The sequence below is a fragment of the Chiloscyllium plagiosum genome, unplaced genomic scaffold (genome assembly GCF_037043375.1).
Source record: "Chiloscyllium plagiosum isolate Xiang-an unplaced genomic scaffold, Cpla_swu_hap1 HiC_scaffold_5, whole genome shotgun sequence".
Taxonomy (NCBI): Eukaryota; Metazoa; Chordata; class Chondrichthyes; order Orectolobiformes; family Hemiscylliidae; genus Chiloscyllium; species Chiloscyllium plagiosum.
Window position 1 is genome coordinate 17,506,641 of NW_028270143.1, and position 72,089 is coordinate 17,578,729.

Below are 72,089 nucleotides of genomic sequence, written 5' to 3' on the forward strand. Positions count from 1 at the left end.
TCCAAAGATGTGCAGGTCAGGTGAATTGGCCATAATGCTAGGTGCATTAGTCAGAGGGAAATGGGTCTGGGTGGGTTACTCTTTGGAGAGTCAGTGTGGATTGGTTGGGCCGAAGGGCCTGTTTCCACAATGTAGGGAATCTAATCTAATCTAGAAGGACAAAATCATGTTCGCACTTTCATCATTCTAGTAGGTTAATAATGGGACAATGTAAATGTCACAAATATATTGTAGCATACTCTTTATAACATTTGCATATATTTTAAAATATTGAGCCATTTACAGCGCAAGAGGTTACATGTTAAATTTTTAATAACAGAATGACAAGTAACAATAATGTAAATACGTATTTTATAGTTGGCAAGGCTTTTACATTGCTAGAGTTGTTAATGGGTTCTTCTGAGATTTTTAAAGATGTTTTTGTGTTAGGCAAAACATAAATTTATAACTACTCTTTAATTATTTACAAGAATAATATAGAGAAGATTTAATGTGAAGAACAGACACAATTGTGTGTACACACACGATTGGCTATGAGACAATCTAATTAAACAAGTGGACAGAATGTAATGGGTTGGAAGATCTGTATACTCTGAACCCTCGACTGCAGTACCCTGCTTCAAACTTATTTCAAACTTCCTATTATTAGAGACTTTTAGCCCTTTTGATCCCAGGGTAGTCTAAAGACTCCTGATATCATTAGCAGATAAGCTCATCATGGAACTTGACCCCTGTTTTTAACCTGGTGTTGTGTGATTTTTAACGTTGTCTGCCTCTATCCAACACTGGCACCTCCACATTATATTTTAAGATTCATATTTAGTGGCATGTTGAAATAGGTTAATGCTTCTGCTCAAAGAATGCACATTGCTACCTATAATATCTATCCTTATAAGAAATGTTGATCCAATTTGATTTTATTTACTGTCAGAGCTAAAACTCAATTTCTTATTTAAAAATGCGAAAACTTAATATTTGTATAGCACTTTCCACATTTTCAGCAAGTCCCAAAACCTTTACAGCTAATGAATTACTTTTGGAATATAGTGTCTGCTAATTTGTAGGGATGTCTGGCAACCCATTTGCACAGAGCAAAGTCCTACATCAGCAATGGGTGGAATGATAAGTTATTTGATTTTTAGTTGTACTTCTGTCACTATAATTTAATAACAATCTCAAATACATCCTCCCTATCACATAGTTAATCACTGCATGCCCCTTGTTTTCTTCCAAAAATGACTTGGGATCTTTGAAAGGTGAAAATCATTCAACCGCTTTATCAAAAGATGGTTCCATAAACAGTGTACCCTTCAGAAGAAGAACGATTTTGATTCTGATTTTCCTGTCATAACGATGTTTGATTGCAGTTTGTTCGTCAAGATTTCAGTTTAGCTACAGATTTCAAAATTGCTATATTTACACATAGAAAATGTCCATTTGAGAAAAATATCAGTTACTGGAGCTTGTGTCTCATCATAAGTCATTGTTTTCAGGAAATAAAGAAGGTAAGTATTGAAAGATAACTAGTGAAACTTATATAGAATCCCTACAGTGTGGAAACAGACCATTTGGCCTAACAAGTTCACATCGTCCCTCCGAAGAGTATGCCACCCAGATCCATTCCTCTACCCTATTACTCAACATTTCCCCTGACTAATGCCCCTAAGCTACACATCCCTGAACACAATGAGCAATTTAGCATGGCCATTTCACCTGACCTGCACATATTTGGACTGTGGGAGGAAACCATAGCACCTGAAGGAAACCCATGTAGACACAGAGAGAATGTGCAAACTCCCCACAGACAGTCATCCGAGGCTGGAATCAAACCCAGGTCCCTGACACTGTGAGGCAGCAATGCTGACCACTGAGCCACCATGCTGCCAAACGCTGCCTGTATACCTCAATAGGCATTGCAATGTTTTTTGTCAAAAATTCTAAGAAACAGGATTGAATGTATTGTAGTTTTGTAGAGCAGAGTTATCAGGCATGTCAACATGCAAAATTATCTAAACCCACCATTATTCTGCTTTACTCTATTTTTCAGAAAAACCAGCTCAATGTTCAATGCTCCATATCATTTTTAAAATATGTTTAGTGTCTTAACTGCACTAATTATGGCAGTTATAGCATAAAATAAATTTATCAATGGGATATTAGCACAGGCAGGCTTGTATCTTGCTCACAGTACCTTATTTTCTGAGGATACTACAATCATACCTTCGTGGCAATGCTCACATAATTCAGGAATATTTTGAGAGTTACACTTGGATGTTTAAATGTACATTATCGGTAACCTAATATGACATGTAGGAGGAGAAAGTGAGGTCTGCAGATGCTGGAGATCAGAGCTGAAAATGTGTTGCTGGAAAAGCGCAGCAGGTCAGGCAGCATCCAGGGAACAGGAGAATCGATGTTTCAGGCATAGGCCGTTCCTGAAGCTAATATGACATGTATCTGATTATTAACTTTAAAACGATCAATTTACTTTTTGGTATGATACAAATCAAAGTGAAAAGAAAAGACAGGATAATAAGGAACTATGTGATGTTTAAACAACTTGTTTGAATTTACAATCTCCCTGATTGGTGGCACAGTGGCTCAGTGGTTAGCACTACTGCCTCACAGCAAGGACCTGGGTTCAATTCCTACCTCGCGCAACTGTCTGTGTGGAGTTTGCATGTTCTGTCTGAGTGGGTTTCCTCCCACAGTCCAAAGATTAGGTGAATTGGCCATGCTAAATTGTCGATGGTGTTAGGGACATTAGTCAGGGGTAAGGATAGTGTAGAGGAATAGGTCTGGGTGGGTTACTGTTCAGAGGGTCGGTGTGGATGTGTTAGGCCAAAGGGCCTGTTTCCACACTGTAGGGAATCTAATCTGATCACAGAAAAAAAGAGTAAAATAAGTAACTATATTAATCTAAAAATTATAGATCATCTGTAAAAATACTCCTTTTTAGTGCTGTCAAAACTAAAATGACTTTTATGTCTAACTGTAATGAATTCCACACAGCAGAAACAGTTGTTTCTGTTTATACTTAACCCTAATGGAAATTTTTAAATGGAGAAATTGCCTTTGCAACTCAATACAAACTGATGCAGAAAAGCCATATGACAGGAAGGATGTGTGAGACTGATGGTGAAGAACCATGTGGCTGGGAGGGTGAGAGCGTGTGAGACTGATGGTGGATAACCATGTGACAGGAGGATGTGTTTGAGATTGATACTAAATTATAGTAACAAGAAGGACATGTGTGAGAGCGATGCTGAATATGCATGTGATTGGGATCATTTATGAGATGATGATTGAGAATGATCAACTTTAGAATAGTAGTTTGCAACTATGCGATAGGATTATCAATATGAAATTATTAATGAACAGGATAAACATTATCACCATGTACTAAGTATTAAAATTATAAAGTGCAATTATTTTCCTGATTGGTTTTAAAGAGCCTGAATTATTCCTCAAGCTCGTGAAGTATTTATTCTGTTAGCTTGGTGACAATTGGACCAAAATTGAAAAAAAAAAAGCCAACTGAAAGCAGTCAAGTGGGTTGAGTGCTGGGACACAAAATTCCAACTTCCTGTTTTGGTATCAAATGCCTGATTGTTTATGCTATTGAGTAGATCTGTTCACCTTCTTCCAGGTAGTTCACTTACTCTTTTGCAGTCCATTAAATGTGTGATGGCTGACTTAGATTACATGTTCGGAACTTTTGTTTTTGCTTCACTTCAAAAAGCTTGGTTTACAAATTCTTTCATGCTCTTCTTAACAACACTGAAGCACAAGAAGAACAAAGATAGTACAGGCCTCAGAAACCAAGGGTGTCCAGTTCTCTCTTTGACAGACAGAAATGCAGTATCTAAGTGCCGCTACAAATCAATCAGGTAGAACCTTTCTTCTGATGTGCATGACAACCGAAAGCAGTTTCTTTCAGGCAAGCTCCATGCAATATTAGAGCAATGATGCCATTTCACCCTGTTCCAATAAATATTGTGCAAACTGTGGCTGTTGCAAACCCTTGGCATCAGTTACCACTGTGACTTTTGCAGATGTCAGACCACACACTGTGGTGCAGCAAATCAAGTGAATGTTTTCACAACATTTTACATAGCGAATTTCAAACAGCAGGTTTAATCTGACAATTCCATCTATGGGACAAGTTTCTGTTTTAAAAACATAAAGAGAGAAATCTGATGACACTGGGACCAAGTGCATTTCACCTCAGCAGTTCAGAGTGTGGCTATTCACCTCAAACACACTCAATCATACAATTCTTTGTCCACATGTTTAAGCATCAAGTAGGTAAAAGAGACTTTGCTTGCTGCACTTTGAAAACAATGAAGGGATGATTATTAAAACAACGAATGAGAGGAAGTTATAAAGTTTAACCTGTACTTTAACATTGCCAGGAGTACACAGGAAACGCCAAAAGCAACTTCTAACTATGTTTTAAAATTACTAGACCAAGTAATTTTTAAAGGTTCAAATATTGTGACATAAGTATAGATTACAATTGATAGCAATGACTTGTCTTGTAAGTTCAATCTTTGTATTCATGTTAGACTGTCAGTTTAAGAGACCCCAATCATGCGACGTCACCTGCCATTTTAGAGGGAGACCACTTGGTCTAGCTTGCAGCCTTGTCAAGTAAACCTCCTAATAAAAACTCTTATTTTAAATGCCAATGTCTCCTCATCTTTCTTGAAATGTACAACATCTGTATTGAAACTCAGGTTCAAAAATGATGTGGACACAATTACAAGGTCATACTTGGCCACCTCAGAATAATAGATATAGGCTAGGATTCAAAAGAAGAGATAAACAAGACACGACGTACATTTACTGCAAATATTTAGTCAACACCTTAATAAATTTATGAGCTCAGCTGTAAGCAACAAAAAAAAATTATGTTGAGGTGAAGTTTGAAACATTATTGTCTTTGTGACATTGGCCGTCTCAAGTTTATGCTCATGTTAATTATTAACATGTACTTATTCACAGGATTGTGGTATTAGCTGTAAAGACATAAGAATGTTATATGTAATTAAAACAGGCTGGATTTTTCACTCCCCTCACCCACCCCCACCACTACCCTTGCCTTACTGACAGGTCTGAAGAGGGGGGCACACAAAATCCAGCGTATGGTGTTCCTACTGCATTCCTTTAGGCAAACCGGAAGCCTTTAGAGGGGTGGGCTGATGTGTGGCATTAGGAGGATTTTTCTTGCCGATTGCACAGGCAGATGGCGGACTGACCCCACAATGGTCATTCTTCCTGGCCCCTTGAACTTGGTGCCCTGCGTTCCTCCCTTTTCAATTCCCTCCCCACCTCATGAAGGTCCCCATCTCTGGATTAACCCTGACCCCTTGGCGTGGTGGGATTGCCTGTAGTCCCAGTAGTTGCCAGAGCTCTAATACAAATATCTTGTAGAGACAAACTATTTCAGAACCTGTAAAACTACAATTGTTGTGTCAGAATTTTTTGTAATGTTCACACACACATAATTATTAATTTAGTTTAAAGTATTAGTTTCAAGCTTTTTAGTAACAGATTTACCTAATTTAGGAGTAGCAGTTCAGCCTAACCGGTAAGAATCTTTGTCATAATACTTACTACTGCCATTAGTTTAAACAGGCACAGGATCTGTTCTGGAAGGATTAAGTGCTTTTAAAAGGGAGCACATTTCTCTTGCTTGTATGGGAGAAATATCTATGGCCTTGCTGCTGAATAGAAATACAATATCATCATGCACCATGTTCAATGGATTTAAAACACCAAATTTATATATCCAAGCAGAAAACATGATACTTCAGGAGCATAAACATAAACACACAGAACATGTGAATTAATAGCAGGAATAAGCAATCACTGGTCTTTTTGAAGTAGGCGATGTTAGCAGAGGGAGCCTCTGAGCACCTGGTCTGATCTTAATTGCCTTGAAGCATTTGGCACTGAGAAGTCAACAACATATAACTTCGAGATTGAGGTGGGAATACGCAATCTGGTAGACATTGAGATGAATTGAAACCCACTTTTCCATTGTAAAACAAATATTAGCACACCAACTTTAAAGTGGGATGGGCTTTTCTCATTCTACTAAGTCACTAGAGATGGTTTTTAAGACAGCCTGGTGGATCTCCAGAAAAACATATTCTGTCCCATATTGGTGTAGGTCTCCTCATCAATGTTAGTTTTTTTCTGTTGATAACAAAATTAATTCAGAGTTAAACATCACACAACTCCAGGTTATAGTCCAACATTCATTTGGAAGCACTAGCTTTTGGAGCGCTGCTCCTTCATCAGGTGGTTGAGACAACCACCTGATGAAGGAGCATCGCTCCGAAAGCTAGTGCTTCCAAATAAACCTGTTGGGCTATAACCTGGTGTTGTGTGATGTTTAACTTTGTACACCCCAGTCCAACACCGGCACCTCCAAGTCAAACTTAATTCAAGATTCTTCATATCATTTAACATGAATGAATTTTGCATTAGTACCAGAGTGGGTTCAAGAGCTGGCACATTGGCTAAGTGACGGCTCCACCCACAGATCATGTGACAAGCACTTATAGGGTGATTTCAGAGTACATTGGAGAGATACATTGCAAAGAAAAAGCAAAATTCCAAAGAGCAATTTGGAATTCCAAAATCCAAGGATACACAATCTGAGGTTAAACAGAAATGTTCCAGATGATATCACATTTAAAGAAAAGATATGTATTTATGCTATCTAGGGTGGCAGGTCAGAAGATTGAACAGAGCATTAAAAAAGCAAAGAATGAATATAAGATTAACAAGGATGGAAAGGTTAGAATACAAGAGAAAGCTAGCTGGAAATGTAAGAAAAGATACTAAGAGTTTCAATAAATATGTTAAAAAAGAAAGAATTAACAAAGTGAGCATTGATCCACTAAAAAGTACGTTTAGCGGGGAAAAGAAAATAAGGAAATTGTACATGGATAGAATACATGTTTACCTTAGAAGTTACAAGTAACAGCCCAGAAATAGTTCAATAAATGGAAGAGAAGGAGGAACTCAATTGCAGTCACCAGAGAAATGGTACTGAGCATTATATTGAAGCTGTGGCACGACAAGATAGTTGATATGGTGCCTTTAATTTTCCAAAGTTCCCTAGATTTGGGGAAGGTTCTATTAGATCAGAAAATAGATTAGATTATTCAAAAAGGGAGGAATGCGGAATGAAGGAAACTACAGGCTGGGTAATTTGAAGTCTGTCGCATCGATGATGTTAGAAGCTATTATTACAGCAAGACCCTTGGGAAAATTTTAAAGTGTTCAAGCAGGGTCAACGTGATTTGTGAAAGCACTATAAATGCTGAACTAATTTATTGGCATTTTTTGAGGAAATAACATTCAATTGGTTAAAGGGAAACTCTTGGATATACTTTGATTTTCAGAAGGGAAACATTTAGAGATAGATAGAAGATAGGCTGACTAATAGGAAATGAGAATAGGCATAAATAGGTGTCTTTCTTTTTGGCAAGATGCAACAATTGGGTCAGACACACATATCAGTGCTGAGTCCTGAGCCTTGTACAATTTAGATGAATGACTTAGCTGAAGGGACTGAAGAAATGGTTGCGAAATTTGCTGATGATACAAAGCTACATTGGGAAGCAGGTTGTGGAATAGACATAAGAAGTATGCAAAGACCATAAGAAATAGGAACAAATCTGCTCCACCATTTGATAGGTTCATGGCTGATCCAACACTCCTCACATCCATTTGCCATAACCCTTGATCCCCCTGTTGAATAAGAATCTATCTATCTCAGCTTTAAATATTCAAAAGGAAACTGCCCTACATCTCTCTGCGGCAAGGAGTTTCAAAGCCTCACAACCACTGAGGGAAGAAATTCCTCCAAAGGGATATAGATTGGTTAAATAAGTGGGCAAAGGAAAGTGCCGTATAATGTGGGAAAACGTGAAATTTTACATTTTTGCCAGAAAATATTTTAAAAATAACTAAATTGTGCAGAGAGAACTGTGTATCCTTGTTTCCTAATGTGTACGAATCACAAATTGTTCATATGCAGATACAACAATTGATTAGGAATGTTATCCATTATTGCATGGGAGATTGAATAATAAAATAAAGAGATATACTTAAGTTACACAGGAACTGGTGACACTGTACCTGGGGTACTGTCTACAGTAGAGGTCTCCTTACTTAAGACAAAAAGTAAATATGTTGGAAGCAATTAATATCTAGAATGAGTGGATTGTCTCATGAGGTAAGGTTAGACAGGCTAGGCTTACATCTGCTGGAATTTGGGAGAATAAGAAACAACTTGGTTGAAATGTAATAGACCCAGAGGGGTCCTGACCAGGGTGGATGTGAAAGTGTTGTTTCCTCTTGTGAGTGAATCTAGAACTATAGGTCACTGTTCAAGTTGAAGGTGTTATCCATTTAAGGTAGAGATGAGAAGCTTTTCTAATTTAGGGTCATGAGTTATTGGAACACTTTTCCTCAATAAGTGGTGGAAGCAGCGTCTGTGAATATTGTTAAGATAGAAGTAGATCAATTTTTTGATAAGTAATAGGTGAAAGGTTATTGGAATACATAGGACTGTGAAGTACTCAGTGCAGCCATGATCTTATTGACAGGCACAGCAGGTTCAAGGGACCCAATAGCCTGATTTTATTTCTCTCTAATTTGTACATTCATATGGTTTTCTGTTGAACAGCTCTCACGGCTGCGAAATAAAAGTACTTCCCTATTATGATCTCTTCTGTGGAAGAAATGCTGCCTATAAATTCACAGCCATTGCAGTTGGTTCCGATATGGAACAATCCATTCTCTCCTGCAGAAGAGAATAAAAACTGAAAGAACTGCAGATGTGTGAAATCAGAAACAAAAACTAGAATTGCTGGAAAAGCTCAGCAGGTCTGGCAGCATCAGTGAAGAGAAATCAGATTAATATTTCGGGTGCAGTGACACTTCCTCAGAACAGAATACATTCATGTTTCTTTTTATGAACTGGCCTGCCTGGGAAAAGTCAACTGTTAATGTCAGTTTGTTTCCAATGTGTAGATGAGGTCTGAGGCTCAGTCTCAGGATGGACTCAGCTTTTATTGTTTCTGACCTCTCTACTTACACTGTGCTGAACCTAACGTGTAAATGGGCCCAGATAAACATCTATCCTAATTGAGATGTTAATATCAGACATGGATAAAGCATTAATATCAGGTATCTAACATGAAGAGTGCATTGGATTTGCCCAAAAATGTCAGGACGTCATCATCAGGGTTGTCCAATGGATTCCTTAGTCTTGCTCATGTTATCAATGTGCCAGCATCACAACCTTCCAGGAGGTTTCTCTTTATTTACCTCCTCCACACTCACTGTTCTTTTAATGATGTTGGAGAGGTTCCTGGTGCTGTCATACCAACCAGAGGGTATGCAGTGGTATCAGGCTGCCAGTACCACTGAGAAAGTTTGATACTATGCACAGAGTTAAGTGAGAGTGAGAGTGCATCAACATTAGAGTCATAGAATTATACAACACGGAACAAACTCTTTGGTCTAACTCATCCATGTCAACCAAGTTCCCCCAAACTAAACCAGTATCATTTGCATGCAGGAGAAAGTGAGGACTGCAGACGCTGGAGATCAGAGCTGAAAATGTGTTGCTGGAAAAGTGCAGCATCCAAGGAGCAGGAGAATCGACGTTTCGGGCATGAGCCCTTCTTCAGGAATCAGGAATCCTTGGATGCTGCCTGACCTGCTGTGCTTTTCCAGCAACACATTTTCAGCTCATTTGCATGCACTTGGCCAATATCCCTCCAAACCTTTTCAATTCATGTACCTGTCCAAACGAGTTTTAAATTTTGTAACTGTACCACTTTCACTGGCAGTTCATTCCAAATACGCATCCAAATCTGTGTGAAAAGGTTGCCTACCAGGTCCCTTTTAATTATTTCCTCTCTCACCCTAAACATATGCCCTCTAGTTTTGAACTCCCCTATCCTAGGGAAAAGATCTTTGGTATTCACCTTATCTATGCCTGTTATGATTTTATAAACCTCTATAAGGTCACCCCTCAACCTCCTACTCTCCAGAGAGAAAAGTCCCAGCCTACCCAGCCTCTCCTTATAACTCAAACCTTTCAGTCCAGTAACATCCTTGAATCCCCTTTCTAATCTAATAACATCCTTCCTGTAGAAAGGTGTTATGTCTGCACAGAAATTATAAACTGAGGAAGCCCAAAGCGACTGCTCACAGAGGGGCAATGGGGGCATGAAGCCTTTGATTCTGCTACCTAAAAGCCACCTTGCTTGAACTGGAAGTCTCCGAACATGGCTGAGATTGGGGTATTCCTACATCTAACAAATATTGGCTCAAAATGCCCCTTACGGGGGGGTTTTAATTGCACCAATTTTCTATCCAACTCCTTGGAATAGGAAGTTGTCAGTCCACTCTGAGAAAGCACCCCCCCCCCCTCCAGAGGACTGAATCAGCAAAGGAGCCATCCAAACTGAGGAGCCTCCCACAATCCCCTTCTACTTTCTTGGCATGTGACCCCATCCCCAGCTCATTCCCCACACGACTAAGATACCCCAGCCCAAGCATATTGTAAAAGTGTGTAAGGGTCTGAAAACATTAATACTGAGGAATGCCTTAAGCACCATCCATTAATTCATGGGATGTAGGCATCACATTTGTCCATCCATAATCTCCCTTCAAAAGAATCTCTGACATTCCTCTTTTTATCTGCCAGATTAACAGGCCCAATCAGGGAACTCATGTTCTATGAGGTCCAGCAGGTTGACCTCATTAGAATCACTACAGTCTTGTTGCGTTTAGATATTGTTTGTTTTAGTACATGAGAAGTCATAAATAGTATTGAATATTGTGCAATTATCAGTGAACATCTCTACTACTGACCTTATGACGGAGTGAATTGATGTAGCAGCTGAAAACAATTGGGCCAGGACATTATTCTGAGGAATTCCTGCACAGATGTCCTGATGTTGGATTTGACAGACCTCTAATGACTACTAACATCTTCCTTAATGAGAGAACAGCTTGAAGGAATCAGATCTGTTATTCAGGTGCTTCTCATAGTCTCTGTAACAGCATAATATATTGATAAAGGTAAAATCACCTGAGCCTTACCAGACAGTATGGCTGTTCTCTTATTAGAGGGAGACTACTGGTGATGGTTTAATCTGAAGGTCCCCACCACCACTCAGGTGAAGGTGAGAAGGTGGAACCTTCAGCGTAACATCTGTCAGTACAGGAATTGAATCCATGCAGTTGATATCACTCTATATTGCAAATCAGCAGTCTAGCCAAGTGGCATGGATGCAATTGCCAATATTTAGTGAATGGCATTTTACTTAAGAGTCTCATTGTAGTGACTGGAAGCATGTGGACCTCACTGACTACAAGATCCATCATTGGGGTGTTAACATGGGCCAATCAGGAAAGCCCTGGCTGACCAATATAAACAGTGGATTTAGAGTCCTCTCCGAAAAAAAATGTATATAACCAGGAGATTCCTGGCTGTCCCTAGAGAAGGAGCATATGGTATCTACCAACACCCTTGAGGTTTTTAGGAAGAGGTGGGCACTGTGTGGTGCGGTGTGGAGTGTTTTATTTCCCCCTCTCCCCCCGACTCTATTTTTATTTAATCCCTGCCCTCCCCTTCACTGTTTGATCACACAGCATTACCCTTTGATGTGAAGGGCGCTGCTTGTCACTGGCCACTCGGGTGTTTCCTTTCTTCCTGGTGGTGGAAATTTGAATAAAGATTTGTGCACCTTGTGTCTTTCACTGTGTCTCACACCTGCACACACACAACATGGGTACTGAGGAAAAAATAAGCACTACCGCAGTTAGGCGGCAGTGTGGGGGAGAAACAAAAACAATAAAAAGAACAGGAGATTCTGAGTTTCTAAAAAAAACAAAAAATAAGTATAAACAGGGGATTTAGAGTCCTCTCTGAAAAAAAATGTACCTGACCAGGAGATTCCTGGGTATCCTTAGAGAAGGAGCATATGGTATCTACTAACATCCTTGAGGTTTTTAAGGGAGAGGTGGGCACTGTGTGGTGTGGAGTTTTTATTCCCCCCCCCCCCCGACTCTATTTTCATTTAATCCCTGCCCTCCCCTTCACTCTTTTGATCATGTAGCACTGATGAGAAGGGCACTGCTTGTCACTGGCCACCCTGGTGTTTCCTTTCTTCCTGGGTTTATACACCTGTTGTCTCACACCTGCACACACATAACATGGGTGCTGGGGAAAATATAAGCACTAATGCAGGGAATAAGAAGTAAAAAAGAAAAAAATGTATAACCATGAAATTAGGATCTCCCCAGGTGAGGAAAAAAAAATAACCAGGGGATTTAGAATTGCCTCAGGGGACTGACTCTGTGCTGGTTAGCCACACAGCCAGTGTGTACTGTTGTTGGTTTTTGTTTTTGGAGGAACCTGATTCCAAACCTGGCTGGTTTACAAAGCCAGTTTGTTAGCTGGTTTTGAGGACTGATTTCTAAACTTCCTGATGTACACAGTCAATGTGTTTCAAGTGTATTTCAGTTCTCATTAGGGACCTGTTGTTTCACTGCATGGTTACAGTCTGTGTATTACTCTTTTACTTTGGGAGAAGGACTATACTGATTTTGTGGCAGGACTTAGCCCTTCACTCTGGTTTTCTTCCTTTTTTTGCCACCTGTTTTAACTGTTTTGGTGCATGGACTTAGCCCCTGTGAGAAAATGCACTTTTCCAGATGAACTATTCCTCTATGGGTAGGCCTCTGTAAAGACTGAACACCTGAGTGTGTGCTGGGAGGTGAGCATTTGCTGCATCCTAGAGTGGACCCTGCCTGTTGGAGTGGACCATCCCCTGTGAGGTAACTGCACCTTTTACAATGAACTGTGTTCCATGGACCACACCTCTATGGAGACGGAATACCTGTGTGTGTGCTGTGGGATGTGCATTTGCTGCCTTCAGGAGTGCACTCTGTATACCCGAGTGGACTCTGCCTTTGGTTGTGGACACTGTTTCTGATAATGCACTCTGCACACGAGAGTGGACTCTGTTTTGGGAATGGACTCTGCATTCTGAAGAGAACAGTTTATGGTATTGGACTCTGTATACCAGAAAGGACTCTGTTTATTGGTAATTGACTCTGTCTTGGTGTTTGTTGGGTTTATCACCTGCAATGTCTTGTGTGTCCCTGGATCTGGCAGGCCTCACTGTGAGTTGGGAGATTCATAGGTTGTCCCAAAAGCTGTCACCGAGAGCTGGAGGGGGGTAGGTCGTCCTGAGAACCACAGGTGGATAGGTTGCCCCGAGAGCTGGAAGGTGGGTAGGCCATCCTGATGCCGGTCGCCCCGAAAGACTGAAGGTGGTTAGGCAGTTCTGAGCACTGTTGTCCTGAGAAGGGGTAATCGGAATGGGCTGACCTACAGGTGGTCAGAAGGTTGTCTCAGCACGTAGCGGCAGGCCGAGATCTGGAAGGCTTGTGGACTGCCCTGTGTGCCGTTGTCCCAGGGAGAGGATGTCCTAGAGGTGACCGGAAGGTGTGTCAGGGCAGTGCACAGACTGAATGGCGCGTCCAGGTGGGCAAGAGCCAGAAAGTACATTGGAGCAGACAGAGAGTGGGAAGGTGAGTAGGCCGTACTCAGCGCTGTCACCCCAGCAGGTACCAGGGCGGGCTGTCCTCAAGGTGGCCGGAAGGCGCGAAAGAGCTGTTAGGGAAACTGGAAGCTGGGTAGGCGGTTCCGATTGCTGTCATCCTAGGGTGTTGGGGAAACAGGACGGGCTGTCCTAGAGGTGGCCGGAAGGTGTGTCAGGGTCGCCCGACAACTGAAAGGGGTGTAGGGGTGGGCTGCCTTTGAGTGGCCAGAAGGTGGGAGGATGGTTTGCTGGGTTCCCAGGGGGTGTCTGCATTATATGCATTGTTTCATTATTCGGTTTATCGTACTGTCTGTACGTGATTGCATTTACTGTTATTTTCTTGACAATGTTAAGGTGGGATTTGAGGCTTGTCCTCTTTTCCCTGTGAGCTGGTTGTATGGTGGGATTTGATGGGTCTGGCTTTGATGCCCCTTTCCCCTGTAAATTGCTGTTTCTTGTAAACTGTTGTTCATGTTGACTGTTTGTTTGTAACTTGTACTATTTAATAAAAAAAAGAAAATATATAACCAAGTGATTAGAATTAAAAAAATGAACAGGAGATTTAGAATCTCCTCAGTTCAGGCGACTGACTCTGAACTGGCTAGCCTCAGCCAGTGTACTGTGCACCACTAAATAAGGGGTGGCATGGTGGCTCAGTGGTTAGCATTTTGTCTCATAGCACCGTGGTCCCAGGTTCGATTCCAGCCTCGAGGAACTGCCTGTGTGGAGTTTGCACATTCTCCCTGTGTCTGTGTGGGTTTCCTCCCACAGTCCAAAGATGTGCAGGTCAGGTGAATTGGCCGTGCTAAATTGCCCATAGTGTTAGATGCGTTAGTCAGAGGGAAATGGGTCTGGGTGGGTTACTCTTTAGATGGTCGGTGTGGACTTGTTGGGGCGAAGGGCCTGTTTCCACACTGTAAGAAATCGAATCTAATCTAAAAAGGGGTGACTTGGTGATTCGATACCAGCCTCTGTGCAGTTATTTCGCTCATCTTATTAGATTGCCAAGTGGTTTTGCAGTTTTGACAACTGACCAAGCAAGCCTACCCTAAATGAGACTGGTAGCAGTAAACCAAACTCGATCATGAGCATTGCAGAGAAAGCCTCATACAACAAAGCTGTCGGTGGTAAGGATGCTTTGTACAGTGTCACAGGAAAATGCATGAAAAGTACGAGATTGATTTTTAACGCAGCAAGAGAATGCCCCATATTATTGCATGAATGCATGATATGTTATCAGATGTTTTGTATCCAGTCAAGTCACCATAGTCCTACCAGACCAGAGGGCTGCTTTCGCATTACAGAGAGATGGTTGGTGGTGATTTAACCTGAGGGCCACCATACCTCAGACAAGGGGAGAGTTTGAGAAGGAGAGTCTTTCGTGGTAACCTTAACTGGTGATGGGAATTGGTTTTGGCATCACATTGATTCATAAACCAACCCATATTTGTTGAATATCGGCAACTAGATAGACACATTTTATCTCCTACAGAAGCTATTAAGTATTTTTCATGAAACTTTGAGGTGTGAGTTTGACAATTGCATGGATGTTTGAGATTTTACAATGCACAGAGCATTTGGAAGTTCTACTTTATAATGCCTGAGTGTGTTTGTATTGATGTGCTTATTTGATATGTTTGCTGTGTTTTGGACAGATATAGAGTACCGACAGTGCAAAAAGAGGCCATTTAACCCTCTGAAGAGTATCTAACCCAGACCAGCTCCCTATCTCTACATATAGCATGGCTAATCCACCTAACCTAGACACCCCTGAACATTATATATAATTTAGCAAGGCCAATCCACTTAACTTGCACATCTATGGAGCACCTGGCAGAAACCCACACAGACACAGGGAAAAACCCCTCTCAGACAGTCATCCAAGGATGGAATCAAACCCAGGACCCTAGCATCATGAGGTGGCAATGCTAACCACTAAGCCACCATGCTGCCTATAGATACTAAATGGGAAAAAAAATTATCGTAACAGTGAATACAGGCACTAAATGTACTACTTTGACTGGTTATTTAATAATATGGTTTTAGGTGCAATCTTGGAGCTAAATGGTGATTGCCATAATTCTAAAATGCCTGGAGGCACAGAGAGCCACAGTGTTGGCCCAAGCACAGATTAGGAACAGTCTTCCTTTCACAAATATCAAGTTCATTGGCTGACACACAGCAGGACTTTTCTCAGTGACTCAGTGACTGAGAGAGAGGATACACATTTTCAGAGATATGACATTGGAGCTCCGAGTGGAGAAGGTTGAAAGGAAGTGGCATGTCAAGGACCTAAAATAGAGTAAGAGCCTCCCTTGTCCTCAGGTCCCTCCGAAATCTCTCCCCGACTACAGCTGGTACTTATCCACTTGTGTTCATTTTTTTCACTCATTCCCTATCCAGACCTGGAGAGTGATGGGAGTAGATTGGTGTGGCTAGCAGGATGTCCATAGTCCAACATTCCATTTCACTTGGTTACTGTTTTAATGTTGCCAGTAAGCTTGGACGGTCAGAACCTTATTGATACTTGGGGTAGTTGTTCAAAGCATCTGTTTTTCAGAAGTGGAAAAGTCTATGGATCCTGATAGTAATGGAGCCATGAAGGAAGAGACTGCTTTTTTAATAGTGTCTTTCATGACTTCAGGATACCCAAATTGCAATGCAATCAATTTATTTTGACCATTGAGGGTCCAGGTCCTGAAAGTGCTGGAGAAAATCCTGACATTTGGTCGGATTTCATATATGTGTCCCAGTTTCTGGTGGCATTAGGAGAAGAAATCTGGGGATTGACAGCATTGTGGGTGACATCAAATGGAGAGTTAACATCACCTCCCCTTCATCATATGCACTGAATTTCCCTTTACAACTCATTGGTGTCAGATATAAGGTCTGCTCCAGTTTCATCCCATATCATCAGCACCAGGGACCCGGGTTCAATTCCCGCCTCGGGCAACTGTCTGTGTGGAGTTTGCACATTCTCCCCGTGTCTGCGTGGGTTTCTTCCAGGAGCTCCGGTCTCCTCCCACAGTCCAAAGATGTGGGAGCAGGAGAACCGACGTTTCAGGCATAAGCCCTTTCTCAGGAATGTTAGGTGCAGGGATAAATGTAGGGGAATGGTCTGGGTGGGTTGCTCTTCGGAGGGTCGGTGTGGACTTGGTGGGCCGAAAGGCCTCTTTCCACACTGTAGGAAATCTAATCTAATCAATTTAACCACTTAAAGATGCTTAGAAATAATAGTGCGCATTTAATGTACAAAATTAGCTGGCAGAACTGAATCACAGTTCAGCTGTAATAAATAGAGAAACTGCAGCATAAAAGAAGACTATGATAGATACAGCATAATACAAAATCAGAATTGGAAATTTTTACGTGAAGCAAGTGTCACATTTACAGCAATTGCATTGCTCATTGTGAGTGAGGCATTAACTAAAGTGCAATATCTGAAATCTGAAGTTTGAGATGTCTCAGTTAAAACAAGCCATGACTATGACATTTATTGGAAATGTATGCTATATCTAAATGTTCAGTGTAATATCGATATTTAAACAAAGGGATTTCATCTTCTTCATCCTTCCTTATTAGTAAGCCCAAACAGTGTGACAGGAACTGGCATTAAGTTTCAATAACCAGCCATATGATTTGACAAGTAGTGACACTGAGATTGATTTTATCAACTATGGTAATGGGGTAGCTTATTTCATACAACCAGCTTGGAGCAACAAATAAAGTCCATGTTTCCAAATAAGAGCAAATAAAATGAAACCTGCAGAAAGATAGAATAAGAAAAACAATCAAACAACAGTAAAATATTCCTCCAAGTGTGCAGCAGACTCACTGAGAAATTATATTTTCTGTATCATTTTGTCACACACATTATCAGTGTACATACAATAATGTTTCATGAGAGTGTGTTCTGTTAAAATGATTTTCAAGATTATTACTGACTTTGTTACTGTAAAAGTAAGATGTAGGGATTAATCTTCTACTGTGATCTACTATGATCTACTATGATCTCCTATCTTCAAGACTTAAACCTAATTACATATTCATATCAAAATCCTTGGTGGTGAAACAAGCAGCATGGTGGCTCAGTGGTTAGCCACCTCACAGCGCCAGGGATCTGGGTTCGATTCCAGCTTTGGGCATCTGTCTGTGTGGAGTTTGCACTCCACATGTCTGTGCACGTTTCCTCTGGGTGATCTGGTTTCCTCCCACGGTCCAAAGATGTGCAGGTTAGGTGAATTGGGCATGCTAAATTGCCCGTAGTGTTCAGGGATGTGTATGTTAGATACATTAGTCAGGGGTAAATATAGAATAGTAGGGGAATGGGTCTGTGTGGGTTGCTCTTCAGAGGGTCGATGTGGACTTGTTGGGCAGAAAGGCCTGGTTCCACACAGTAGGGATTCTATTCTATTCTCTGGTTTGTGGGTAAGACAGTCAATGGCCACCTGCTTAGCAGGTGCTTTTACACTCTTCTTCAGATGTAAAACAGAAGCTGTGACATCAAATTTCATGATTTGGAGGTTCTGGTGTTGGACTGGTGTGTACAAATTTAAAAAGCACCCAACACCAGGTTATAGTCCAACAGGTTTATTTGGAAGTACTGTAAAATTTGCTATCAATTCTGCATCTTACAATCTTATACTCCACAACCATCTGGTGAAAGGACAGCGCTGGGAAAGCTAGTGCTTCCAAATAAACCTGTTGGACTATAACCTGATGTTGTGTGAATTTTAACAGAATCAAATTTCTAAACACACATGAGCAATTGTTATGAAGAAGAATGTAGTTACTGAGCCCTGACTATATTTCTTAAGAAACTAGCTCGAGAATTGTTTCGAACTAATCCATTGGGTGAAGTTAGAAGAGTCACAATGACTATAAAACTCAACAGCATAAATATCAGCAATAAACTGTACTGATAGAAGAAGAAAAAACACAAGACAGCATAGAAACTGACAACAATCAATACATTGCTGAACTCCTGCTATTCAGGTGAAAGTAAACTCAATATAATTACATTTTCCACCTCTGACATGTAACCCCAGCATGGTGAAATGACTGGTAATAAAGACAATATCCAGGCATTCCTACATTGGGTATCAGAGCCAGAGGCGACATTCAGATTCTTACGGTCCACCGAGATGATATAGAAAATAGGTGGCAAAGGAATAACACCCATTTTAAAAGACTGACTGCCAGCAGTCTAGACAGTGAAGACAAAATGCTTACTCAGTGTTATGAGCCTTTCTATAAGACATTGTTCTGAAAATCAAAACTTCTGTTTTAATTTTGGTCTGATGCAATCAGCCAACTTTTACCATGATTTCATTTTACCTTTTTAATTTTTTCCAAATAGTTTAAGTGAACATTTTCACTAAACATTGCACACTAAGAGAATGGGTCAAAATCAGAAATTGCTGGAAAAACTCTGCAGGTCTGACAGCATCTATGGAGAGAAAGCAAAGTTAATGTTTCAGGTCCAGTGACTCTTCTACAGAACAGAGAATGGCTCACTGTTTCAGAAGAAAAAATGCCTAATAGTATAATTTAGTTGAAATGTCAAAAACACAAGTAAAAACAGTGAAGTCATGATTTGAAAAACCAGATGTGGAAATGTTTTTGGTATAAGTGCTCAAAAGGAATTGGAAGTTTAGTAATTAAATTGATAGAACATTAACTTGCTCAGAGGAATCAGAGATTCTCGGACAATGAGAGATTTGGGTTGTTCTGTGCTCAGAAGAATCCAGGAAATGTGGCTAAGAGTTTTGGATGGCTTGTTCAGGTTGTAGGCTCCAAAGATTTGAAAATGCAACACATAGTCAGTTATCAATTCTGAAAGGGATTGTTTACTTTCCAGTGATTGCAGCAATACTTCTTTTGAAAGGTCAGCATCTTAGTTGACAATTCTTGGATCTTCAAAGCAGCACTTGTCAGATATTCTGGACCTCTTGCAGTACATGTGCACCATTACAGGAACTGTTGGCTCATGATAAACTGCTTTATTGATCCTCTAATCCCCAATTTGGAGTGGGATCAAATGCAAGTTTGCATTTGCAGCAGGGAGTTCTGTTTGCATATCCACCAGCTGAGTGAACCTCCTGGAATTTAAGTCCAATGTTTTATTGAGGAGGTTTGGGTTAAAAGTTGAATCAGGATAGTCAACCATAGGACAATGTCATAAAATCACTTGCAGTATAGATTTACTAAATTATATTGAAAGCTGTTTTTCCAAAACATTTACTCTACACTACAGATTCATTCATTGAAGTGAGGTTGTGCTATTGATGAATCTGCTCCAGCATATGGTTTCTATTAACACTTATATTTGTGAGTTGTGGAACTGATGGTTAATGTACTGTTATTATGCAATATTGTAACAACATAACTGGACTAGATATGAGATTAAAGCAGCATATTGTGGTTACTGGAAATCTGAAATAAAGATGGAAAATGGTGTAAATACTGAGAAAAAGTCGACTTTGGGTGAGGCAATGTGAAATCTGCTGTCTACACACAGTCCCTGAGCAAGATGGAGCGCATGCATTTGCAGACATTGAACTAAAGGATTCCACATATACACAGATGCTAATCAAAAGGGGGAAATGCACAATTTGAACCTTGAGGTAAAGGGGGCTGCATGCAATCAAACCTTGAGTTTTGGAGTATTCCATGTGTTACATAAAATGTCCAAAGCCTTTATTTTCATACATGGATATTAATGGTTACACATGTATGGCAGGACTAAGTGTGCATAGGTATTTTACCAAACATTCCTTTAAATAAAGCAAGTACACAAAACAGTTTTGCAGTTAAGTCCACATCCATTTGAGTTCATCTTTAATTAAAAAAAAATCCTTTAAAACATTCAGACATTTTATGGTACACATGCATATTGTTTATTGTTTGTCTTGTGTCTGCTGCTTCCGTGGATGATTTTGCAGGTATTGCTTCTCTCGAGATTGGTGTTACTGCAGTGAGGTTTGCTTCTGTACTGGGTGTTGCCCCTAATCATCATTTTATTCCTTGTCTAGCAAGTAGAATCAAATCTATCTCATCAGTTGCTTGTGGTAAAAATAGAGATACTGTAGATGACTATAGATGTTGGTGGATGCAATGACAGATTTGGTCATTCACTAATACCTTGAATGAGTGAGATGACAACTTCACCATGCGAGTTCCAAGTTGGCTGATCTTTCTTCACTGCATTGAATGTTAGGATTCTGATTGGTCCTCCAAATCTCACCACTGTTTCCCACCTGATAGCTTCTCAAAATGAAATTTGGCTGAATGTGATTTACTTGTGATTTTGGGACTCATCCATGTCACTACTTCTAGCTCCAGTAATTGTTTATTTGTTCAAAGAGTAGCCTGGGTGTTACATAACATTAATGATTGGACTTTGCATACCTTCAGTGGATGTGTTTCACCACTTGAGGATTTCCTTGAATATTTCTTTGCTGGATCTAATGGTTTTGTAATTACTCTTTTGGCAATTTTCATCACTGCCTTAACCTTCCTATTTGACTGGAGCTAGTGTGAAGATAATGTGCGATGCTGAATTTTCCCACTAACCCCCAATAGTCTGAATAGTGGTTAACCATGAAAAGATAATCAATTCTATTGAGAGTGAAGAGGTCTGCTCCGTGGTCTGTCTGAGATGCCATTTAGTTTGCTTAGATCGATGTTCACAGGGTGGAATCTTACCAGCCTTTGAGAGAGGTGAGTGAGGTGTTCAGTGAGAACCATCTCAATGTCAAGATCATGTTGTGCATCTTGAAAGATTTTCTCAAGTGGCAAGATTTTTGCCAGACAATTGATGCATATTATTGCTATTTAAAAAAAAAACTTTTGTTAATGTTGGGCTCAGTGGTTAGCACTGCTGCCTCACAGTGCCAGGGACCCAGGTTCAATTCTAGCCTTGAGCGATGGTCTGTGAGGGGTTTGCACATTCTCTCCATGTCTGCGTGGGTTTCCTACGGGTGCTCTGGTTTCCTCCCACAATCAAAAGATGTGCAGGTTAGGTGAATTGGCCATGCTAAATTGCCCATGCATTAGTCAGAGGGAAATGGGTCTGGGTGGGTTGCTCTTCGGAGGGTCGGTGTGGACTTGTTGGGCCAAATGACTTGTTTCCACATTGTAGGGAATCTAATCTAAATAGTCCAATTTTCAACAGGTTATGATCTAGTCAAACTCTCCATTGAAACTAGCCATCAGAAAATTCAACATGGAAAAGAGAATGGATGCTTGGCAGGTTCAACTTGCTTCTTGGTCCAAAAGACCTCACAGATTCTACATCCATGGGCATTGGCAGCTGATATGTGTCAGCTTCTATGAACCCTCATGGCACATCTTTTGATCCACTTGCAGGATGGTTCTGCACCTCCAAACAGACCCCACCACCAAGGATATATTTCCCTCCCTTCCCCTATCAGTGTTCCGGAAAGACCATGCCCTCCGCGACTCCCTTGTCAGGTCCACACTCCCCGCCAACCCAACCTCCACTCCCGGCACCTTCCCCTGCAACCGCAAGAAATGCAAAACTTGCACCCACACCTCCCCCCTCACTTCCCTCCAAGGCCCCAAGGGATCCTTCCATATCCATCACAAATTCACCTGCACCTCCACACACATCATTTACTGCATCTGCTGCACCCGATGTGGCCTCCTCTACATTGGGGAGACAGGCCGCCTACTTGCGGAATGTTTCAGAGAACACCTCTGGGACACCCGCACCAACTAACCCAACCACCCTGTGACTGAACACTTTAACTCAGCCTCCCACTCCGCCAAGGACATGCAGGTCCTTGGCCTCCTCCATTGCCAGACCATGGCAACATGACGCCTGGAGGAAGAGTGCCTCATCTTCTGCCTGGAAACCCTCCAACCACAAGGAATGAATGCAGATTTCTCCAGATTTCCTCATTTCCCCTCCCCCCAGCTTATCTCAGTCCCAACCCTCAGACTCAGCACCGCCTTCTTGACCTGCAATCTTCTTCCTGACCTCTCTGCCCCACCCCTCTCCGGCCTATCACCCTCACCTTAACCTCCTTCCACCTATCGCATTCCCAACACCCCTTCTCCAAGTCCCTCCTCCCTACCTTTTATCTTAGCCTGCTTGGCACACCCTCCTCATTCCTGAAGAAGGGCTTATACCCGAAACGTCGATTCTCCTGCTCCTTGGATGCTGCCTGACCTGCTGTGCTTTTCCAGCAACACATTTTTCACCTCCGTGATTAACTACAGACTGCACTAGTAATCATCATTGTAATCTGCAGCAAGGAGACTGTGCTCAGGGACGTGCACACAGCTCACAAACTAGACCAGACTGCGTCGCCGGGACCTTCACTTACTGTCATAACAGTCACTCACTCTGAGTCTAGCCTTATTTTTTTGTGCACCACCCCCTCAGCGAGCGATACCAGGCTCACATTACTACTGTTCTGAAGAAAAGTCACAGGACCTCATGTTCTGCTTTCTCCACAGATAAGCTGCCAGATCTGCTAAGTTATTCCAGTTATTTCTGTTTTTGTTCCAGATTTCCTGCGTCTGCAGTTCTTTATTTTATCAGATTTCTACTGTCTTGCTGTGTCATTTAGCCAAGAAATCAAGCAAGGAAGCTTGCCACGATTGTCAGCAGGCCTCATTGCAGTTCAAGAGGTTAGCCTTCACTCAAGGGATACCTGTACACTAAATCAAGGGCAGCCCCTGATTCTAGTCCTGCTGGGGATAGTCAAGGTCAGGATTATCGGCAATGATATGGAGGTGCCGGTGTTGGAATGGGATGGACAAAGTCATAAGTCACACAACACCAGGTTATAGTGCAACAGGTTTATTTGAAATCACAAGCTTTTGGAGCATTGCTCCTCTCTCAGGGAGGTCCAAGATGCAATACAACTCCTTCCTAATTAGTGTAATCAGTAATCTTATCCATTTAGGTTTCTGGTCTAACCCTCTGGATCACATAATTCTACCAATGAGACTGGAAACATTTACAGTTCTCTTAGTGTCCCTTCTTATCCATAACAGCATGTTGTACTGGAAAATGGAAGCTATAATGACTTAGCCAACTGTCAATATCCTAGACAAACAGGAGATTTATTACCTACCTCCTGTGGAGAATTCACATGTGGATGTTTAAATATGCTAATCCCACTGCTCCATGGTGACATGGTCAGACTCTTGCTCAATATTTCCCTAACATTTCTCCTGATGGAACTTCACGGGCATAATTACCCACTGGTGCTTCGTACACCTGCTGGCTATCTTACATCTGTCATTCCTCAATCCAAAAGCTGATGAAATCATTTCAGATCTCAATGACTCATTTCCAGCACCATGTGGTGCAAAAATGACCAGAACCTTTATCATTAGAGATCGCATGTGTACAGCAAACCAAAGTGTGTAAAATACTTATCCAAGCAAAGCGCACGAAGACAGGCCTGAGCTAAAGAGGGCTGTGTAACAACTCCAGATAAGGGCAACCTGCACAAGAAAAGGTGTGCTTTACTGAATGGCGGAGAGCAATTGCAATAATAAGAATAATGTTTAGTTATATAATGCTATTAACTTCATGAGACATCCAAGAGACTCCACATAAAGAGATTGCTGTCTGGTAATTAAAAGTTTGGTCAAACACTGTTTCAGGAGTATCTTAAAGGAGGAAAGGGTTGTTGGTGGAGAGTTGCAAAGTTTTATGTTTTGACACTGAAAGCATCGTGGCGGAGCAATTTTAATTCACAACGCACAAAATGCTGAAATTGGAGGAGAAGAGGGCTTAGATGCAATTAAAAAGCTAAGGAGGGGCAAGATAAAAATCAAGATGAAAGTTCTAAAAATCCAGATTTTGCTTGCCCAGGAAACAATGTATGCCAATGAGTACATCAGTGAAAGGAAAATGGGACTTGCTGCGTGTTAAGAGATTGACAGGAGAGTTTTGTAAGGTCCCAAGTTTGCAGTGGGTGAGAGGCCATCAAAAATGCATTGGAAGAGTCAAATTTAGAAGTAATTAAGTCATTGGTGCGATGCAGATTTACTAAGGCAAACATGAGGTTGAATGATTTCATGGGGTGGAAGTGCGATGTAAACATTTGTTTGCAAAGTGAAAATTTGATGCACATCCCTAATTGCCCTTGAGAAGAGGTGTTGAACCATCTCCCCGAATTGCTGTATCCATTTGATCTGCTGAGTTTCTTCATCATGAATCAAAACATACATAGACTTGGTACCTGGCTGAAAATGATTAACAAGTAACAGAACAGCTCACAAAACACAAGCTCCAAAAGATATTTTTAAAATGTTAAGTCACATGGATCAGATCAGCAAGGTCAGAATTTGAACTAGTCTGTCCAGGAAATGCCTGGTCAGGTATTTTAAAGAACAGCTGTTGTGTAGGATATAATCAGTATTCTTCTGATAGTTACAAACAGTAGGTTAATATTCAATATTTTTCTACTCAGTTTAGTCGACAAGCAATTTCTGTTTTTAGAATTGTTTACAGTTTTGTTTGGAAATTTTCCAGTTAATTGCACGGTCCAGGCTGTTTTCTACCACGTACATTGATCCACTGGGAATAGACTTGGACTGTCAAAATTAATTTCAGTTAGGAGTTTTAACATCCCTCAGAGAGCACAGAGCCTCATCCCCCAGTGCCCATACTAAATTTGAATTCCAGTTTCAAAGGTCAAACAGTGGTGTTCTGACATCCCAACCACCTGAACCAGTAAAGATTTCCTTTCAGCACTGCACTAATTGTCCTTCCACTCTTGCTTCTGTGTTGTTTCATGTATGTGACTTCTTATTGTTTTGGGAGTAAAGTAATGCTGCCAAATACATTTTAAAACAAATATGAACACATGGAATAAACAATTGCACAGCTCTGCAGCTTCGATACCTCTGATTATTCACTTCAGTCATTCCTTCACTGCCAGCATCCACCAATATTTGGCAGCTTCTCAGCAACAGCATCATTGAAACTGAATATTGTGGTTATTCTGTACAATTTTCTTTATTGAGCCTGACAGATTTATGTCACAAATAAAGCCTGAGGTTTTTCTTTCCCTCCTTTTTGTTGACCAATCAGCTCGCTGGATGCTGCATTGAGTGGAAACTTGATTGTTTGATCTCTTATGGATCAGGCAAGGCAAAAATCTGCAATGAATCATGTATTCTCGTGAACTATCTAAAAAAGAGCAAAGCTGCTGTTCCAGAGTAAACTGAAAAATGTGTGTGAGAACTTGGGGAGTGGGGAGGTGGGATGTGAATGGTGGTGTAGACTTCTTTACAGTAATGTATAGTCCTTGCAGTGTGTTTCCCCATGGAACAAGGCATCTATACAGATGCTTACATTCATGCACCTTTGATAACTAGCAACTAGGAAAATTAATCCCAAGTTTACCTACCAGTAGTTTGACAATCTGTTGCAAATTGCAACTTCCATACCTCACCCATTCACCTAAACCCCTGTCCTTCTCCAATATTTGCAAATGATGACCCTCCAGCTGTTGTATCTGTCATCTAGTTGAAATGGTACTAACAGAAGGCACTTTGCTAATGCATTTTCCTTAGTGTAACCTTAGGACCTAACTTTTCCATTTGAAGAAAATCGGGGCCATTTTGAGTAAACAGCATCAGCCACCTCTATTAAGAGTTGCACACATTGTGTGTGCTGCAGTCTGTGGTATGACTAAAGTTTGTGCATACCATAGATTATGTTCCAATTTTAGCAATTTAACTCAAACTAAGTATTTTAGTAGCAACTGAGTAGCATCAGCCTTTGTTAAATATAGCACTCAAACCTCTGACTTCAGAGTCTACAAGTTCATATCGAAACTCCAGGACTTGACAAAATAATCTAGGCTGACATTTCAGTGTAGCACTGATTTATTGGATGAGGCATTAAATTGAGGCCTTGTCTGTCCTCTCAGGTGGTCACAAAAGATCCAATAGCTGTATCCAAATAAAAGCAAGGGATTTCTCCCATGTGTCCTGGCCAATATTTATCACTCAATAGATATTATTAAATAAAAGCAGATTGTCTGGTCATCACTAGTCTGTGTGCAATTTGCTTGCTGTGTTTCCTCACATTACAGCAGTGACTACATTTCAACAATAATTTATTAGTTGTGAAGCGTTTTGAGTTGGCCTGAGCTCAATAAAAGGTGCTGTGCAGTTGCCACTTCTTTCCCTCTTTCACAAACATTAAATCCTATGGACAATCTGCACATTTACTTGGCGGTTACTGCTAGGGTGGTGTGTTGTTATCATATCTTGGCCATGTACATTATTAATAATGTATGCTTTCCACAGCCTCCTTTACATTATTTGTCCAACCACCTCACACAATAACTTGAATTAAAATTCTTTTACTACTTGCAGGGGTTCAGTGGCAAGTCATTATGCCTCTGCAGCATTTTTGCAGATGCTATCCCACGGTCATTTAATTGAGAGTCCAGTCCCTGAGTCCCAAAATTTATAGTAATGTATTCTACTATATGAGCGAGGAAAATAGGAGATGTTCTTCTCCCTACACCAATTATCAAATGGATGAAGCAACTAACAGAAGATTGGGCAGAGCAAACAGCTACTTAAAAACAGGCCTGTCATTTTCTTCTGCATTTACCTGCATGAAGGAACTCATGGAGTATAATTTACAAGAATACACTGTAAATTCAACTGGCTTGCCAATATGTGCTGTACGAAATGAACAAATGTGAGAAAATTTCTCATGAAGGAAAGAAAGGTATCCATCCTACCCATTACCTGTATTTCATAATTGGAGAAGAAGACCTAGTCATTGGGAGAAAATTCAATTCACTGATTAAAATCAGCGACAGATTAAAGCAGAAAATGGCAGGCTCAGGTGACTATCACTGACATAATCTTTCACACATGTAATGTACTTTTGCATCCAACTAAGTGGTATTTTTTCTTTTTTAAATCTCATTATGTCCAAGGACTACACATGCACGTTCCAAAAGTAATTATCTAATAGTCACTTATAAAAGACCGTAACTTCTTAATCAGTTTATAATTACCATTTCAGTGATCCTTTGCGTTAACGCTTGACCTTCAGCTACTATGACCTGATCTTAATTAGCTTTAATATCAAATCATCACTATATAAGAAACTAGCCATGACCAAATGAATGAACCCCAGGTAAAGCTAATTTCTAGAGCAATTATCTTTTCATGTAGCGAGATTTAAATGATTATCTGCACAATTTCACACAGTTTCATGTAATTCTCTGTCATTACAAATTCTGTTTTAAATCACTTTTCAAAGGCAAAGCTCCATGATCAGGTTTTAAATGGGAGTGAATCTGACAATTTCCATCAAAATCCACTACCAAAGCATCACAAGATGTCTCTGCATGATTGATGCAAAAAACCGCATGCAATTAGCAAAAAAAATTTGTTTTTCAACAGCACAGCAGCCAATTCATTGCGCATCTCAAAAAAGACACCAACAAAATAGAACTTCTGACCATAATCTGTCAAAGTAAGGCATGAAGCCTCAATGGTCAGATCTATTCAAATGTTAACTACTTTCAGTCACACGCCAAAACATTTGTCCGGCAGACAACACCTAAAGATACTGACCTGTTGTGGGTGATTGATCTGAAAGGGAATTTGAATGGAGGATGTTATGCACATCCTCTCAATGATACCACGGTGACAGAGCAGATGAGGTTACCATGATGAATCACCTCGGTCCAGAAAGTAGTCAACGCTCAACTCTAAATGATAGATTTTTACAGCATTTCTTGCTGTAAATATTTTGTTTAAAATTTTAGACTGAGACTGAGACTGAATATACATTCAACATCTGATGTGAGCACACTGCTTAATATCAGCAATTACCTTAAATATTGCAATTTTTAAAACCTAATGTAATCTATCCCTTTGTGGCAGGAAGATCTTTCATCTTTTCATAATGCTTTGATCTAATTGTATTTTTATCCTTTTCCTTACCTGGAATCTTCTTTATAAAAAAGTTATTCCTTCATGACTTTAAAACTAGCAGCCTGTTTAAGCCAGTTCAAAGTCAATCACATTGCTATGGGTCTGGACTATGTTGTAGACTAGCCCAATAAGAACAGTAGATTTCAATCCTTAAAGCACATGAGACGTCTGGGTTTTTATGACAAATGGTGATAGTTTCATGGCCACTATCACCAAAAGTAGATTTCAATGTCAGCTTTTTTTTTGCTAGTTGAATTCAAACTTCTCTAGTTGCCATGTCCTAGAACACTAACATTGGCCTCCAGATTACTAGCTCAGCAACATTACCACTACACCCACCGTCTAACCCACAGTTATGTTAACATATCTCAAAATAGTTCACAATAAATAAGATGTGAAAACAAGGACTTATATGTCCCTTCTTGTCTCCGCTGGGAGATCTTGCAACATTACTTGAAGATTTCTTCTAAGAAAACATATTTGTGATATGGGAAATGGGGTAATCATTTTTTTGCCACGTTGCTTAAGGAAAACGTACAGTATTATTTTTAACAGACACACTGTGGACCCTCTGCTTAAACGCGTCAATACTTTTCAAGGCTCATACCTTGTTGCTAAATTATCAGACTGTTTTTCTGATGTCCAGGATTTGATGAGCAGAAAATTCCTCCAGTTTAATATTGGGCAGACTAAAACAATCATTTTACGCCCCACACAAACTGCATTCTGCATCTCTGACTCCTGGCAATAGTATGCTCACAATCCTGGCGTCATATTTAAATTGCTCAGCATATATTCTCACCAAGATTAACATTACCCAATTCCATCTCTTTAAAATCACCTGACATCTGCCTTGTTACAACCTGGTGAAATCTTTATTCATACTGCCACTGGACTAGATTATTCCAATGTATTCCTGGATGATTTTCCATTTGCACAATTCCCATTTAACTATTAACCCTTTATTCACTGAAATGAATTGGCCCAAGCCGGCAGCATGATGGTGCAATGGCTAGCAGCGCCAGGCACCCAGGTTCAATTCCAGCCTCGGGTAACTGACTATGTGGAGTTTGCACATTCTCCCAATGTCTGCGTAGGTTTACTATAAGGGTGAATTAGCCATGGGAAATGTAGGGGTTTGGTATAGGGTGATAGATCTGGGTGGGATACTGTTCGGATGATCCATGTGCACTTGATGGGCCAAATAGGATTGTAGCAACTCTATGAGTTGTTGGTTTTTAAATTCCCATTCTTGTTTTCAGCCAAGACTATGTCCCTTCCCATATGTCCTCCAGCTCTCCAAACACCTGAGACATTGATGCTTGTCTAATTCTGGCTTCCTGAACATTCCTGATTTTAATCACTATTGATGGCCACATCCTCAGCTGCCTAGCCTCTCTTTTTCTACCTCCACCCTACATCTATCTCACTTTCTTCCTTTAAGACAGTCCTTAAAACAGGAGTTCTCACGTTGGGATTACAGAGGCCACATTTGGAGTCATGAGCTCCCTTTCCACTGAGACAGCATGGAGGTGTGACTCTGATGGGTCAGACCCAGGGCTGAGTGAGTGATTGAATGAGTTGCAGAAGGTGTGTGTGTGTCAATTAATATAACTTTTATGTTAAAAACCAGATTTTCATATTTAAATGCTGTATTATCATAAACTAAATGATCAGACTCTGTTCAGGATTTGATAGGCAGAAACTTCCTGCAATTTAACATTGGGCACACTAAAACAATCATCAGAATAAATGAACATTAGTATTTCTAGGTTGAATGTTTCTATGCTGCTTTATCACTACTTTTGTCTGGTGTCTGGGGTAATGTTAATTTTCAAGGGTTAAATGGGGTCACATTGGAAAATAATTTGAAAAGTACAGCTTTAAAGTTTCCCTCCTTGACCAAGCTTTTGGCCATCTGATCAAGTAACTTATATTATGTATTTTTAAAATATTTTATACACATATATACTTATATTATATGAGATATAGTCATATTTTACTTTTAATAGTCTTGTATACCTGAGGAGCAACTTTTTCATGCAGAGGGTGGTGTGTGAATGGAACAAGCTGCCACAGGAGATGGTGGAGTGTCTTCAATTACAACATTTAAAAGGTATTTGGATGGTTATTTGGATAGGAAGAGTTTCAAGGGACATGGGCCAAATACTGGCAAATGGGACAAGGCCAGTGTGGTCTTTGATGTTTGGTCAGTGTGGATGACTTGGACCAATGGGTCTGCTTCCGTGCTATTCAATTCTATGATTATAAGTCAAAGAACAAATAATTCTTAACAGATTACAATTTTTATAGGCAAGTTGGTGCATTGTCACCTGGAGAGTCCCACAGCATCACCTATCCTAAAATAGCTAGAAGGTAGAGGAGCTCACAGCCTCTCTTTTCGATACTTTGCCAGATTCCTCTAGCTAAAAAGAAATCATAGGAAAAAGCCTCCAAGACATCCTTAGCTCCATCACAGTATGATAGTTGAGGTCTGGCAGCATCAATCGTCTTACTCTAGTGATGGCAAAAACCACAAAAAAGGTCTGCACTCAGTACCCTGTGGCCCAGAATGGCATAATCTAGAAGGTCATTCAGTTTTATGAACGTGCGCTCCTATTCAGTATGGTCATGGCTGATTCAACATTCCTCACATCCACTTTGCTGCCCTTCCCACCTCATCTTTGATTCCTGTACTGATCAAGAACCTATCCATCTTGGCCTTAAACATACACAAGGACTCTGCTCCCACAGTGCTCTGTGACATGAAATTCTGGAGATTCATAATACTCAGGGCAGAAATTTTTCCTAATCTCAGTCTTAAATTGGCACCCCTTTATTCTGAGACTTTGCCTTCTGTTCCTAGACTCTCCCATGAGGGGAAACATCCTTTCAGCATTTACCCAACAAGACTCTTGCAAATTCTTTATGTTTCAATGAGACCACCCTCCATTCCTCCAGTGAGTAGAGTCCCAATCTGTTTAGCCCTTGCTAGTAAGACTATCCATCCATACCAGGGACCATCCTGTTGAATCTTCACTGAGCTGCCTCCAAAGAAGTGAAACCTTTCCATGAATAAGGGGAACAATCTGCTCACAATACTTCAGATATGGTCAGACCAGCACCTTGTACGGCTGCAGTAAGACTTCTCTACTCTTACATACCAACCCTCTTTGAAATAAGGGCCAGCATTTCGTTAGCCTTCCTGATTTCGTGCTGCATCTGTGTGCTAGATTCCTGTGTTTCCTGCATAAGTATCCCCCTCCCCGTGTCCCTTTGCATTGCAACTGTCTGCAATTTTTCTACATTTAAACAATACTCTGTTCTTCTGTTCTCCTTTTCAAAATGAATAGCTCACACTTTCCTCATTACACTCCATTTGTCAATTTTTTGCCCACTTATTTAACCTATAAATATCTTTCTGTAGACTGCTTGTATCTCCTTCACAACATGCCTTTTCATCTATTTTTGTGTTGTTTGCAAATTTGGCTGCACAATGTTCACTTCCTTTCTCCAAGTCGTTGATATATATTATAAACAGTGAGGCCCAAGCACTGATCTCTGTGGAATTCCACTGCACACAGGTTGACAGTCTGAAAAAGAACCCCTTATCCCCACACATTATTTCCTGCCCGTGAGCCAAGGCGCTATCCATGCCAATATACCACTTCAAACACCATGGGCTTTTATCTTATGACTGAACCTTTTGTGAGGTAGGAGGTATTTTCATTAAAACATGAGAACTCCTCCAGACATATCTCTATGGCTGAAGAACATTATCCATTTCCATTCCACCACAGAATTTAAAATTGCACAGCAAATAGAGTGAAATCATGGTGTGAGTTCCTTTCCAATGTTTTAGCCCAGCAAATGAAAATTATGCTTACTGATATCTTCATCTCCAGTAGATAGGGGGGGTCTCACCAATTAGGCTAAGGTTAACTCGAAGATAACAGTCACTGGGATGAAGTATTGGAGGGAACATGCGCAACAAAGCCCCTCTGCTTCCAAATAATCATATCTTCATGAAAGGTGGGGTGGAAGCTAATCGGTGAAAAAAGAGAAAGAAATTATGGCTTGGCATCTTCAGCAAATCCATTAATTATTTTGCCTATTACTGCCCAATGTAAAATATCAGGGTGTCAGCATGGATGTATTGCCCAGTTAAATCAAATTAAAACCTTCTATCGTTCTAATTTTTTTTTTAGATTTTGCACCTAATATTTTAAAATTTCCCTCAAATAAGCCTTTTACTTTCCAGTTACTGAATAATAATAATGTTGATAGGGAGTGATTGATCACATAGAAAATTTAATATGGCTTCCAGACTGATAAAGTGAAAAACCATATCTAGTTATCAAACCTCCCAGAGTTAATAATAGAAAAAAAATTCGCAGCAATCTCTACTTCTATAATGTGCAATTTGTAAAGCTATCTTATTTAGTATGTATAATAATATACTGTTCATTTATTTTACAATAAAAGGCACAGATGTCTAATGCAGCTCAATAAAAAGTCCAACCTAGCTTAAGGAGGAGCTGTGAGATCTTACAGGGACAGGTCTTTTCAAAATAGGGTTAAAATCATTTATGCAATTATGTGAGTGTAGAAATCATAGACTTGTTTTTGCCATTTCCAGTGAAAGTGGAAAGCACACCAAATTAGTGCTGCCAACTCATGTCTGATTAATGTGGGACTGAGTATCTACCATGCTGTTAGCTGCCTGTCTTCTCAGCAGGGAAACCTGCACCACACAGTGCAGCCAGGCTTCTGAGTGGTCAAACGTAGTGAATGAAACTTTGCATACCACTGTATACATCCTACCCTACTCAATGGATCTCAGATTCAACACATACACAGTAGCACCACCTGGCAATTCTGAATTATACTTAAACATCCAAATAAACCACATTACCTTCACGCGCCTATCAATTGTTCAACATAGAAATCCAACTCTTGCTGCCTTTGTTAATTCTCAGCTATATGAGAGGTATATTTCTCAGCACAACATAATGATTGACATTGTTTCCTCTTTCGCTGACAGGTAGTTATTTTCTATTCAACCTGGCATACAGTTTGCACACAATAGTTTGGACCAGATCATAGCCAGTGGGATCTTCCTGCCTTTATAAAAACTCATTTGTGGGATATGGGCATCGCTGACTGGTCAGCATTTATTGCCCGTCCCTAATTGCCCTTGAGAAGGTAGTGGTGAACTGCCTTCTTAAACCACTGCAGTCCACCTATTGTGTGTTCACCCACAACACCACAAGAAAGGGAATGCTGCCAAAATTGGGCAGCTCTGCCAATTTTGGCACTAGCCCCCAGAGGTTAGTGAAGAGAACTTTGCAAGATCGACGCCAGGTGGTCTGTCCGGTTTCATTTCTTTGAGACTTCATAGTGATTGAAACAACTGAATGGTTTGCTAGGCCATTTCAGAGGTCAATTGAGAGTCAACTACATTGTTCTGGGTCTGGGGTCACATGCAGGCCAGACCTGGTGAGGATGGCAGATTTCCTTCCCTGAAGGACATTAATGAATGAAAAGACATTAGTTGTTCAATCAATCAACAATAGTTTCAATGTCATTGTGGATTCTTAATTCCAGATATGTTTTATTGAATTCAAATTCCACCATGTGCCGTGGTGTGATTTGAACCCAGGTCCACAGAACATCAGCTGAGTTTCTGGATTAATTAGGCCATCACCTCCCCTCTCCCAGAGGACCCTCATCTTGCCAGATAGCAAACTGTAGTTAATTGACTTCCAGCTTCCCATCCCACATCCTCCTTCTGGCCTGACTTCCTTCCCCTTTCTGACTTCCTGTTTGAGAACTTCTGAGAATTGCCACCTGCCCATCCACAGCACACTCAGGAGTGGGGGGAGAGATCAAAAATACAACACCAATGAAGAGACTCTGTGACTTGATCTGTAGTTTTCAGCCTCCAGCTCAAATGCAGGTTAACTTAATTCAAAATTGGGACCAGCATGAGGTGAGCACAAACAGAGCACAGCGAGGCTAAGGAAAAGGATAGCTTGTGGTACAGCTGACTGGAGGATAAGGTACCTCCAGTACCTCCATACAGACTCAAATGGAGTGCTGACTGTGGTGGTTTAATTACAGATGAACACTGATAGGCTTGCACACCAAGGTGTGAATCCTACCTGCTGGCCAGCCAAACAACCTCCTAACACTTTCAAGGAGCTGAAGGAGTCTTGCTCCAAGTGGGGGGAAGGGTTTTTCAGTAGACTCTGTTCTACCTACCTGCTTGTGTCGTACACCCAAAAATACTGCAACTTCTGTGTTCCTACTCGTTGTCACCTTTCTGTGGACAACACCACTAGCTCCTCATCCCTCCCTGGGGGATGCAGGAAAACAACCTGCCAAATGTAGGACTGAGTCCAGATTTTATAATGTCCCGACTGGCAAAATAGGAACATGGTAACATTGTGTCAAAAGAATAATATATACTATAGTTTTGGTGAGTATCCACGTTGAGTTTCCCAATCTGTCAAGACAAAATCATCAAACATTTTTCTGCTTTGCATTACTGACCTGGGAGATTTGGTGTTTTTAGCAACTTTTCTCCTCAGTGCCCTCAGTATTATATGATATGGTCACTTCTCCTAGAAGCCAAAACATCTTTACCCTACCTCTCTAACAATGTCTTTTTTTTTTGTTCCAGGAACATGGGTGTCACTGGCTGGCAAACCATTATAGCCCATCCCTAGTAGCCCTTGAGCTGCCTCCTTGAACTGCTGCAGTCCACATGCAGTGGGTTGACCCACAATGCCATTAAGGAGGGAATTCCAGGATTTTTACCTAGCAACAGTGAAGAAACAGTGATATATATCCAAGTCAGGATGTGAATGATTTAGATGGGTGCTTGCAGGTGGTGGTGTTACCATGTATTTGCTGCCCTTGTCCTTCTCAATGGAAGTGGTTGTGGGTTTGGAAGGTACTGTCTAAGGATCTGCAGTGAATCTTGTCGATAGTACACACTGCTGTTACTGAGCATCTTCACCTCAGTCTCCACAAATTTGGAAACTTTTTCTCCTGTTGGTCTTCTGACAGCCATTATCTTTAACTTTTGATGCTCCAAATTACTCAGACTTTAATTTTACTTCAGACTTTGAATTAAATGTTATCCTGCCAAAAATATGCAAAACGATTGGCCCCAGGAAATTTGCTCAGGGCATCACTGTGGCTATGAGTTGGATGGAGGGAAATGCCAGTTTTAAAGAACAGCAGAAATCTTGACTGCTACCTCTTTCCCAGTAAATATCTCTACTACTTTCCCACTTAATTCTTGTCATAATTTTGTACTCTATCTTTCCCTGCTGTTCATTCTTTCAGCAACAGTAACACAGAATGACCAGTGGGTATACAAAGCAGTGGCAAGGCAGAGTAAGACCAGTAGTAGGAACACAGCATGACTAGTGAGTATAAACACCTGGGAATGGATTAGAATAGGGTAACTGTGTTCAAGGAAAACAGTAAAATAAACAAAGTATGGCATTACAGGAAAGTGATTAAATGATTCATTGGTGACCATGTCTCTCTTTCTCTCCATAAACTCAGACATTCATTCAAAGTTTTTAAATATATGAATTAGGTTGAATGTAACAATAAGTCAAGTCATGACAGTAGTGTTGCAGAGCAGCTCAGAAGAGAATAATTAAAATGAATAGTTTAAACAAAGTACCTAACTGGATTGTAAAAGAAGAACTAAGGTTAAGTGTTTTAAATGTTGCTGAATAATTGATATATAAACCAAGTTAAAAGTTAAGGATCTGGTTACGAAGAATTAAATGAAACTATTTTAGTAAAACAAAGTGATATCAACACAGATGAAGCAGTTGGTTGGTGATTACTTATTTCATTACTAAAGTATAAACCTTATTATTCTAATAAAACAAGGCATGGCCTGTCAGATTTGACTGTGAAGTGTGCATCCTATGCCAGGTGAGAACACCAGAAAATGCCTTAAATGTCTTGTGGATAGCACATTTATAGATGGGGGTCACCTTGTGGATTAAAGGGCAGACAACAGAATGGAAACAGGCCCTTCGGCCCAACCAGTCCACACCGACCCTCCGAAGAGTAACCCACCCTGACCCATTTCCCTCTGACTAAAGCACCTAACACTACAGGCAATTTAGCATGGCCAATTTACTTAACTTGCACATCTTTGGACTGTGGGATGAAACTGGAGCACCCAGAAGAAACCCACGCAGACACAGGGAGAATGTGCAAACTCCATACAGACAGTTGCCCGAGGCTGGAATCGAACCTGGGACCCTTATGCTGTGAAGCAGCAGTGCTAACCACTGAGCCAGGATGAGGAATGCAAAACAGGAATCTCCTGAGTACAGAAAACAAATGCTGGAGGTCACAGAAGGTTAGGTAGCATCCATGTGGAGAGAGCAAGCTAACATTTTGAGTCTAATGACTCTTCATCGTTTGCTCCTATATCTTGAGTGCACCTGGCTCTGAAACTAATACTGAGTTCTCAAAACCAGGCATTCTTCCTCCAGGCGTCAGGTGGTGAGAGAGTGCGGTGGTGGAGGAGGCCCAGGACCTGCATGTCCTTGGTAGAGTGGGAGGGGGAGTTGAAATGTTGGGCCACATCAAACCCACCGCCCTGTGGTCCAACATTTCAACTCTTGCTCCCACTCTGCCGAGGACATGCAGATCCTGGGCCTCCTCCACCGCCGCTCCCTCACCACCCGACGCCTGGAGGAAGAACGCCTCATCTTCTGCCTTGGAACACATCAACCCATGGCATCAATGTGGATTTCACCAGTTTCCTCATTTCCCCTTCCCCCACTTCACCCCAGCTCCAGCCTTCCAGCTCAGCACCGTCCCCATGACCTGTCCTACCTGCCTATCTTCCTTTCCACCTATCCACTCCACCCTCCTCTCTGACCTATCACCTCCATCCCCATTCCCCATTCACCTATTGTACTCTTTGCTACTTTCTCCCCACCCCCACCCCCTTCTCATTTATCTCTCCACTCTGCAGGCACCCTGACTCTATTCCTGATAAAGGGCTTTTGCCCGAAATGTCGATTTTCCTGCTCCTCGGATGCTGCCTAACCTGCTGTGCTTTTCCAGCACCACTCTAATCTCAATGATCTGTCTTGGTCCACTCATGTTGACATGACAGTCAAGAAAACACAACAAAACCTCTACTTCCTCAGGGGGCTAGGGAAATTTGGCCTGTCCATAATGACTCTTACAAATTTGTATCGATGCACCATAGAAAGCATCCTATTTGGATGCATCACAGTCTGGTATTGTCGCTGCTGTTGCCAAGAGCGAAAAAACTACGGAGAGCTGTGAACACAGTCCATCACGCAAACCAGCCTCCCACCCATTGACTTCATTTATACTACCAGCTGCATCAGGAAAGCGATCAATGTAATCAACGACCCGTCCTACTCCAGTTATACTCTCTTCCACCCTCTTCTGTCGGGCAAAAGATGTAAAGGTTTGTATACACGTATAAACAAATTTAAGAACAGCTTCTTCTCTGCTGTTATCAGACCTTGAATGGACCTCTTTATTGTTAATGTTGATCTCTCTCTGTGCCTTCTTGGTAGCTGTAACATTGTATCCTGCACTCTTCTGCTACCTTAGTGCACTTATATAGTTCAATCTGCCTGTAAGGCATTTAAAACTACACTTTTCACTGCATGTTGGCACGTGTGACAGGAATAAATCAAAGTAAATTTTAAATATCAAATACATCTGAGAGCAGTCAGACTGAAACAAGTGAGAAGGGGGAAGTGGAGGCTTCCCTGTTGAGAATAACATTTAGCACCCTTGACCATTGACTTGTGGCAGAACGTGGCCACTTGGGAAATTTAAAGAAATCTTCAGGAGACCACAGGGCTGCACCCCTGGACAGCTCATGATATGAGAACCCTGAGCAATGAATTGGAAGCCATACTGGGCAGAGACTGGGCAGGAAATCCAGCCTACGCCGCACAATGAAATAATTAAGTTTTTCCAAGCCATTTCGAATTCCAGAGCTGACAGGTCAGTGCAGCTCCACATTTACTGCTGCAGAGTAAAGGCAATGACTAGGACAGACTCGATTCCTAAACCTCACATTGAGGAACTGTGAGAATTATAGCTTCAGTTGAGATTCTCTGTAACCGGCCAATTATAAATGTAGTAGAGACATGATCATCTTGTTCACCAACTTAAAGCTTGCCCTGCTGTTTAATTGAATGGGTTTTGTGTGCAGGGCGCTTGTTTTTGGAATTTTCGTTATAATCCCATGAGAAATGACAACAAGCAGGAAAGCAGAAGTTCCACTTACAACATAGGCATGATGTGCTGTTAGTAAAGTTTTGGCCAATAATGCAGAACAATATCAATAATCACTTGGAGAAATGTGGATTTATTGTGGAAAACAAACAATGCACATTTGTTTCATCACATTCTTAAATTCTGTCATGAGTTAACAGCGAGATTTGACCAGAGTAATAAAAAGATTCCTGGATTTCCCAAAGGATTTTGATGGGATGCTACAACAGTACTGAAGTGAATGAATTAAAAGGGGCAGCAGCAACACAGATGCTAAATTGTTCAAGTTACAGTCAATAAACAGTAATTATGAATAGATTTATTGGACACAGGACATGAACGTATTCAGGTGCCCCAATGGGTAGGTCTGGGATCCCTGCTTTTCATGATTTTTGTGATTGAAGTAGACATGGATGTATAGGCCACAAATGCAGGATGGCACAAAACTCTGAAATATTGTCAACTGAGCAGGACAAGACTCAGACACCTTATCACAGGGAAACAAGAAGAAGGCTTGATGACCTGGAACACACTGCATCATTAACAGCTTCGACACATTGACACTCATTTGTGTGTCAAGAGCTGTGAGATCCCACACAGATCCTGAGTGGATCCCTGGCAGCAACCAGTTGCATTCCAACTTAGTTCAACTGTCACTTTAATAATCGTTGGGAAAGGATGACCATCCACTCCTTCATGTCATAGGTCTGGAGGGTCAGTGCAGACTTGATGGGTGGAATGGCCACTTTCTGCACTGTGACATTCTCCATCTGCAGTCACACTGCACCTTGCTCATCGAGAGGAAATTACATTGTGGAAGCAACCTCCGTACCTTCAAGAGATCTTCTGCTTTGACTTAGAAACAAAGAACAAAAGAGAAGGAAAGGGCCACGTAGCCCTTTGAGTATGTTCCACTATTCAATATGATCATGGTTGATCAGACAACCCTGTTACTACTTTCTTCCAGATCCTCTAACTCCTCTTGAAAACCTTCATGTCTTCTTCCTATGCAGGGTACTTGGCAGCCCCTGGAGTTGGCTGGTTCTGGGCTGACTGGCACATCTATTCCTCCTCTATTTCTTTATGCTTTCATACAATCATGGCAACAGAAACAATGACTCTTGCTGTGCTAGATCCATTGGTCACAGTCTCAATGAACCAATCTGTGGATCAATGAGTTCAGCCATAGCATAGGTCGTTATCACTGTGATTGCAATGCAATGAAACAGCAGGAAAATTGAAGAGGAAGACAGATGTCAACAAGCCCAGTAGCAGCAGCTATCTCCAATGGCTACGTATACCCTTCACATGAAGAGGTCGCAGCTGAAGATCTCTCGGGATGGGAAGGAGATTCAGGAGACCCAAAATCTATTGTTCTCAATGCCGTTTCCTCCAGATGATTGAGGCGCATAGTCCTCATGGACTGACAATGTCCTGTGACACTGTCACAGAATCTGTCATCTGCTTCTGTGGGACTTGGGGCTCAAAGATATGACCATTCTTTCCATATGACTTTCAAGATGACAATTGCGCTAGTTTTTTTATTCAACATGCTCCTTCAAAGGATTCACTGTTGATCTGTACAAAATTTCTGAATACTCAATCCATAATTATATTAAGTTTGATGCCAATTCAATTTGTGACAGATAAGTATGCTTCATCTTGTTTTCCCATGATGTGATCAATGGTGCAGTCTGCACCAACCTTTGTCATTAAGCTTGACCTGCCTTTCCCAGGTCCAAGCATTATAAACTATGCGCACATTGTGTAAACAGTGCATGCCATATTATGGCTGACTTCAGCAGTCGAGAAAGATTCCTCATGGTGGCTCAGTGGTTAGCACTGCTGCCTCATAGCGCCAGGGACCTAGGTTCAATTCCTGCCTTGGGTGACTGTCTGTGTGGAGTTTGCACATTCTCCCTGTGCATACGTGGGTTTCCTTCGGGTGCTCTGGTTTCCTCACATAGTCCAAAGATGTACAGATTAGGTGAATTGGCCATGCTAAATTGCCCATAGTGATAGGTGCATTAGTCAGGGTAAATATCGGCTAGGGGAATGGGGCTGGGTGGGTTACTCTTCGGAGGGTCAGTGTGGACTTGTTGGGCTGAAGGCCTGTTTCCATACTGCAGGGAATCTAATCTAATTCTCACGTTCGTGATTCTGTTCAAAGTCTAGATGCCTTTTCAGGATGGATACTAGGAAACAGGAGCCTTGGCTGATGTCTCAATTAATCTAAGGTCTATCCTTGATACAATGTTGCCCATTCTTCCAATAGGGCCATGGTGGAGCAGATGACAGAACTCCTGAGGATATGGTTTCCCAATTCTTGGATCAGTCTTATAAGGGGCCTTATAGTGAGGTCCAGACTGAGTGTGCCACATAATCCCTGCATGATGTACCCATTACAACTGGAGCAAGCAAAGAAGGATGCAAAGAGCTGGGAGTGAGAGAGGAGGAAGAGGAGGACATTAAGGAGGAGGAATATCACCTTCAGCATGTAAAACAGGGCAGTGTCACTTTATTCCAGTAGACAAGAGCTGGGTGCAGTGATTATGCAATAACGATGAATTTGTTGTTGCTCGAAGAGCAAGAGGCCTCTATTGTTTCTGAGATGCATGTGCAACTGGTTTTGTTTATTTTTCCTTTGCTTTTGCTATTGTTTAATAGAAGTTAATATTTTCAACCATTTGAAGTCTTTCCAGCATGGGATTCTCCCACATTGAACAATGGCAATATGTTATGCTACTGTACCTCAAGGAAAGAGTAGCACTCCTTTCAAAAGCGTTTTAGTGTGGTATGGTGTTGTCAGTGCATAGCCTGTTTAGCTGCAGTGTAAAATAGCAATACATTTACAAAGGTGAGATACTATTTTCAATGAAGGTTACCTATATGCCGGCAGCTTTCATTCTTTGATTCACTTCCAGTACACACTGTGAAAGGCTACTCATGACTGGCCGTGATCAAACTGGTGCACAGTTGGCTTTAAAATATGGTGCTGGCATCACCACTCCCAGGAGGTTCCAGTAGTGGTGAGTAATTCAACCCCTAGTGAGTACATAATGGCATGAACATCGATGCATAATGAGATGACTGGCAAAACATTACATGAGATGATTCATGAGAGATTATAGAGAGAAACCCTCCTTGAAAATTTATACTTTGCTGATTTTTGGTAAAAGTGAGTCCATTATTAATATTTCTTTCATGGAAGTGTGAAGATATGAAGAGTTGGATCTCATATTTTCACAGGACTGAAAAGATGAAAAACCAAATTCTAGGTAAATGCAGGAGCATCTAAATTGATGAATAGGCAAAGGCCAGCACATGTGTCAACGTTGCTGTAATCCTTGATGACTAGACATCAGCAGTAAATAGTGGTAACTCCCTTCCAATTTGCCTATCAGCAGCTCCACACTCCATCAATCTGCAGTCGTGTGATCTTAGCTGGGAGGGAAGGAAAATGAGAGAAAAGAAAATTGTGCCAATAAGAGATAAAAAAAAAGATTCTGGAAAATAGAAACAAAAACAGAAATTGTTCAGTCCTGATGACGGGTCACTTGACCCGAAACGTTAACTCTGATTTCTTTCCACAGATGCTGCCAGATTTGCTGAGCTTTTCCAGCAATTTCTGTTTTTTGTTTCTGATTTACAGCATCTACAGTACTTTTGGTTCTGGAAAATCGACACTGCTGAGCTCCCCAATCTGAGCGTCGAAGTCTTGGTACTGAAACTTCGACAGACTCTAAACAAGCTAATCACGAAGGTAAAGTTGCAATCGTCTCACCAGACCTTAGGGCTGCTCCTTTCATCAGAGACAGATGACTGGTTTATCCTGAGGGTCACCATGCCTCAGGTAAGGGGAGAGGTCAAGAATGAAAGTTCTTCATGGTAACCTCAGCCAGTGCAGGAATTGAACCCATGCTATCATCATTACTCTACATCATAAACCAGCTGTCCAGCCAACCAAGCTAACCGATTCCCAATGGCACCTGTGTTATCCAGATAAAACATGATACTCATTGTTGGATTGGTATATTTATCCAGCACCTGTATCATATCATGGGCCATCTCGAAGGACTTCACACAGGCCCTCTTGTGGCACAATGGTACTGTTCCTGTCCCTGGACTGGGAGGCCTGGGTTCAAGGTTGAAACTTTATTGCTGGAACAGCACAGCAGGTCAGGCAGCATCCAGGGAACAGGAGATTCGACGTTTCGGGCACAGGCCCTTCTTCAGGAATCCTGGGTTCAAGTCTCACTTTCTCCAGTGGTGTGTAATAAGACTCCTGAATAGGTTGGTAAGAAAAGTAGATTAAGAAAATAACAAAATAACTTCACACAGACCTTCTTGTGGTACAGCGGTAACATCTCTGGCCCTAGTCCAAGTATCATCTTTCCAGGACTGTGTCATAACATGTTTGAACCGGGTGATTAGAAAAATAGGTCAAATTTGGAAAAAAGAACTTCACACAATGTATAATTCTTTGGGCTGCAGCTATTGATATGTTTACAACGGAATACCAAAGAACAGGAGAATCGACGTTTCGGGCATAAGCCCATATGCCCGAAACGTCGATTCGCCTGTTCCCTGGATGCTGCCTGACCTGCTGCGCTTTTCCAGCAACACATTTTCAGCTCTGATCTCCAGCATCTGCAGACCTCACTTTCTCCCCAATACCAAAGAGCAAAACATCTGATAAGTTACAGTATCATAACAGATAACATGAAATTGAAATATTGCTTGTAATAAACTTGGCATGCACAATCAGAATTCTGAAAAAAAACAACTTTGATTATCCTCATTTTAAATTTAATTTTATATATATCCTTCTGTAGTTTGTCCAACTGTTAACTTGCTATTATGCCGTTATGTCAAGTGACAAGGAGGGTGCATGCCATTGTTATAACACTAGACACAATGGTTTTAGCTAATAGTGAAAGACGCTTTCATGAAACATTAAAGGCATAATTTAACACTTCAAGTAACATTGTTTGGATAGTAATGGAAATCCAGCACTCTTTGGTCTGCCCAAAATTTGTTGGCTTTCCAGAGCAAAGAGTTGACTTCGACCAAATGTTGCTGACTGGCATCTAAGGTCTTTCTGCCAAAGTTAAATGGGGGTCCATTCAGTTATCAGTTTGTTGGTTAGAGTCAAACTTCAATGTTAATTTGTTTCTTCATATTCTACTGTACAGAACCAATCTGTTCTAGTGACTATGTTTATAAAAATATTTTATGAATAAATTACTGTATAGACTCGTGTAAAAATTAAATTTCTTAGACTTCTTTAAGGTTAAATTTATGGGTCAACTATTACATGGATACTACTTTTGTGGGGCTGTAATTTGTGCTACAGGCCAAAGTACCATAGCATTAGCAGAAGCCGAATTGATCTCTAAATGAATAGTGCTGTACACAAAGGGAGGTTGTCACCTGACGCTGACCTGATGTGTCTTAAACATTCATGCCAAATTCTTCCACTTCTCTCCGTTTTCTCTCGGCTACTGTTGTTTCAGTTTTTCAAAATAACATTTTAAGCTTTTTTTTCTAATAAAAATGTTATCAAAAATTTGACTCTCATACAGTCTCACCAATCATTGTAGCTGTGTGAAATAGTCAACAGCTGCACGTCCAATTTCATTCTGCTTGAAGGAAGAAATAAATTTTTTCCTATACCGTGAAACAAGAGCAAAACTGTAATACTTTGAAATGAAATGTATGGAAAATTCCAGATCTTTTGGCCAAATATAAGGAGTCGACCTTTACATGAGATCAACTTTTACTTAAGTATATACGGTATATTTTAGAAATTGTTTTTAAAAATGGAAATATGGGAGTAATCATAAGCACCCCGTAAATAGATTATAGTTCATGACTTTCTTCTTGTCCTTAAATATTTGTAAAATATTATAGATACTGCAGAGTTTTAAACTTCACTTTGTAATAATCTGTCAGCAACAATAAGAAGTGATTGTAGTGTTCTGCATATTGTTCAGACATTAATGATTTAACTGGATGGACAGCAGTGGTATCTAGACATCTTAAAGCACTCAACAGCCAGTGATTTATTAATAACTGTGATTACTTCACTATAGTTTATCGAGGAACAATTAACAATTGATTGACAGCAAACACTGAGATACTACTAATCCAATTAATGTGAGAGAAATTGTCATGCACCAACAGTTTAAACATTTCAGTAGTTCATATGAATGTTTAACCTATTGACTCTTGAAAGCATCTCTCCCTTTATTATCATAGCTGCTGACACTAATCACGAAATATATAACTTGTTTCCTGCCACACATGATAGAATTACCGAGGTAAGGCCTCACAGTTTTGCAGGATAGCATAGGTGGAAATAACAGTGAAACAAAGTTTGGAACATGTACCTGTGATGTACTTGTGTCAGCCATGACTCATTTGATTGCATTCTCGGAGCTGCAAGCATATGAAACTCAAGGTTCGAAGTTTAATTCTTGTTCCAGGACTGAAGTATAAAAATCAAGGCTGGCACTCCGTTCAGTGCTGAGAGAGGAGTGTTACCTTTCAGATGAGAAGTTAAACTGAGACCTCACCAATGGACCTTCTCAGATGGACACAAAAAAAAATCCCATGAAGCTATTTTGAAGAAGAGCAAGGGATTATATTTGGTGTCGTGGGAAAACTTTATCTCTGAATCAACTGCACATTATCATTATGCTGTCTGTGGGAATTTGCTGTCTACAAATTGACTGCCACATTCTTCAATTCCAATAGTTTACAATTCCAACAGCTAGCACTGTTTAAAAGTACTTCACTGGCTGTTGAGTGCTTTAAGACGTCTAGATATCGCTGCTGTCCATCCAGTTAAAACATAGTTGGGTTAATTCCTTTTTAAAATGATGGACAGATTAATTTGTACAAACATGTTAATATGCTTATCTTTAATCTTGGGAATTGTGCTTCGCAACCATTTGTGATTTAGTGAAGAGTAGCTTTCAATTGACACGACTATTGATGTAGTTTAAACATTTCAAAACTATATTGTTTGATTGCAAGTTATAATACTGTTCAAAAACAAATTTAAATTTGAAGTGTTATATCATTCACATTACTAATTATGGCAACTCTTTTAGTTTGAGGATCCTGGCACATTTACTTCATGTATCCATCCAGTCAGACTGAACTTTATTAGTCAAAACACAAACACAACACACTCCAGTTCTGAATTCATTTAAAATGGCTGAAAACAGGTAATGTAAATGTACTCCACATCAAAATTCATGCCAGTTATTATGCATTTTTATGAAGTATTCTTGAATATCTGACAGAAGTCAGTGAAAAGAATCTATTTCCTTGCAAATCTGCCTGTCTAATAATATGGTGTAAAACACAATTTATGCTTCACAGCAGGCTGTCTCATGCTAGTCCCATAAATTGGCAAATAATAAATTAATGTTCAATCTCCTATCTAAGTGATGGGATAGAATAATTGTACAATGCAAATGGATTGTGAGAAACTTGATGTATGGATATTCAGAATTATTTTTGAGTGGTGCATGTGACAATAGTTTCAACGAACTCTAGAGCATCTTCTCAATTGCAATGCAAAACAGTTTTGAACAGCAAATCTGAGAGTTTATTTACACTGTAATTTCTTTGACTGTGTAAGGCAATTTTAGCCTTACATCAATATCAATTACCAACAAAAATTCAAGTTCACTACTTCATAAGCAAATCACCAATAATTTTTGTACTGCTTAGTTAGAGATTTCAGTAATGTTCTAGTAAAATTTGAATGCTTCGCTTGCCAACAACTTTCGAATAATTGTAATGGGCTAAGAGCACTTTAGCCGCAGTGTCTTAGCTGCAGGTAAAAAGGGTATGGAATCAATGAAAGGGATGATAACATAATCAAATGGATTCCAAGTTCACTGCATTGTTAATCAGGTTTACAAAGTTTGCTTCCCTTCCCAATATGCAACCTGGAAAATGTAAGTACTTTGGATGTGGTGCTTTTGGGGGACAGCTCTGTTTCGACTCCTTTGTCGTAGAATTGTAGAGTCGCTACAGTGTGGGAACAGGCCATTCAGCCCAACAAGTCCACACGAACCCTCCAAAGAGCATCTCACCAAGAGCCATCCCCCCTATCCTCCCCCCGCCCCCATAACTCTGCATTTCCCTGCATTTCAGGCAAACAGTTTACAAATCAAGCTGAAAGACAGCAAAAAAAAAGGAACCCTGCTTAGCTCATAGACAGGAAAATATTGGTTCATATTGAGTGAAACATTTCCAATTCCTCTTGAAGTTTTGCAATTGGAACATTTGCAAGTTGAGATTTTATTCTTGAAAAAATAATCCCAGCCTGTTGATGCAGCCTGGATCTACAAATGTCGGTACGCCAGGGAGTAGAGAAAATTATAACTTTGCAACACATGACATTGCACAGCACCTTGTGAAAATCCCAGATGTGAAATCCTCAGTGTGAGATCCAAACACAGACGAAAATTCAACACCAATGCTTCTATTAGTATTTTATTGTATACAGTATAATTTTATAAAGAACTTTTCCAGTCAAAGCTTATGATAATTATGATTTTCTGCAATTGCAATTGGTCACAATTTACTGGAAAGTTGTGGACTTGTGCCTTGAAATACGGGAAGACTTGGCCAACATTTGAAAATTTTGAACTCGTTTTGAATTTTCTTTTCATTAAATGCTAAAGAACATATGTCATATTCCAGTTTGTACTAAATATGACATTATTTCATAGATCCTCTTTTTTCCCATCGTTATATGAAAGAATACATTTGCTGAAATGTTGTAACTGACTAGATAACGAAAAGCACCATATTTCAAATGGCAGCTTATTGCTGACTGTATCCTGAATGATTATATTTTACTTTTCAAGAGTTCAATGCCTGATGTATGTCTGTCAGATTGGGATTGATTAGATTGACATAAATAGCACAAAAATGTCCTGAGGGCTGATTTGCTCAACCTTTGAAACAGATAGAGCTTAAGTAGGCCGTGAACCATTTTGGAACTTTTTTTAAAGAAAATGGGGCACACTTGCATTTACAAAACATAATTTAAGACTTAATTCATGCTCGAGAACCATGATTTTGAGCTCAAAATTTCCGAGAAGGAACATTTCAATTATGGAGTGATTCATTATTTTATATATTTGTGATCACTGCAGCCATTCTTTCCAAGATAATAACTAATTTTCAGAGCGCAGAAGACCTTACAATACCTTTAGATTTTTATGATTTCATCACCGAAAGATTTTAACAATTGTGCTTAAAATGAAACTATTATTTACACTTTTTTAAAAGGACGATGTACCTAATATACTTAGCATTTATCTCAAAGCTATATAGAGGTCAGTATTTATGTATCAAATTAAGCCCATATATCTTGTACACTTGCAGTAGATTTGGGGAGGTGATGGCCTGTGATATTATCGCTAGACTGTTAATCTAGACACACAGATAACAATTTGGGGACCAGGGTTCAAATCCTACCACGGCAGATGGTGGAATTTGATTTCAATAAAAATATATGGAATTAAGAATCTAGTAATGACCATGAATCGATTGTCTGAAAAACCCATGTGGTTCACTAATGTCCTTTAGGGAAGGAAACTGACATCCTCACCTGGTCTGGCCTGCATGTGTCTCCAGACCCAAAGCAATGTGGCTGACTCTTAAGTGCCCTCTGGGCAATTAGGGATGGACAATACCTGCTGCCTAACCAATGACTCCCTCATCTCATGCATGAAAAATAAAAAGAATTTCTTACTTTGTTATATGTACGTGAAAATCAATAATTTTTAGCTTTTAAAAACAAATAAAATGTGGACTTGCCTTAATTGCATTACCTAATTGAATTATATTCACATTTTTTTTAATCTAAGCAAGCTGAATTCTGAGAAGAATGAAAAATGTGTTAACTTTGCCTTGACGCAAATAGGATTTATGTTGCTGCAAATTAAACTGTGTGATTTGCTTGTCCTCTTTTTGATTATCTTCCAGTTATAGACTTACCAGGCAGCCATGTTTTATGTTTGCCTTTAGGTTGAAAATCCAATGTGTAACACTGCTCAGTTACACCCAATAATACAGAGTGGTTTTGAAGGGTCACTGCACTCAAAACATTGACTCTGTTTTCTCTGCACAGATGTTGCTGAGTTTCTCCAGCAATTTCTATTCTTTGCTTTGTTTTATGACCCAGCATTTGTATTTTTCTTTCATTTGAAACAGTATCAAACCAAGCTCAAATGTAAATATATTAGGAAAAGGGAAAGGACATCTCTAACAGTGATAATCAAAAAGGAATCTTCTCGCCTATTGTTTTGTCTGAATTGCTTTTGGTGTTAAATTTCCAATTGGTCTTAAATATTCAATAACCTTTCTGGGAATAAGCATAATTTCTGTACCATTTGTTTGATCATTTATTTAAAACAGATCTTTTTTGTCATTTCATGCAGCCTGTGATCTAAATTTTATTTAAGCAGGTTAAGCACCACAATCTATTAAGCATTTTTTGCAGTTCATTATACAATTTACTCTTATACCAAGCTACTTAACGTAAAATGACTAGTAAGAAACACATCACCCAATTTAACATAATAAACAACATTTAAGAATTCATTGCTAAAAGGCAGTGTAATTAAACAAACGCGCCTTTTAAATGTTTTTATTTCCCACATGCATCAGAAGCAATATTCAAATCAAGGGGAAGACCTTTCACATACATAAGGCTATAATGGAGAGCTTAGCATAACTTCTGCCTTATTTCCAATTCAAATAGCAGCAGAGAAGTTCAGTGTGCCAATGCAGATTGGAGTTTATCCTTCTTTCACACTACAAGATTCTTCACGCTCTGGAAAATATTTTGCTTATCAGTGAAAAGCAATGATCAACACCTCACGTCCCAAAGGGATTTAGCCAGTCAGATCATCAACATTCCGCATACATAGTCAAAAGGTTGTGGGCAAAATATCTGTCTGATCATGAGCACATTTGGAATTTATGAAAATGTAAAGTTATTTTTGACCAAATTTCACAATGTGCAAATGTGCATCGATGCAAATTACACCAGATTCCCATTAAAACGTGGATTGTGCAGGAAACCATACTGTACAAGCTGTTTAGGCACATTTTAGCACATTATTAGAAATGCATTCACCTTCATGATTTGTACAATGCTATTCTCCAATTTTTGTATCCTTTCATATTAGACACTGAAATGAACCTTTGTCCTCCCCAGTCAGTGTTCACTTTAGAACCCTTCTGTGCTTTATTTTGGCATCTGTTCTGCATCAAATAATCACAGCTCAGCATAAAAACATGGCTGAACGTACAGCAGAATTCTTCTCACAGTGCTGAAACAATGGACCTGAACCAAAATACAAAGCTGCTGGCACATCTCACTGCACAACTGCATCTTTACATTTTACATTTTTACTACTTTCAAAAGTATTGATCCAATGCTATTGGGTTTGAGCTTTGAGTTTTTTTAAACTATGGACTTGTGGCTATTAAGAAGTTAACTAATACTGGCGGAGTAATGCAACTGGCAGAACATAAACATAGATAAAGAAACAGAGAAGATAGGAGCTGGAGGAGGCCATTCGGTCCTTTGAGGAGAAAGTGAGGTCTGCTGGAGATCAGAGATGGAAATGTGTTGCTGGAAAAGCGCAGCAGGTCAGGCAGCATCTAGGGAACAGGAGAATTGACGTTTCGGGCATTAGCCCTTCTTCCTGAAGAAGGGCTAATGCCCGAAACGTCGATTCTCCTGTTCCCTAGATGCTGCCTGACCTGCTGCGCTTTTCCAGCAACACATTTCCATCTCATTCGGTCCTTTGAGCCTGCTCCATCGTTCATCACGATCATGGCTGATCGTCCAATTCAATAGCTTAATGCTACTTTCTCCCCATAAACTTTGATCCCATTCACCCCAAGTGCTATATCGAGCTGCCTCTTAAATACATTCAATGTTTTGGTATCAACTATTTACTGTGGTAATGAATTCCACAGGCTCACCACTCTTTGGGTGAAGAAATGTCTTCTTATGTCCATCCTAAAAGGTTTACCCTGAATCCAGACTGTAACCCCTGGTTCTGAACACAGCCACCATCAGGAACATCCTCCCTGTATCTACCCTATTTAGTCTTATTGAATTTTATAAGTCTCTATACGATACCCCTTCATTCATCTGAACTCCAGCGAAAACAATCCTAACCTAGTCAATCTCTCTTCATACAACAGTCCCACCATCCACCACTGGATTCTAAATTCCCAATTGTCCAAACTGAGGACAAACAAGTTGGTTTTATCTAATAGGACTGAATGCCAGTTAGTAAGACTGCAAGTTGAGTGCCCAACTTAGACACAATTTCTGTGGACCAGTATATGTGAGCTCTTCATATTTCCATTAACCAAAGTTAATGGACTAGTAGAGACATAATGGTATGCTGCAGGATGGCTTGAAAATAAAGGAGAATTACATCTTGTTAAATGTAATGCACCTCATTAATATAGATTCTTATCTTGTAAAATGTGCTGAAATATTTAGATGTCAAGAATTCTTGATATGGAAGTCAGCACATCACCTGACCAGTTGCTCCAAATGACCTCTATGTTGAACACTGGGCATCAACATCTCAGGGACCACTCCTTGGGCACTGATGACATGCACCCCACATTACTAGGTATTTAGTCTCTAAGGACTCTCATGTAACATCTTATCCAGTTACATGACACTTCTGCACTTCAGTGTTGCATATTGGGCTGCAGTAATACGTTCAGGGATTTTGTGCACTCAGGGACACATACCCATCTCAGAGATGAACCCAGGCTGTATCTCCAGTCTGCTTACTTGCTGATAAATTGCTCACTCAATCTGAGCCTACCTGAATGCTTGCGGCATCCCAGCCTTGCCTTAGCGTTTTGTATTCCTCCACTTCTGCTAGAGATACCAGGCTCACATTATTTCTGTCTTGCCTTGCCATTAAGCACAAACACAATGTCAGAAATCCTGTCATGGTTGTCACCAGGTCTCAGTTAAGTCAAGGCAGAAAGCTTTCCCTCAGGGATCACTATCACAGTCAGTCAAGGGCATCCATTGATACCAGTCCTGAGGCTTGGACATGGTTAGTCACCAACTCGGGGTATTCAGTACCAGGATGCTCTCCACATATGAGGAGTGGCAAGCAGCATACCGCCCATCTTGATTCTTTCTGTTTTATTGTTTTTTCTCCTGAAATGAGGAAGAGCAGGTATTATAGTGATGTAAGTGGGTACACAGTTGTTAATTTTAGTGCAAGTGGAGAGGTGTCCTGAGTGAATGAAGAGGCCGTGCAGAAGGCATACAGGTTTCGTCCTGTTGGGGGGGTGGGGGGGGGAAGGTGGAGGTGGTGTGGGAGAGAGTGAGTGCTGGAAACATGTTGCAGACAATACTGAGAATAATATAACGTAAGCCTTGGTAGGATGAGGGTACAGTAGAAGAGATAAAGTGACGTATCAGAAAGAAAATAGTGGCACTTATATTGGCAGAGTGGAGAAGTTCATTGGCCTTTTTCCTTCATTGCTGGGCATTCTTCCAGATGGCTAAGCCTGCACTGAATAAGCAGGCATCCACTGCTGTGGCTGAGATAAGAGGATATCCTGGCTGTTCACCACCCCATCCAGCAGCACCTCCAGGCCCACTAAAACTGGCATCAATTTCCCCTTGTCTGTCATGTCCAGGACAAATGTCAGGAACCATGCAAAGCAGCTCAGCATTAGCAGTGCTTGTTCTGGAGCACAACAGGCTTTTAAAAATGGTGTGGGCGCCTGGAATGCTAGTGAATTCTAACATAACTGATGAGTGGTGAGTTGTTTCTGGAACACCACATGGTAAGTTGTGGCTATAAATGGATGCAAGGGGCATCATAGAGGTCGGGTAGATAGTTAATGGTTGAGGGGGGGGTGGGGGCGGAGTTGGATAAGAGATGGTGAGGAAACTTGTGAGGCCATGTAGTGAAAATCCCTCCAAAAAACACAACACAATTCACACTTAGTCAAAATAAACATGAAATTCAGCCTTTTGCAAGTGAATGTGGAGTCTGTAGCTTAAGGCTGCAGAAGTTCATGAGCTACTTTATCATAATAATGTAGTGGATACTCCTGGAATGAACAATGGGTAGAAAGTAATGAGGTTGCAGACAGCTTGTTTCTCCTTGTGAAAGGCCAATGGCACTGCGGGGTGGCTAAAGACGTTCTTCCTGATATTTTTCCTCCTCACAAGAGATGGTTCCACTCTCAGGAATTGCCAGCCAATCAGATTCACCAACAGTCCTGGCAGCACCTGAATTCCAAAGTTGTTTCTGCCAATATTGCAGGCAGAGCCATGCTAGAGGCTCCATCGATCCTAGATCCAGGTAATTCTCTCCGTTTTGAGTTAGGTTTTGTTGGTATCTGAGGGAGGATATCAAAGTAAATGAAAGCTGGAAAGGGGCACCCCACTATGATAGCACCCGATATTTTAAGCACATTAAAAATAATCGAGAACCTCACTCTCACCCAAAAGCCTGTCACCACCATATTACAGTGTGGGCAGTGTGATATTGAGTGAATTCAGCTTTTAACAACCTCAATTTACTTACATATGGAAAGCAGGCTGCCGAGTTTGGTATATGGTGTGTACAATGGACACTCAGAGTTGGTGGGAAGCAGTAGGTGAGCCACTCTTCTTATACTATTTGGTCCCTTTGCCCAAAACACACTTAGCAATGACATGTATTATCCATTCCAATATGTTAATTGGATAATTTGATTGTGAAAAGTTTTATTTCATGAGGATTTGCAATTATACAGTATTCCATCCTAAGTAATTTTCTTTATGTGCATTTTTATGTTTAGAGGTATACGTCAATCAGTTAAGAAAAAATTGCTACCTGACTCCTGTTGTCTTGTGAACAGTTAAATGCTGTGCTGTCATGAACATTAGGGGTTTCTTTATGCGTTTAGCTTTACTTTTAATGAAGCAGTGATGATTAAGGATATTAACAAATTCATTAAATTCTGCTTCCATGTGAGTCTGAATACCCAACACGTCAACTCAAAAATAGAAAGTAATGTCACCACACGACTGTAACATCGAACATGCAAGTTAGATAAAGTGTGAAAAGAATTCCTAAAATGTAACTCTGAAAATCAAAAAGCAGCTCTTGAGGAAATCTCAAGAAAGAAATCTATATTTTGACCCTGAATTCTGTGGAGAAAGAAACAGAGTTAACATTTCAAGTTGCGATCTTAAATTGGAACTCAATTTTCCATTATAATGAAAGGTCATGATTCAAAAGATAACTATTTCTCTCTCCACAAATGCAACTAGATCTGTTGGGCATTGCCAGAATATTTTGTTTTATTTCAGATTCTCAGCATTTCTATATTGTTTTTAGTTGTACTCCAGCATTATGTGTAACCTCATGTCCCAGCATATCCCCCACTCAACCATAACCATCAAGGCAGGGGATCAACCCTGGTTCAATGGAGAGTGCAGAAACAGGAAGATGTCAGGAACAGCACCAGGCAAACCTGAAGCTGAGTGTCAACCTGGTGAAGCCACCAAACAGGACTACTTGCATGTCAAACTGCCAAACTGCATAAGCAGCAATTAGCAGACACAGAAAGGTGATCCCATAACCACCTAATCAGATCTAAGCTTTGTAGTCCTGGCACACCCAGTCATGAATGATGTTGGACAATTAAACAACTCACTGAAGGAGGACGCTCCACAAATATCCCCATCCTCAATGATGGAAGAGCCCAGGACATCAACCCAATCACCCTGTAGCACAGCATTTCAACTCCCCCTCCCACTCCACCGAGGATATGCAGGTCATTGGACTCATCCACCGCCAAACCACAACAACGCGACGGTCGGAGGAGGAGCGTCTTATCTTCCGACTGGGAACCCTCCAACCACAGGGGATGAACTTGGACTTCACCAGTTTCTTCATCCCCCCTCCCCCCACCTTGTCTCAGCCGAATCCCTCCAGCCCGGCACCGCCTTCCTGACCTGCAGTCTTCTTCTTGACCTCTCCGCCTCCACCCTACTCCGACCTATCACCTTCACCTTGACCTCTTTCCACCTATCACATTTCCAACGCCCCTCCTCCAAGTCCCTCCTCCCTACCTTTTATCTTCTCCTGCTGAACACTCTCTGCTCATTCCTGAAGAAGGGCATGTGCCCGAAACGTCGAATCTTCTGTTCCCTAGATGCTGCCTGACCTGCTGTGCTGTTCCAGCAATAAAGTTTCAGTTTTGATCTCCAGCGTCTGCAGACCTCACTTTCTCCCCAGGACATCAGTGCAAAAGATAAGGCTGTAGCGTTCGCAGCAATCTTCAATCAGAAGTGCCCAGTAGCTGATCCATCAGGGGCCTCTCTAGTGGTTCCCAGCATTGCATATACAGTCAGTCCTGCTATAATGTGTGTTTCTTCAATACGAATTGACTTTAACACAATTGAAGAATTTAGACTGTTATTTGTAGAACATGGATTTTCCTCACCTGTATTGGCTATAACATGATTCTGGCCCCACGATGCACTATTTAAATGGTGAACCGATTGCATGATTTTCCCATAATGTGAGATCACATGAGAACAGAACTATTGCGTTATATCAGAACTGACTGTATCAGTCTTCAGACAATTCGATTCACTCCACGTGATATCAAGAAATGGTTGGAGGCACTAGATACTGATGAAATGCTTAAGCCTGAAACATTAATTCTCCTGCTCCTTGGATGCTGCCTGATCTGCTGTGCTTTTCCAGCACCACACTTTTTGACTCTGATCTCCAGCATCTGCAGTCCTCACTTTCTCCTAGGCACTGGATGCTGTAAAGGCTACAGGCCCTGACAACATTCTGGTAATAGTACTGAAGACTTGTGCACCAGAACTTACTGTACCCCTAAGTCAAACAGTTCGAATACAGTTACAACACTGGCTTCGACCAAGCAAAATGGAAAATTGCTCAGATATTTCCTGTACATAAGAAACAGGACAAATCTATCCCAGCCAATTATTCCTACATCAGTCATGATCATCAGTAAAGTGGTGAAAGGTTTCATCAACAGCGTTATCAAGCAGGACCTACTTAGCAATAACCTGCTCAGCGACGCCCAGTTTAGGTTCTGCAGGGCCACTCAGCTCCTGACCTCATTACAAACTTCATTCAAACATGGACAAAAGAGCTGAATTCCAGAGGTGAGGTGAAAGGGTCAGCCCTCGACATCAAGGCAGCATTGGACCAAATGTTGCATCACGGAGCCGTGGCAAAACTGGAATCAATGGATAACAGCAAGCAAACTCTCCATTGGTTAGAGGAAGACAATTGTGGTTGTCGGAGGTCAGTCACTTCAGCTCCAAGACATCCCTGCAGGAGTTCCTCAGGGTAGTGTCCTCAGCCCAACCAGCTTCAGCTGCTTCATCAATGACCTTCCTGCCATCATAAGGTCAGCAGTGGGGATGATCGCTAGTGATTGCACAATGTTCATTCCTCATTTGTGACTCCTCAGATACTGAAGCCGTCCATGCCCAAATGTAACAAGATCTAGACAATATCAAGGCTTGGGCTGACAAGTGGCAAGTAACATTCACACCACACAAATGCCAGGCTATGATTATCATCAATAAGAGACAATCTAACCACTGCCCCTTGACATTCAAAGGTATTCCCATCACTGAATCCCACACTATCAACATTCTGGTAGTTATCAATGATCAAAACTCAACTGGACTCACCAATAAATGCAAGTGGCTAAGGAGCAGGTCAGAGGCTAGGAGGACCGTGATGAGTAACTCACCTCCTGACTACCCAAAGCCTGTCCATTAGCTACAGGGCACAAGTCAGGAGTAGGGTAAAATACTTTCCACTTGCCTGGATGAGTGCAGTCCCAAAAAACTCAAGAAGCTTGACATCATTGAGGACAAGGCAACCTGCTTGATTGGTATTATATCCACAAGCATCCATTCCCTCCACCACCGACACTCAGTAGCAGCAGTGTGTACTATCTACAAAATGCACTGCAGAATTTCACCAAAGATCCTCAGGCAGCACCTACCAAACTCATGACCATTTCCATCTAGAAGGACAAGGGCAACGGATATATTGGAACGCCACCACCTTCAAGTTCCCTCCAAGTCACCCCCTGTCCTGACCTGGAAATATATCACTGTTCCTTCACTGTTGCTGGGTCAAAATCCTGGAATTATCTCCCAAATGTTGTGGGTCACAGCAGGTGGACTGCAGTCATTCAATAAGGCAGCTCACCACCACCTTCTCAAGGGCAACTCAAGGGCAACTAGAGACGAGCAATAAATGCTGGCCAGCCAGTGACACCAACATCCCATAAAAATGAATAAATAAAACTTCTAAAAAGTGTAAGGCTTGTATTCCAGATACAATTGGATTGGTCAAATTATTAGGCTTGAAGCAAAACACTCTTTATTCTTACACTGTAGTTAAAATGCAATTGTTGGAGCTTGACCCCACCCCTTCAGGCTGCTTCTATTGTTACAACGTTTTAAAAAAAACTGAGGTGTCACAAGCTGTTTATTTTATTGGCTTGGAACAGTCCTCTGTCTCAACGTCTCTGCATAAACAAAAGGACAAAATGCACCTCTTAAAACTATACTATCATCACACTATGCAGGGAGTATTAGAGAGTTAATGCTGTGAGAGCAATCAGCAATTATGGAGAGATAAGGAGATTGTGTGAAGGTGAGAAAGGTAGAGATCAGGGAATGACAGGAGTCAGAGATTGTTTTCAGTGCCAGGTGACGTAGAGGGGAAAAGGCAATGTTCAAGATTATGGAAGTCGTGGAATGTGTAAAGGGATGCATTATTGTGCAATGCAGTAAATGCTTTGACTTTATGGTACTGACCTTTCCAGTCTGTTTTCACCTGCCTGATTACCTGAGGTCTTTGAAACCTGGTCTCCTTGAGATTAAAAAAATTAAAATCTTGTGAAAATGAAAATGTGCAGCCTCCTTCCAGATTTAACCGACTGATCCACCTTCTGGGAGTAGGTGGGTCTCCTGCCTCACCTTTGTTAAAATGGAAAGTGGATGAGTTGGAAGCTGGCTGTAGTTTGATTTGAGGTTTTTTTCTCAACTTCCAACCCTCCCCAAGCGAACTATGTCCTTAGAGGATTAATATGGTTCCCACTGATGCACAGATTCTCAGATTCACTCCATCACCTGATTGCTAATCAATCTACTGCAAGCCTACCAAGACCTGCTGGTTAGCTTAGATACTGGTAATTGTATCTTCTGTGAAATGAAGAAAGTCTAAGTTAAATGTATTCCACTGCAAATTATGCTGTTTAATTGATTTTTTGTTTCTCTTCTGTTAGTAAATAAAGTTATAGAAGTGTATTTTAGATAGCTAGGCTACTCAGAAGGTGAACAACTGCAGCTTCTTCAGGGTCCCTCATTAGTTTAATTCCACTGGTGCAAAAGTTAGATTTTAAACAATAAGTGGGCATGGTACTAGTGCATGCTAAGTGATTATTAAAGAAGTACAATTGCTGGCTGGTTGGTAAATTTGCAAGATCCTTGCATTTAACTAGAACATGTTTCTATGTCTGTGAGAAACCACCATGGGGCTAAAGAATCTGAGATTTAAACATGCTAAAAGTCAATGGAATGCAGCTGTAACTCTGGAATTGTGCTTTAACTGACAGCACATAGGCATTTCAAGCAATACTAAATGCAATAGGTTCAGCAAAGTGAGAGTACTGTGGAAATTCAAAGGGCTGACTAATGGGCAGACTGGTTAGTGTTTAAATGCAGAGCTGGAACAGCTTTGCTAAAGTGTGAGGCCTTTGTTGACAGGATTTGTTCTGAAAGCATGTTTTCACTGAGTTAGAGGTGATTTCCAAAGTTTTGGGGGTTTTTCTGCGGCGTTTGCTTTTCAGCTTTCTTAGTTTGAATGGAGCAGCCCTATCTCGGACTCTGATAAAGAACAAGAGAAACAGCAACAACAACTTCCACAGAACTAACAACAGCCTTCCCCCAGATAGCTGCTGCTCCACATGTTATGGAGAATGATCAAGAGATCCAGCAAGAGTAATACAGTCAGAAATAGACTTTCTGGACATGAGTGCTCGAGAGACTCTGGTTTTCATTTACAGTTGTCACTGACATCTGTACTCTTCTGAAGCAAGACCTAATTCCATAAAAAACATGTTGACATGCATTGCCATTGGTGGTGGAAAACACCACAGCCCTGGATTTCTTTGTTCCTGTTCCTTACAGGGATCTGCTGGAGGCATCTGAAAGTTTACACAACCCTCTGCCTACAATTGTATTTTTGAAGTACTGGTGCCGTGTTTGCTTGGACTGCCAGCCATGTCCACTTTGATACTCAGGAGACGAGTCAGAAGAAATGGGTGTTCAGAATATTTGCTCCAGCTGAAAGTCCAGGGAGTCATATACTGCACACTTGTGGAAATGCTCCAAATATGGGCAGGATTTATCAGTCAAAAAATTCAAATCAATTCCTACTCAACTGATACATGAGCAGCAGTAAATGATCATGCATATCTATAATAGGAAACTTCTACAATTCCTTAATTTTGAAGCAATGAAGTTTACCACTGATAATTATTCCTCTGAGCAGAACGATTCCTTGAAGGGAGGTGGTGTTGACTTCCTTGAGAAGCCCTTCCACCGATGAACAGGAAAGATATTAACAAAGTCACATGAGGACATTAGTAGGCATCAAGTGAGCTACTGGTTTGCTGAAGACTTGATTCAGATTCCTGGACACCCCTACATATAGATCAGTAAGACTCCAGAATATTAGAGGTCTGCTATTTAAATTTGTATTATTGAGAATACAGAGATGCCTGGATAAAGTGCACATGGTGAAGATCTTTCCACCAATAGGAGAGACTAGGACCCGAAGGCACAGCTTCAGTGTGAAAGGACAACCCTTTCAAACTGAGGTGAGGAGGAATTTCTTCAAAGAGCAGGAGAGTCGATGTGTCGGGCAGGATCCTTCACCAGGACAGTTCTGATGCAGGGTCCTACCTGAAACGCTGACTCTCTTGCTCTTCAGATACTGCCTGACCTGCTGTGCTTTATCCAGCGCCACACTTTATCGACTCTGAGCCTCCAGCATCTGCAGTCCTCACTATGTTCGAGGAATTCCTTCAGCCAGAGGATGGTGAATCTGTGGAAATCATTGCTGCAGAAGGCTGTGGAAGACTTGTTATTGAGTGGCTTTAGGACATAGATAAGTAGGTCCTTGATTAGTGAGGGGATCAAGGGTTACAGAGAGAAGGCTGGAGAATGGAGCTGAGAAACATATCAGCCATGATCAAATGGTGAAGCAGACTCAATGGGCCAAATGGCCTCATTATGCTCCAATATCTTGTAGTTTTATGGTCCACTAACTGTACACAAGTGATTAGCAGTAACTTGAGATTCACCTAAGCCTCAGTAAATAGATAAAGACTAAGACAGTAGTTGTTTGTTAGGAGATGTGAACCCTGTAATATGTAAGTATTAAAGTATGTAAAAGAATAGCTCCACTTCTGCCCGCCATAAACTATCTTTCTGGAATAGAACATTGTTATAGAGAATAGCTGCATAAAGGTGAAGCTTGGAAGCAAATAAAAAAATCAGACAAAAAATTACAATCCTGGTAGACGTTCATGGAAAATGGCAGGAAGCAAAGTCCACTGCCAAGGAATGATTGGTGGGTGAAATACATGTCTTGTTAAAGAATGAAATAGACTGTGTGAACAGGCTACATTCCTAATAAAGAGTAAACAGTAATTGCTAGATTTTGAAATGGTCCAGATATTGAATACAACCATAGAAGGACTAAAGCCAGGAAGTAGAAGATTAAAGCACTTTGCTATTGAAACAGAAGATACAATTAGTGCAGTAACAATTGGTGAATAAATGTCAGGAATGCCCAAGGAACAGGTCCTTTGGGTATGAGTCAAAGTATCATTATGAATTGAACTGCCTAAAACAAAAAGGTAAAACCTTCAGATAACACAAGACAAAAAGTATTCTGAAGAGGATAAAGTTAATGGTATATACAAACTAATTATATCGATCACAGAATTTTAGTCCTGTGATGGTTGTGTTAGTCAAGGATTCCTTTAACAGTATATTGGTAGATAGTACTGCACTTCAGCAATGTGTAAAATAAACTGGTTAAAATATTACCTTGACTTACCAGGTAGGAAGGATTGATGCAATCTACATGTACGGGTTACACTATAAAGAGTTCTATTTCCATATAAAATAGCTGGAGTAAACCATTTTATGAGTACTTATGTCATCTCAAGTGAGATGCCTATGCTGTTTGAGTAAAGCTTCTATGAAAAAGGCACAAATTAAATTGACATGCAGCATGATTGAGGCAATTATTTTTGGAAATTTAATGGATCTGCAGTTTACTCAGTCAGGACTTCAGCCTATTACCTTGTCTCAACCTGATGTTTATCAACAGAGTTCGTGGTATCAGGTAATAAATGTCAGAGAGTGAAAAAAACAGGTTGTTTTAAAGTTCATTGAGAACTGGCTAAACTTACTAATCACAGGCTAAAACTCCTGTGAAAAGTTACACATTTGGTTGTTGAAGAGAGTACAAGGTGAATAGAAAATATGCTGTGAAGGAGCCGGTGTTGGATTGGGGTGTACAAAGTTAAAAATCATGCAACACTAGGTTATAGTCCAACAGGTTTATTTGGAAGCACTAGCTTTCGGAGCACTATTCCTTCATCAGGTGGTTGTCTCCTAAAGCTAGTGCTTCCAAATAAACCTGTTGGACTATAACCTGGTGTTGTGTGTTTTGTAAAATAGAAAATATTAAAGTGAAGTATGTAAAAAAGTATCAGAATGTCTTTACATGCAAGCACAAGTGGAGTCTCAGGTAGATAGGATAGTGAAGAAGGCGTTTGGTATGCTTTCTTTTATTGGTCAGAGTATTGAGTACAGGAGTTAGGAGGTCATGTTGCGGCTGTACAGGACATTGGTTAGGCCACTGTTAGAATATTGCGTGCAATTCTGGTCTCCTTCCTATCGGAAAGATGTTGTGAAACTTGAAAGGGTTCAGAAAAGACTTACAAGGATGTTGCCAGAGTTGGAAGATTTGAGCTACAGGGAGAGGCTGAACAGGCTGGGGCTGTTTTCCCTGGAGTTTAGGAGGCTGAGGGGTGACCATATAAAGGTTTACAAAATTATGAGGGGCATGGATAGGTTAAATAGACAAAGTCTTTTCCCTGGGGTCAGGGAGTCCAGAACTAGAGGGCATAGGTTTAGGGTGAGAGTGGGAAAAATATAAAAGAGACCTAAGGGGCAACTTTTTCACATGGAGGGTGGTACAGGTATGGAATGAGCTGCCAGAGGAAGTGGTGGAGGCTGGTACAATTGCAACATTTAAGAGACATTTGGATGGGTATATGAACAGGAAGTGTTTGGAAGGATGTGGGCCGGATGCTGGCAGGTGGGACTAGATTGGGTTGGGATATCTGATTGGCGTGGACGGGTTGGACCGAAGGGTCTGTTTCCATGCTGTACATCTCTATGATTCTTTGACTCTATAAAGTTTCCATTGGCACGTCACTTTAAAAATGTTATTGTCAAGGATCAAAAGGTATAGGACAAAGACTTCAATATTTAAATTTTACATATTGTAAATACAGCAATCTTCAAGAAAACTTGATAAGGGTGAAGGGTTTTTTATCATGAAATGGACTAGACTTGGGCAGCAGTAAAGTTTCTGACTGGTAACGAAGAGGAATTTGTCAGAGACATGGTGTTAACATGACCATGAATGCTACAGCTGAAAATCTTTTCATGAGTGGGCTCTGTGAAATAAATCATGGTAGTTATCAATGAAATACTGCATAAGAGTTTAGTTGATGAACCAGATTGACAACAGCCCAAGCCTGTGTGTTTTATGCAAAACAAAACACTCCAGATGGTTGAAGGATAAACTTCTTATTGATTGGTCTGTGATTAAATCCCAACTTGCCTCCTGTGCTATGAAAATGTCCTTCTGCTGTATCGGGCACCACAATTAGTTCCTATTTGTCTATGCATATGCATGGTTTATAAATGGGGAGCTGAGCTTTTGTCAAGGTTGAGGTCTTGAAGAATGAGGCAGCACAAGGATATCTGTGATATAATTTAGTGCAGATTTAGTGCAGATCTCATAAAAGAGTGGGTCACAGGGAATGTAAGCATCCTGATAAGGTAATAGGTTGTGATGTTAAGGCAGTATTTAACAAATAAGGCAATAAAGCTGTTAATGATCATTCTTGGAGCTGAACAGATTTAATTGCAAAATCTCTGCGCTGTCTAACTGATTGGAGTAAAGTAGATAACTCACAAGCTCATGTTTTATACAGTGGAGATCCCGAAGACAAGATTGCTGCAGATCAAGAGCTGGATTTGTGGCATATTCTGACTTACCTAAAGTGGTACAACAATTATTTTGTCACAGGTGGATTTGTATGAAAAAGATCCTTGAAGAGGGGAGTTAAAAGGCCATGGAAGGTTATTTATGAGATGTTTTGAAGAGTGACTAGATGATACAAGTATTAGTCAACTCTTACACAGCTGAAAAATATCCTTGAAAATCCTTTTTAACACACCTTCCTGGGAGGGTAGATTTGTGCTGTATTATGTGGACAATTATTTCCTGTTTTTATATTATGGCCTGAAAAATGCTTCCAGGTATGGACTTCTTTGTTGAGATTTGCATTGTTGAAATGGGCGCACAGGTTCACAGACCCCTGAAAGTGGGAACGTGTTTGGATAAAGTGTTCAAGAAGGCATACAGCATGCTTGTCTTCTTTGGCCAGGGCATTGAATATAAAAGTTAGCAAGTTATATTATAGCTGTACAAAACATTAGTTCAGTCACATTTGCAATATTGCATCCAGTTCTGGCCACCACATTACCAGAAGGATGTGGATGCTTTGGAGAGGGTGCAGGGAAGGTTAACAGAATCATAAACAAAACCAGAAATTGCTGGAAGAACTCAGCAGGTCTGGCAGCATCTTTGGCGAGAAATTAGAGCTAATGTTTCAAATTCAGTGACCTTTTGTCAGAACTCCAGATTGTTCAAGGGTATACTTCCTATCTGAGGAAGGGTCATTGAAGCTGAAACGTTAACTGATTTCTCTCCATAGATGCTGCCAGACCTGCAGAGCTTTTCCTGATATTTCTGTTTTTGTTTTTGATTTCCAGCATTCGCATTTCTTATGGATTTTATTTAGGTTACCAGGATGTTGCCTGGTCTGGAGGATTTCAGTTATGAAGAAAGGTAGGATAAATTCAAATTGCTTTCACTGATGGAGGCTGAGGAGCAACCTCAGTTGAACAATGTGGTGCTGGAAAAACACAGCAGGCCAGGCAGCATCCGAAGAGCAGGAGAATCGATGTTTCAGGCATAAGCCCTTCTCCTCATTCCTGAAGAAGGGCTTATGCCCGAAACGTTGATTCTTCTGCTCCTCAGATGCTGCCTGGCCTGTTGTGTTTTTCCAGCACCACATTTTTCAACTCTGGTCTCCAGCATCAGCAGTCCTCACTTTCTCCTAGTTGATCTTAACCTCACTGCGAATCGTCTTGCAAGGATGCCTACCTTGAAGAAGCTCTCCTTCTCCCTCTACAAGGATCTCAGTGAATCCCTCTCTCACTGCACCCCCCAGGTCATCTCCTCTGCCCTGAAGCTCTTCAGCCACGTCCTGCAACAGACTCGCTACCACAGCCACATCTCTTTCCTCAACACCTGCCTACGGAACCGAGTGACCCCGCATGGACTCTGGACTACATTCAGACCAACACAATTTGGACCCATCCTGGACAACCAGTACCTGCAATAAATCCGAAGCCTCCAGCAACAGACCTCCCTCCAGATCCTCCGCTCTACGCTTGCAGCCATGCGCCACTACCTACACTCCCTGCAGTCAGCCCTGCCCCAGCTCAGGACAATACTCTCCCGGACCTGCAAAGGACCTTTGCTGTTCTTCATCCTCAGAAGAATTCATACACTGAACAAACGTTTTTTTCCTAGCCATATCAAACATCATAGAAAGTAAGTACAAAAAACTTTCATGTACTCACCCCCACACTCCGGATCCCTCGACCGTTCCTAAAACCTTCTCGCGACCTCCGGAACCACTCTGGCGCCATTGCCCATGCGGCCGCTGCAGCCACCACCACCGCAGCGAATGGTGACGTCACTTCCGCCCCCACCACCGCACGGATAACAGCCACCACCGACCATGCAGCCTCCGCGATCGCCGCCCAGACAACCGCCTCCACGATCGCCAGGAAGACTATCACCGACAGATACACAGCCGCCGCGAGATCCATGGCTACCAGGACCAGCGCCGTCTCTGTCCGGCGCGCCACTTCCATCTTAGGAGCTGCCGCCTCCGCAGCAACCTCCGCCACCAGTGACATCACTCACCTGCTCAAGGACCACACCGCACGCTACGCCACTCCCACGTCGATCTCCGCCCCCACGTTAATCTCCGTCCACACATTAATCTCTGCCCCCATGTTAATCTCTGCCCCCACGTTAATCTCCGTCCCCATGTTGATCTCCGCCCCAACGACCAACTCCTCCCCCACGACCAACTCCGCCCCCATGACTAACTCCGCCCCATGACTAACTCCGCCCCCATGCCTAATTCCGCCCTCACTCCCAGCTCCAGCCCCACATCAGGTCCTAGCTCCCAGCCCTGATGTATTTTCACCATTCCTCCAGACCTCCCCCTCTCTGAGGATGAACAATCAGTACTCAGCAGAGGCCTCACCTTCATCCCCCTACACTCCCGGATCAATGAGTTTGACACGCGGCGAGACATCGAGCATTTCTTCTGCCGCCTTCGCTTCCGCGCCTATGTCTTCAACCAGGATTCTCACCCACCCTCTGACGACCCCTTCTCCCACCTTCAACACACCCCATCCACCTGGACACCCCATGCTGGCCTCTTACCCGCCCTCATATCCAACTGCCGCCACGACATTGACCACCTCAACCTGTCCACCCCTCTCACCCACTTCAACCTCTCACTCTCAAAATGCGCAGCCCTCCACTCCTGCTGCTCCAACCCCAACTTCACCATCAAACCGGCAGATAAGGGAGGCGCAGTGGTAGTTTGGCGCACCGATCTTTACACCGCTGAAGCTAGATGCCAACTCACGGACAACCCATCCTACTGCCCCCTTGACCATGACTCCACCTCCCACCACCAAACCATCATCTCCCAGACCATCCATAACCTCATCACCTCAGGAGATCTCCCATCCACCGCCTCCAACCTCATAGTCCCACAATCCCGCACCGCCCGTTTCTACCTCCTGCCCAAAATCCACAAACCCGACTGCCTCAGCCGACCCATTGTCTCAGCCTGCTCCTGCCCCACTGAACTCATCTCTGCATACCTCGATACGGTCCTGTCCCCCTTAGTCCAAGAACTCCCCACCTATGTTCGGGACACCACCCACGCCCTCCACCTCCTCCATGATTTTCGCTTCCCCGGTCCCCAACGCCTTATCTTCATGATGGACATCCAGTCCCTATACACCTCCATCCCCCATCACCAAGTCCTCCAAGCACTCCGCTTTTTCCTCTCCCGCCGTCTAAACCTGTACCCTTCCACTGACACCCTCCTTCAACTGACTGAACTGGTCCTCACTCTTAACAACTTCTCCTTCCAATCCTCCCACTTCCTCCAAACCAAAGGAGTAGCCATGGGCACCAGCATGGGCCCCAGCTATGCCTGGATATGTGGAACAGTCCATCCTCCGCAGCTACACTGACACCATCCCGCACCTTTTTCCTCCGCTACATTGATGATTGTATTGGCGCTACCTCGTGCTCCCATGAGGAGGTTGAACAGTTTATCCACTTTACTAACACCTTCCACCTCGACCTCAAATTTACCTGGACCATCTCAGACTCCTCCCTCCCCTTCCTAGACCTCTTCATTTCTATCTTGGGTGACCGACTCAACACAGACATTTACTACAAACCGACCAACTCCCACAGCTACCTAGGTTACACCTCCTCCCACCCTGCCCCCTGTAAAAATGCCATCTCAGCTCATTCCTGAAGAAGGACTTATGCACGAAGCGTCGATTCTCCTGCTCCTCGGATGCTGCCTGGCCTGCTGTGTTTTTCCAGCACCACATTTTTCAACTCTGGTTTTCAACATCTGCAGTCCTCACTTTCTCCTGAGGAGCAACCTAATAAATGTCTTCAAAATTATGAGAGGCATAGATAGGGTGGATAATCAGAGGCTTTTTCCCAGGGTGGAAAAGTCAACCACAAGAGGACACAAGTTCAAGGTGAGAAGGAAAGTTTGGGGAGAAGTGCAGGGCAAATCTTTCACACAGAGGCTGGTAGGTGATTGGAACACACTGCCAGCAGATGTGGTGGAAGCAGACACATTAGCAACATTTAAGGTGTATGTATGTTTCATCAGTGTGAATTGGCTATAACACGATTGACAAATTGTGGACATTGTTTGGATAACACAAACTTTCTCCTGAATGGGTATGGTGATTTTCTATTCACGATCTTCTACAACGTGATTTTCTATAGCAGTTTCCATAGTGCACTTTTCTATAGCATGAGGTTGTAGAGGAACATAACTGTTGCATTATAGCAGATCGACCAGTATCATGAACATGAGGTGAACTTAGGGATAGATACCGTGCATGGGCAGTAAGTAGCAGTTCTAAATAAGGATTCGGAATTGATGGCTGGAAGAGCCTGTTCCTGTGCTATATTGTATTGCATTATATTTTATTGTCGATTGTGCTCAATAAAAAGCAGGTCCAGCAATGCTTCATTGAAATCATAAACAAATATTTTCAGTAATCTTCATAATGCAAGGTGATGATTTCATAAGGACTAATATATCATATTTGAGAAATAAGTTATGAATAATGTTAGAGTACAATTTAAAATTCTAAGTTAGGTTTGTGGGACTTTTAAATATAGTTTAAACATTCAGCAAAGTAGAAGTAGAATAACTATAAATGAACAATCCTCTTTAGAGTGTTACTTCCTTCACAATTAATCATACTAGCTTATTACAAAAAGATGGCATTATATTGAAAGGAGAGACAGAGCTATTGTGAACTTTGATTGGTCATTTTAGCTCATGTTTACTCAGATAAGACATTAATTTTGGAGTTAGTGGGACATTGAAACAGCCTCAAGTCAAGAACTTCTAAAGGCCAAATAAAACACTTAATAAATTAAATCTGAATACATTTCCATCTATGGATGACACAAATATGAAGCATCCATTTTTAGCAGAGAGGACTAACATGCTAGGCCTCCTGGTGACTCCTCTGATGCGAGAAGTATAGTCACATTTCTTTTAGATAAAAATGAGAATTGTTGTCCTCTAGCTTTGGGATGCTCAGAAAATGAAAATAACTGTTAAAATACATCCAGGCATGAAAACCTATTATATTGCAAGTTTTTTTATTGCATATTTTTGACACCTCCATCTCCAGCAGGATGGTCTGGCAATTTTCTCCCTGTCAAGGCAAAAAAAATGAGTTACCTTTTCAACATCTACCTCGTCAAGCCCACTCAAAATCATATACATGTTGCAAGATCACCGCTCATGCTTCTAAATGGCAACAAATATAAACACAATACATTCAACTTTTTCTCATAAAACAACTCATTAATCACAAGAATCAACCTAAGTGAACATTCTGCAAACTGCCTCGAATAGATTCATACCTGTTCTAGAATAAAGAGACACAGTATTCCACTGTGGATCCCAACATACTCTGCACCTATATGGGCAAGCCCTTCCTCCTTTCCTTTGGATCCATCTTGCAATAGAGTCTAACATTCCATTTGACTTTGCAATTGCTTGCATGTTTCATGTATGAGAATACACAAACCACTCTTTACCACAATATTCTGCAGTACTTCTCCATTTACATAATAGTTCATTTTTATTTCTCTATGGAAAACGTTTTATTTTTCCATGTTATATTGTCAAGGTTTTGAGGACTTATTAAAGAGACTGCAAACTGATAGAGATAGACCATGTTTACCACACACGATGCTTTCCAAACTTTCTTTGTAGCATCAGCAACTTTTCCTATATTACAGTCATCCCTTCATCTAAGTCATTGACATAGGTGGGAAATAGTTGATGGCCAGTACTGATCCCTGTGGGAACCCACCAGTTATCGTGCACCAATCTGAAAATTATCTATTTATCCCGACTCTATTTTCTATTAGCCAATTCATTATCTATACGAATGTACAACCTGCAACATTGAGATCTTGTCTTAACATGATAGATATTAATGTGCCTCATTAACTAATGTCTTTTAGAAATCTAAATATGGTAGATTACCTGTTTTCCATTTGTCCATCTTACCAGTTCATCCTCTAAAAATGTTGATAAAATTTTCAAACTCATTGACTCTACTTGACTGTCTTATGATTTTCTTCATGTCCTGCTACTACTTCCTGGGCAATGGATTTCAACAGATTCCCCCAATCTCGAGGTCTTCAGGATATTAACAGGGAAGGATAGGATGGGTAAAGATAAACTATTTCTAATGGTTGGAGATTCTAGAAACAAGGGCACGAATTAAAAATTATGGCCAGGCCATTCAGGAGAGATGTAAAGATTAGTGGAGGTTTGGAACTTTCTTGTGCAAATGGTGCATGATGCTAATTTCATTGTTAAACTGAAATCTGAAATAAACAAATTTTTATTAAGCAAGGGTATCAAGGGATATAGGAACAAGGCAGATTTGTGGAGTTAGGCCACAAATCAGCTATGATCCTATCAATTGGTGGAACTTGCTTGAGGGGTTGAATGGCCTATTTCTGTTCATTTGTTCCTGTCTGAGAGTTTGGCTACAGCTGCCCACTTTTTGACTCCCTCCATTCGAGAACAGGGGCACTGCAGTTGTGGTTTACCAAGCTACTGGCATCTAAGGAATCAATGTATCCACAATCTACAGCCATGTACTTAAAATCAGAAGATGCAGACTATCAGATGCTGGGGGCTTTTTGTCCCATGTTTATTTTAACTGCTCTCTCCTGATTGTACCTGATTTTCTACTATTAGTGAGATGCTTTTGGTGGTTTGTTACCATGGAAACAAATAGTCATTTTTTTTGTTCAGAGTCTCTGCTATTTCCTTATTTCTCATTATTAATTTCACAGTCGCATCCTTGAAGGAACCAACACTTACTCTTTCCCATTTATATTATCCAGAAGATCTTACTTATTTTTATATTCTTGCTAGTTTATTATAATATGTTTTCTCCTCTTTTTTCATTATTATTTGTTTGTTTAAAAGTATTCTCTAATCTCCTGGTCAACCATTTATATTTGCAATGTTGTATGTCTTTTTTCTCAGTTCAATACCATCTTATCATCATCCTTAATCATGGATGGTTCTTTCTATGAGTTCCATCTTTCTTTCTCAATGAAAGGTATGACAAATCATCTTAAATGCCTGTTAAGGAGAAAGTTATCACTGACCTATCATTTTGCCTTCTGAATATGTTTTCCTAGTTCACCTTAACAGACTCTGACATTGTCCCTCTATAATCGCCTTTATTTAATTTTAAGACACTATTTCAGATTCAAGTCTCTCATTCTCAAACTAAATGTGAAATTCAACATACTATGATTACTCTTCCCATTATTATGAGTTTGTTAATTAATCATGCCTCATTACAGGTTATAGGCCTAAAATAACTTTTTCCCCAGTTGGCTCTATAACCTATTATTCAATAAAAACTGTCCCAATTACATTCTATGAACATATTGTCAAGGTTACCTTTGTCAGTTTAATTTCTTCAATGGATATGAAGATTAAAGAATCCATCATTATGATAGAAGCTTTCTTACATGTATCATTATTTATTGATTTTTATTCTGTGCTACAATATTATTATTACTTGGAGCTATATCTACAGCCACCAATGATTTCTCCCTTTAAATATTCCTTATCTCTACCCAAACTGATTCAAATCTTGAACCTCCAAACCAGGTTAATTTTATCAAAACTGTACTGATCGTATAACTTTACTAACAGTGCTACAACATCTCCTCTTTTTTTCTGTCTAACTTTCCAAAATGTTGAATATCCATGAATATTCTGCTCCAGCTCTCATAGCAATGCAACCATATATCTGTGACAGTTATCAGCTCATCATCAATTACTTCTATTTCAACCATCAACACACCGATCTTGCTATCAATGCCTTGAGCATGAGGCAGGGGCTTAATTTTGAATTTTCCCAACTCTTTGTTGGGTATTCCAATGTTTGTATGCCCTGCCCCTTCTTATTACCCAATATTTCCATCTACTATTGCCTTATCCTTTAACTTTCTAAATCTCTCTTCACTTACCTCCACTAACTTCCACAATGAAATTGAAAGCCCTCTCTACAGCCATATCACCAGAACATTCATTCATAAAATCCAAGTAAAGGTCATTCCAATGATAAGGTTGCCTCTTCCATAGTACTGGTGTCCCATGAATTGAAAATACTTTTATCGGTCCCAGTTGTTGAGCCAGGCATTTAATTCTTTGATCTTTTTTATCGTGTTTCAGTTTTCTGGTGATTTAGGTAGTATTCTAGGAGCTATGTCGTCACCTTTTAAATTTGGCATCCAGCTGGTTGTAGTCTCTCAGCAGAACTGTTTTCTTAATCTTACGTATACCTCTCATACCTGCATGGGCCACAACAATCAAATTTAATTGCTTCCACTCTAAGTTCCTCATTGGTCACAAGGCGATTTCATTGCCCCGGCACCAATCACGGGACGTGCTCTCACTGGAGAAAAACATTACCTACTCCCCTGCTATTGTCCCCTTATAGTTATTGCATTCTTCATCATTGTCTCATCTTGAATGGTAATCTGTGGCCAATGTGCTCATCTGCCCTACAGACCCAGTTGTCAATCGTCTGCACAAGCCTCAAACCTCTTGGGTAAGTGAAAGGTTGTGAGTCCTCCACTACTACATCTGCCTTCTCATAACTGCTTCATTCATAATAATACTTTCCTATCCATGGCCATGGACCAAATCTGAAGTATATAGCCAAGGAATTGCTTCCTGAAA